Source organism: Pinus tabuliformis, chromosome J, assembly GCF_031772625.1.
Source record: "Pinus tabuliformis cultivar Carrire ecotype Pingquan chromosome J, CPIR1, whole genome shotgun sequence".
Lineage (NCBI taxonomy): Eukaryota > Viridiplantae > Streptophyta > Pinopsida > Pinales > Pinaceae > Pinus > Pinus tabuliformis.
The window spans coordinates 217,910,401-217,982,489 of NC_142295.1; the positions used below are offsets into that span (position 1 = coordinate 217,910,401).

Consider the following 72,089-nt stretch of genomic DNA (forward strand, 5'->3'; position numbering starts at 1 on the left):
GTGATGAGGAGCCTTGGGTGATTGAACAGTTCCATGATTGGAAGTGAGACTAACCCCAAGAGAGAGAGGGACTGACATAACCATCAGCTCGGGTTGAAGTGCCTCGACAGTCTTGGGTGTCTCAACTTCATCATCAGGTAGATCATCATAAACTGGTGGCTTTGAAAGATCAACTGCAAGAGATTCGTGATAGTGATCAAAATTGGAATAAAATGGATCACGACTGCCACAATCAGAAAAATTAATGAATTCTTCGGCATCCTCATGATTAGATGAATCAAACAGAGGGGTAGATGAAAAGCGAACGAACTCATCCTCTATGTTTCCGGAAAAGACAGATGAAGGATGAAGTGGATCTTCAATGAATAACTTATCCTCTCCGTTGTTGAATGATGGACTAGCATCCAGTGAGTCTTACGAGTGATCAACAATGGGTGCATCCGTGGATGTAGACACACATGAAAAATCATGGATGCGGGTTCACCAAAGAAGCTAGGAAAGAACGGAGGAGGCTCGGACGGAAGGGGGTCATCCTTCGCCAAGTGTTGGTGTTCAAGCTCCCACTCATACTTTTCATGAATGATAGTGCATGTTGTTTGTGCAACACCAACTCCGTCAGTGGGTTGTTCCTCATTCACAATAAGTGAAGAGTCTAGAATGGACGAACACAAGATAACATCATCTGGAGGAACACCTGAGTGTGAAGACGGAGGTCGAAGAAAAGAATGCATATGGGAACTCAAAGGACTCACAACCAACTCTGCATGAAAATAGAGTGGAGTGATGTTGCGAGGGTGTGAAGAATGAACAGATGTGCGAACATGACCCTCAGCATCACTGGGCGATGGTGGAACTGTTGAATGAAAGGGAGGCAGACAGTCTGTTGAGACAGTGCCTGCTCCCACATGGGATTGCGTAGTTCCATCAACGAAGAAGGTTGAGTGAGGCTTGACATCAAGCTTCCTCTTGGGACAGGCAGATTTCTTAAGACAGTACTCGAACCGGTCCCAGAGATAAGCGAACTTCATCTGGATCATCGAAGGTTGAAACTGCAAGTCACGGAAGCGCTGCCAAAAATCAATAACTGATTCATGCGGAGCCCTCAATTGCTGTAACAATTTCTGGTCAATATGGTCTTGATCAAAATGATAGAACATGTCTTCAATAAGATCACAGAAGTGCTCACATGAGAGCACGGTGTCAACCGGTAGGCTAAGCACCAATGAAATGGAGATTCGTGAAGTGTATATGCGAGCATCAACCCGGTGTGTTCGTCAGTAAACTCATCTTCCTCATAAATCATGGAAATAAAGTTATGTAAATTCTCAGGCCAGGCCACTTCACCTTCACCATCATACGTGTGAGTGGACAACAGATTGAAAAGCTTCCCTGAGATGGAGACATCTTCACGATTCGGAAAACACCTCGAGGGAAGAAGAATGCAATACTCCATGAAAGATATGTAAAGATTCAAAACTAGATGAGAGGACACTTTTTGTCATCAGACCCTCCTTCTAGGGCCAAAAATGTTGACGGTGTTGGACCCACCAACATGTTAGGGGACCTCCCCGGTAAGAAGTCCCAATTAGACCTCAGATCGTTTGGTGTAGGAGTCCCAACAATGGATCATAAGGTAATGCCTTGACCGCAATGTCACACAGAGGCAAGTAAGATAACTTTATCAGTAGCAAGGGTGTGATTGATGCAGAGAGTCAAGGAATGTGTACAATAGGTTCCAACACTTCGAAGGGGAAGGTGAAGGTGAGTTCTAGGTTGAAATGGATCAGTCCCAACTCGGCTAGGAACACACCACACATAGAACATGCACAGCTTCCGGCAGAGCAGTCCACTAGGATGCAGCAGTCACAACATTCAAACTAAGATAACACGAACAACACTCATGAATCAGTTCGAGACGAGTGTGACAGTTGATATAGCAAGGTTCATGAGAAAGGTCTGTCTGATGTCTGATAGAGCATTCGACATGGATGGTGACAACATTAACAACATATGCAACACATTAACAACAAGATTCATATAATTGCATACAAATTAGTTCATATACAAGTACGTAAGTTAAACAACATATATCACTAAGGCAACCGGAACAGGCCAACTACAATAACAACATATGCATGAAAATGTGTTGGCTCTTATTATTAAAGAAGTGTAAGTCACAATCATACAATACACCATGTAAACCTGCTAGCCCCAAAAGTGGAATGTCACAGCCACATCCGCCTGCTCCTCCAAAGAGATGTACTAGCTCCGTGCAATGGGGAAGCCAAGGCACATTACAATAATGTCCAAGCCTTCTTCAAGATAGTCTTAGTAGAAGCGTGGTTGACCAAAAACCTATACAATGAGTTATGAGGGACTATTTATAGTAAAGGGTGGGGTGACCCTTGACATTCCCCTTTGTGATAGTTCAACTACCCTCATGACTCTTCACCTACTCTATGAATGTTACATCCAATTGTTGACACTCGACTTACACTTGACATGACTCAACATTACAATGCACATGTACTCATGTGAGACAACATGCCTTGGGCAAGCCTTGTAAGACATCACTGACACTCGGTCCACTGTGGTGAGACCAACTCTTTGACATGCTTGTGATGGTGAAGCTGGTAAGCTGATGCCAAGCTTGGTCATTCGTGATGGTGTGCATGTACCTCATCGTGACATCTTGGTGAATCGAACTCTTGCCTCTGTTGCAACCGATGCATTGGTTCGGCCCCTTCATCCAACTCGTCCCCTGACATGTGCATGGTCTTCTTGGGTATGGTTGAACCAGAAACACACTGATGCATAGTGTCTGTGTTGATCTTCAAGTGTATGTTGGTGGTCATGTCCATCAACTTGCCGAAGTGCATGTTCATCCCCAGTTGGACTTGCTTCTTGTCTTCACCTTGGTGAGTGTGTTGAACAGGTTGGATTGAATGTGTGCGCTCAACGACATGCATGTTGTTGGATCCTTTACATGCATCAACAACACTACTCACCATGTTTGTTCTATGTTAGCAGCTGGGATGGATCATTAACTTGTACTGGTGCAATTTCATCCGTGAGTGCATGTTGTGCCCATTGTTGTTCCCGTTCCTGCTGCAACTCATTGGACTATCTGTGCAGCTTTATGTTATTTCTGAGTCGCTGCTTCAGCACATTCAACTCCTTCTTTGTTCCATCTTCTACCTTCGTGTGATCTTCATGTCGCACCGTCACTTCATAGCCTGAGTCTCCAAAGTTTCTTTAATTATCAGTGGATCTGCATGATCTTGCAACTTTGCTTTGCCTTTATGTTGTCAACAACCTTCCTCTTGCATTCACTTCATTTGCTGCATTTAGTATCTTGCCTTCAACTGATGTTCATGATGTTGCTTGCTGTGATTCTTCTGCTTGATGCCCTTGTCCACGAACAACTTGATGACTTTGTGAGTAGGAAAGCTCATAGACACTTGATCCACTACATCCCCAAGCGTGCTCTGAACGATGTCTTTATCTCTACTCTCCTGGAGGCCATTGTACCTGTACCGCTGAGAGGCAGATGAACACCTGTGATACTTGGAGACATGGAAACACTCATAGCAAGCAATTTGTCAGTCAAAAACCAAAATGGACATGAGAACTGACTTGTAACATACCTGGGTGAATGATCATGAAGGTTGCGCAATTTCAGCCAGGAGGTCGAGAGACCGACTACCAAGACTGCACAAGGCGAAGTTTGCGCTGCTGAGAGACTAACTAACTGTTGGAACTACACAATGCACAATCCATTCTGGTTGCTGACTACTAGGATTGCGCATTGCGCAATTCCAATTGGGAAGGGTTGCTAGCCCAGGGACATATTTGCGCAATTTCTTGAGCCAAGCAGCCATTGTCCTCAAAAAATGCGCAATACAGTCCTAGAGGCCAATGTTGGGTAGGAATGCACAAATCTGGAGAGGAAGGTGAGACTTCCTTCCCCAAATTGCGCAATGTAGGCTTGGCGAAGGCAAAGTCCGAGCCAAGGTTGGCCCTACTCGCCGACGGGAAACTGAAAGCAACTAAGACGGTAAATGGATGGAAACACTAAGTGATAGTAGAAGTGATTGACATTGCATGAAAAATATGAATGAAATATTCAGCAAACATATCAACATGCATGTGTGTGATGCAATTCATCGGTTGGGCGAACATTTGTGCAAAACAACTTCATGCATGTGACAACAATGAGATAGTAACAAAAATTGAAACAGAGCTAGGACAAGCTAGAATACATGTAAACGACAATAGGCGTTCAACGAAATCAAGCAAACATCACTCACACAAGCGAATACACAAAAAGAGACAAAAATGTAGCACAAGGCATGGGAAGCGAGCTTACCCCAAAACAACTGAGTTGAATGTGCCTACTGCTCCTAGATGTGATGTGGGATGTTTGAGCTACAAGGTTGATGTGAGGAATGAGCTCTACATCATATGGTTGATGAGTTTTGATAAAATCGAGCTTGTGACACGCATGCCACAAATCTAGGGGAAGCAACACTTGGAGGGAAGTTTATGAATTGTTCCTTGCATGTAACCTTCAACTGCTAAACATAGATCCCTGAAACAAGGGATGCCTTTGCATGCTTCCTTGGGAGAAACAACCCATGCATGCAAGTCTATTTTGCTCAGTCCTGAAGGGAACCGGTCAACTCAGCTGCACATGCAAGAGACTACTTGGCTGCTGGAGAAAAATGCACATTTCTGGCTGGGAGGTGGGTTGGTTGCTCAGGAGATTTATGCAATTTTTGGGTTGAGCAACTGACTTGTTTCCTAGATTTGCGCAAATCCTAGGTTGAACAGCCTTCTACTGGGAACATTTGCGCAAATCCTGCTAGGAGGGTTGGCTGGTAGGATTGCGTAATCTTGGAGCCTAGCAAGCTGTCAAAGAGGATTGCACAATTTCTGGAGGGAAGCTGGTTGCCCTCTAGAAATGCGCAATTTTCAAGAGGAAGCTACCCAGCCTGCAGCTGGACCAAGTTCGGGTGAGCAGCCTGTGAAGGGAAAAGATCAAACTATGATCAACATGCTGCCTTTGAGCAAGAAAGACATTGAAGCTTGAGGACTTGACGAAGCAAGGCAAGCTGGAGCAAAGGTTGGTAGGGAGGCTCCAAAACAGGCTAAGGCAAAATTTTGGAGGGTGGTTGTAGTCGCTACAATAAGTTCATTTGTTTTTCATCCTTAGTTTGTGCATTTATGGTTAAATATATTCAATTTGACTAAGTTACAACCAAGAATATAGTTCCTCGTAGAGAAAATGATAAAACATAATATATTGTCACGCCTCTTTTTTTCAATCCCTAAAGCTCCCATGACCATACCATAAATAACTTCTATGTAGTAATCTATCACTTGATTCCTACAATGTAATTGAGCTTGTACTAGTTGTTGGTTAATTTAATTATGTTTTAAATTTTGTTACATTAAATTGTTAATCTAGGTTCGTAAACTTATGAGTGCACGATAAAGTATATGCAAGGATCGAGTTTCTAATTCTATCAAATGTAAATTGACATGAAAATAAATTCTATTCTATGAAAGCAAGGAAATTGACATGAAAGGAAATATTAATTTATGAAAGCAATAGAAATCTAATCTAGGAAAGTAATAGAATTTTAATCTAGGAAAGCGATAGAAATATAATCTAGGAAAGTAATAGAATTTTAATCTAGGAAAGCGATAATTTATTTATTTATTTATTTTATTAACTAGAATGCGTAATTTTTTATTTAAATATGGCACGCCCATTCGCAAACAAAACAAGATTTTACATAGTGATTTACAACCTTCTAAGGATTGATGATACATCATCTGGTTTACATACCCACTATACGAGTGTTCTTTGTAGTGCACACAAAAATTCTCATTCACAGATCTTTTATCACTGTAGATTCTATAAAATTGAAGTAACAAAAATTTCCATTTACATTTTGTCATTTGAAAATCAAGCGAGAACAAAAAAGACTAAAAGTCCGGAGGTGCTGGATTGTTCAAGTCCAGCTCGATAGGGACTAATTTGGCGTTCTTGTATAGGTCTTGGTCATTGGATTCCTCCTCATTGTTCTTACTGATTTCCTCCACCATGAGTTTCAATTGCTCAATTTGTTGACGTAGTGCTTCCACTTCATCCTCCAGCTGAAGGATTCTTTCCCTCTTCTCCAACTGACTCTCCTGCATTATGAGATTCTCTCGCTACTGAATGTACATGCTGCGCTCCACAACACCAGTCCTTCTCTAAATTCCAAGTTCTCCTGCTCGCGAGTGCTGCAGGTTGGCCGAATTATTCCAGAACCTTTCTAACCCAACGTCTGCCTCTGGATTTACCAAGAGCTCGACCAAGGAATTTCTTCTGCTCTCTGACTCCTCGGATCCATCTTCTGACATCCCAGAAGGTCGCAATTATTTATGTTACCCCGCTCAAGTCCGGGATTTCCTTGACCCACCAATCACCCTTACTAGCTAGCCACACCACACTAAGGATATTACCCAACACTCATTCCCATCCCATAGGAGTAGAAGCCTTCTCACCTGTAGCAGACACCGAGCCAACCGAGATCAATCAGAATTTCCAATTCAGTGGAATTTTATTACCAGCCCCAACAATTGTGTCTTGCCCGTCAATTATACTCTGACCCACTGCCCCGCGATGCTCCTCCTTCGGAATCGCTACTCCAAGGTTCTGGCCCTGGATCTCCTCCCAAACGTGGAGCTTGATCGAATACACAGCTACTGGAGTGTCGAAGACAGTCGAGTTCTAACAATCCTCCCTCTGCAGGTGGGCATCCAAATTTTTCCTGTGGGTTTGACCCAAATACCCCTCCTAGATCAACGGACTGGAAATTCCTAGCTATGTGCTACCCCTCAGACCAACCATAGACCTTAGACCTGCGAACCCCTACAACTTCCCACTCGAAATTTCTGACTCGTCGAGCTCCCTAGGATTCTTCCCAGTAATCCGGTCCCCACTACCAACACTCGAGGGCTTCAACTTCAGCCTTAAGGCCTGCATGGAGGCCACCAAAGTAGGAAGGAGCGTCAATCCATGCAAAATTACCCAACCATTTTTCCTTATATAGTAGCAACAGTGCCTCAAGATGATGCAATTTCTGTTAAGGAATCCGTAGGGGCTATGATCCTGATAATCTTCCATTAATTCCCAACCTTCCACCTTAATTTCCCAACATTGATCCTTGTCCTTCAGTCTCCTTCTAAGTTTCCTCCCACAAGTGTTCTGGATCGATCCGTGTTCCTGAAATAAATGTTGCACCTCTCTTCCCCTTATCCTACACAAATAACTAGGGTGAATGAACTGAAATCGTGCCGAGAGATCCCTGTTATTAAAAGAGGTGGTACCTGAGTGATGATAAAAAAAATGTTGCAGGTGTAAGTAAAGGACACGCTTGCATGATGCTCTTGATCAAGCCAGGTAACGCAAGGAGATGTTCTGCGGGTCCCAAGTGTCGAGGGTGCGAGGCAGGCAAGGAAGAGGAACATGACGGAAGGGAGGGGAGACAGGACGAGAAAGGAGAGGGATGCGAACGAGGAAAAGAAATTGGGATGCCAGAGGGAAGGGATGAGGAGGATGAATATGGGAGAGGGGGAGCAATGGGAGAGGGAGGGAAGAGACAGGGGAGGGAGAGGGATAAGGGGCAGGAGGACAAACCAAGGAATCGACCCAATGAAATTATCCTCAAATTCCCTAATTCTAAGATTTGATATTTCCCAATCCAGGCTTAGCTCAGCCTCCACCATCTAGGAAATGTAATTCATTAAATAACTTATGGGATCCTATTCATGGTCATGACATCATTCACCAAGCTCCATTCTTGTATCATCTAGCAAGCGAGGTTGGCTTGTTTGTCAGCGTCTTGATTATTTCCTCTTAGAATATGGAAGAAGGTAATTGAATCGAAGGAAGGGATCATCCCTTGGGATATTTTGATAATTTGGATGGCAACACTAAGTGATAGTAGAAGTGATTGACATTGCATGAAAAACATGAATGAAATATTCAGCGAACAGATCAACATGCATGTGGGTGAGGCAATTCATCGGTTGGGCGAACATTTGTGCAAAACAACTTCATGCATGTGACAACAGTGAGATAGTAACGAAAATTGAAACAGAGCTAGGACAAGCTAGAATACATGTAAACGACAATAGGCATTCAAAGAAATCAAGCAAACATCACTCACACAAGCGAATACACAAAAAGCGACAAAAATGTAGCACAAGGCATGGGAAGCGAGCTTACCCCAAAACAACTGAGTTGAATGTGCCGACTACTCCTAGATGTGATGTGGGATGTTAGAGCTACAAGGTTGATGTGAGGAATGAGCTCTACATCATATGGTTGATGAGTTTTGATAACATCGAGGTTGTGACACGCATGCCACAAATCTAGGGGAAGCAACACTTGGAGGGAGGTTTCTGAATTGTTCCTTGCATGTAACCTCCAACTGCTAAACATAGATCCCTGAAACAAGGGATGCCTTTGCATGCTTCCTTGGGAGAAACAACCCATGCATGCAAGTCTGTTTTGCTCAGTCCTGAAGGGAACCGGTCAACTCAGCTGCACATGCAAGAGACTGCTTGACTGCTAGAGAAAAATGCACATTTTTGGCTGGGAGCTGGGTTGGTTGCTCAGGAGATTTGTGCAATTTCTAGGCTGAGCAGCTGACTTGTTTCCCAGATTTGTGAAAATCCTAGGTTGAACAGCTTGCTGTTGGGAACATTTGCGCAAATCCTGCTAGGAGGGTTGGCTGGTAGGATTGCGCAATCTTGGAGCCCAGCAAGCTGTCAGAGAGGATTGCACAATTTCTGGAGGGAAGGCTGGTTTCCCTCCAAAAATGCGCAATTTTCAAGAGGAAGCTGCTCAGCCTGCAGCTGGACCAAGTCCGGGTGAGCAGCTTGTGAAGGGAAAAGATCAAACTATGATCAACATGCTGCCTTTGAGCAAGAAAGACACTGAAGCTTGAGGACTTGACGAAGCAAGGCAATCTGGTGCGAAGGTTGGTAGGGAGGCTCCAAAACAGGCTAAGGCAAAATTTTGGAGGGTGGTTGTAGCCGCTACAATAAGTTCATTTTTTGTTCATCCTTAGTTTGTGCATTTATGGTTAAATATATTTAATTTGACTAAGTTACAACCAAGAATATAGTTCCTCGTAGAGAAAATGATAAAATATAATATATATTCACGCCTATTTTTTCAATCCCTAAAGCTCCCATGACCATACCATAAATAACTTCTATGTAGTAATCTATCACTTGATTCCTACAATATAATTGAGCTTGTACTAGTTGTTGGTTAATTTAATTATGTTTTAAATTTTGTTACATTAAATTGTTAATCTAGGTTCGTAAACTTATGAGTGCACGATAAAATATATGCAAGGATCGAGTTTCTAATTCTATCAAATGTAAATTGACATGAAAAGAAATTCTATTCTATGAAAGCAAGGAAATTGACATGAAAGGAAATATTAATTTATGAAAGCAATAGAAATCTAATCTAGGAAAATAATAGAATTTTAATCTAGGAAAGCGATAGAAATCTAATCTAGGAAAGTAATAGAATTTTAATCTAGGAAAGCGATAGAAATCTAGTCTAGGAAAGTAATAGAATTTTAATCTAGGAAAGCGATAATTTATTTATTTATTTTATTAACTAGAATGCGTAATTTTTTTATTTAAATATGGCACGCCCATTCGCAAACAAAACAAGATTTTACATAGTGATTTACAACCTTCTAAGGATTGATGATACATCATCTGGTTTACATACCCACTATACGAGTGTTCTGTTGACACCTAATCCTCTGCGATTGGGTGAATTTGGAATGTGAACAGTCATCAGAAGATGAACTGATCAGTCACATTCTTTGTATATAACAATACCTACCTAATGAAATAAATCGAATCAGTTTTCTGCCAAACTGGAGTTACTCCTGGCCTGACATGGTATCAGAGCCAGTTCTTAAAATAGTTGTAACTCCCTTCATTTTTGCTATTGTGGGTTGTACACTGGTTTGAGCACTATTCTGACTGACCTCTGTCTTGTGTATCATTGCCTTAACGCATCTGTCCATATTCCTTTCAGCTGCGCCACTGGGCTCTGTCCATAACTAACGCATCTATCTCTCATAAGCTGCAGCCTGTCTCTGACCGCATCTGAAACTGAATAGTCAAGGTTTGAATCTCTATTATGGCGCCCATTCACACCATTCCATTGAAACGCTGTGTTAACGCTTGTATTGAATGTTGTTCAATTGGAATGCACAAATCTATGAATTAACTGTGTATTGTGGTATTGAAAGTTGTTCAAGTTTATGTGAATTGACTGTGGTATTGAACGATGTCCTGGTAATGACCTGGTTAGTCTGCACTGCTTTTGTCACCTCAGCGATCAACTTATTTCATCCTTGGATGCTGTGAACAACATTCTTGTTGCAGACTTTGTCCATGCAGACTTTGTCAATACGCCTCTCAACTGTTCAACACTTTCTCTCCAAACCACGATGTCCTGAGATCTCTCATATACACGCATCTAATGCTGCAAAATTGATATCTTGAACTTTTGCCATCCGGTAAACATTTCGTTTGCATTTGCAACCATTATTCCAAGCATTATACATACGCTGAAAAAGGATCTGATCCGCCGTATTTTCCAGATCTAAAATTCGGGACTCCTCAAACTTGTTACTGTAGTATTGGTATCTTAAGCTCACGCTCTCCCATATGTTTTAACGTTGTCTATTTGAACGTTGTCCCATTGGTATACATTATGCTTTAAACGTTGTCCGATATAACGTTGTCCCATTGGTATACATTATGTTTTAAACGTTGTCCGATATAACGTTGTCCCATTGGTATACATTATGTTTTAAACGTTGTCCGATATGTTTTTAAACGTTGTCCGATATGTTGTTTAAACGTTGTGCTTAAACAATATGTATACATTACTGTGTGCATCTCTTAAGAGTGACTTCTATGAGAAGTCCTAGACGCATGTTTAGTACACACTTGTGGCTAATGTTTTTAAAGCCTTAAAGCAGTAGAAAGATTCGGTCTCCATATTTTTAACGCTGCCATATGTTTTAGCGCTGGAAGGAAGTCTGGTTATGGGCTCAGGTTTAGAGAATCAAAGGGATTTATGGTGATTTTTTAGTCTTTTCAGTGAGATTTAAAATTGTGATGTCGTTGTTGCTCCAACTTTGTAGAGCTCGCGGTTGATTCCGTTGCTGCTCCAACTTTGTAGAGCTCGCAGTTGATTACGTTGCTGCTCCAACTTTGTAGAGCTCGTGGTGAAAGATTGATTATTGACTGTGATATGAATTAAACAACCAAAATTGTTTCCCACAGAAAAAAATTTGAGTACAATTTCACTGTATATCAGTAGAAGTTTTTTTTATCAGTAGAAGTTTTTTTTTACAGAATGCATTCAATCATCTCTATGGTAGGAATAGTTCTCACTGGCAAGGAGAACTATCCTAAATGGTCCCGGATGATAAAACACACCCTCATCTTCAATGAGTTATGGAAAGGAGTGTGTGTCGGAGAAGGAGACAATGACCCAGTGCAGCCTACATCAGACAAAGAGCTCGTCATTTGGGAAAACAAGAACAACAAAGCCTATGCATTAATCGCAGCATCTGTAAATGAAGAAGTAAGTCGTCATATTTCGTCATATTCAACTGCCTTTGAAGCTTTACAAAAGCTGAAAGAACTCTATGACTCACATTCTGCACTTGAAGTTGTTCAGCTCATGATTAAACTCTTCACTCTTGAACTAAAAAATAATGATCCTCTTGCTCTTGCATCTGAAGTAAAGTCTATAATGCATGATATCAAATCCACTAAGGTTGAGCTGGATATCCCTCTTATTGCTTTTCTCAAGGCACTCTATCCTACTTACTCCAATTATCTTGAGTCTTTACAAGCAAATGGAAATCTTAAAGATATAACCTTTGACTCTCTTGTGAAAAAGTTTGTTGAAAGAGAGAAAGCCTTTGGAAAGAAGACAGCCCCTGAATCTTCTGAAGAGACTGTGTGCCTTGCTCATAAAGAAAAGCATCCTGCTCAAGATTCTACAAGAGGAAGAGGTGGACGAAGAGGAAGAGGAAGATATTTCAGAGGCAGGGGGGCAGACATTCTCAAGGAGAAAAGGCGGACTTACATTGCATTTGCTGCAAAAGAAATGGATCACATGATGCCTCTACATGCAAGCTACCATGGGACAAAATTGAGCAGAAAAGAAACCAACAGAAAGGTAAAACTGATGATACAGACAAAGGTAAAGCACCTAAATCCGCTCACTATATTGAGGCACAATGTAACATTGGAGTAAATGAAGATTTGTTTAATGCTTCACTTGCTTCTTCGAAAAATAATTGGTTGCTTGATTCAGGAGCAACCTGTCACATGACTCATAGAAAATATTTTTTTGAAGATTTCACTGACAATGTTGATGGAGCAGTATACTTTGCAGATCAGTCAAAAATCAAGCCATCAGGGCTTGGCACAATCAAGCTTAAACTGCCTGGTCTTCCAGACTTTCTTTTGGATCATGTTCTATATCTCCCACAGCTCAAGAGAAACTTGTTGTCCTTGGTCCACATCCGCCAGCAAGGTCACTCCATTCATATGTTTGATTGCAAGCTTGAGGTAAGAAAAGCATCTAACCACTCACTTGTCATGAGGGGAATAGAAGAAGAAAGGCTTCTCAAACTGCAAGGAACCTCTGCTCATGCACAACATTTCTCATATATTTCTCATCATGAAGAAGGTACACTCCCATCAAGTTTATTATGGCATGCTAGATTTGGACATTTAAACTATGACAGTCTCCGCTTATTGAAGAAAAATGGTGTTGTTGGTTTGCCTACAATTCCTAGGAAACATAAGCAATGTGATGCTTGCATTCTAGGAAAGCATAGCAAACAGTCTTTTCATGATTCACATTCAAGAGCACATAGGAAGCTTGAACTCATTCATTCAGATTTATGTGGTCCAATGCCTGTTCCTTCTGAACAAATCTGATGCTTTTTAAACATTCAAGAATTTTCATAAATGGATTGAAAATGATGCACAATCTCATATTGGGTCTATTCGCACTGATAATGGAAAAGAATATACATCAAATGAATTTGAAAACTATCTTTGCCAACATGGGATCAAACATCAAACAACTGTGCCTTATAATCCCCAACAGAATGGTGTAGCTGAAAGAATGAATAGAACAATCTTGAATATGGTATGATCCATGCTTTTCTTCAAAAATGTAAAGATAATGTTTTGGGTTGATGTTGTTCTATGTGCTGCATATATAAAGAATAGATGTCCATCTAATGCTATAAGAAACAAGACTCCTTATGAATTGTGGTATGGACATGTTCCTTCGGTAAAACATCTCAGGATCTTTGGTTCCACCTGTTATGCTTTGATACCAAAGGTACATAGAAACAAACTTGGTGCTAGAAGTCGTAAGTGTATCTTCCTGGGGTATTCAAACACCTCCAAAGCATACCGCCTCTATGATGAAGTAAATAAAAAGTTTGTTGTATCTAGAGATGTAATTTTTCTTGAATCATCCAAATCTGACAATGTTGTTGAGCGGCAACTTGATCGCTTGGATAGATTCACAAAAACGAAATCATTTCAAGAATTTGATAATCAGATTCCACATCTTGAAGGGGGGATTCCTATACTAGATCAACATGTGGAATATTCTTCTGAAGAACACTCTCCCCCGACTGAAACTCCAACAACGGATGATGCTTTAAGTGATGTAATTGATAGAATTGGGAGACTCAATCTTGATTCAGTCCCAACTCAATCAACAGAGCAGCCTGGACCATCCCAGAAAGGTCCCCCAAAGTGGCTGACAAAGACACTTGAAAGTGTTCATCCTGATGAAATTGGAAAAACAGGAACCAGAAGTTCAAACCGACAAAATGGAGGTAATGTAGATGACTCTAATTCACCTATTGATATGGATGTTTCTTATGATTGTGAATTGAACTTGTCTACAGATTTTGAACCAAGTTCCTTCAAAGAAGCTGCTTCTCATGATAAATGGAAAGAAACGATGCAAAAGGAGTATGATGCCCTCATAAAGAACGGCACTTGGAAGCTAGTTGATCCTCCATTTGGAACCAAACCAATTGGCTGCAAGTGGGTCTACAAGAACAAGTACAAAGCTGACGGCTCACTTGACAAGCACAAAGCTAGGCTTGTGGCAAAAGGTTTTGCACAGAAGGAAGGGGTCGATTATGAGGAAACTTTTTGCCCCACAGCAAAATGGGCCACCATCCGGACACTCTTTGCACTAGCAGCTCAGAACGGTTGGGAAGTCCATCAAATGGATGTAAAAACTGCCTTCTTGAATGGAGATCTAAAAGAGAATGTTTTTATGTCCCAGCCTGAAGGATTTGCTGTGAAAGGACATGAACAAAAAGTATGAAAACTTGTGAAGTCCTTGTATGGCCTCAAACAAGCACCGCGAGCCTGGTATGAAAAACTAACTAAGCATCTTCTGAAACTCAACTTCAATCATTTTGATCTTGATGATGCAACTTTATTTGTCAAGAAATTTGGCAAAACAGTTGTATATCTTGTGGTATATATAGATGATCTTTTAATGACAGGGAACAATGAAAGCTACATTGCATCCATAAAGAAGGAATTAGGGAAAAGTTTTGAAATGACTGATTTGGGCTATGTTCATTACTATCTTGGCATTGAAGTAACCCAACATCCAAAATCCATATTTCTTTCTCAAAACAAATACATTGGAGATTTTTTAAACAGATTTGGCATGACAGAGTGCAATCCTCTTTCTACTCCAATGGAACAAAACTTAAAGCTCACATCTATTGAAGGAAAGGAATTTGAGGATGCAACAAAGTATAGACAGCTTGTAGGAAGTCTCATCTACCTCACTACTACCAGACCAGACATTTCATTTGCTGTTGGAATCCTCTCCAGGTTTATGCAAAAGCCTTGTGAGGGACATTGGTCTGCTACAAAAAGAGTTCTAAGGTACTTGAAGGGAACTCAAGACCTTGGAATCAAGTATACACAGGTGGATGACTTCAGCTTGATTGGATACTCTGATTCAGACTTCGATGGAGACAAAGAAACTGGGGTATCTACTTTAGGATATGCTATGAGTCTTGGATCAGGAGCTGTCTCTTGCAGATCACGCAAACAATCAGTTCCAGCAGATTCCACAACAGAAGCAGAATACGTGGCAGCAGCTGAAGCAACAAAAGAAATTGTGTGGCTCAAGAAAATTCTTGAAGATTTGCAGGTAAAACAAGTACAATCAACTCCACTCATGATTGACAACACCTCTGCAATAAAGTTGGCCAAGAACCCAAAGTTCCATGATCGTACAAATCACATCAATACTAAATATCATATGATCCGACATCATGTTGAGGCCAAAACAATCCATCTCCGTCATTGTTCCACAAATGAGCAAATTGCAGACATCTTCACCAAAGCGCTTGGAAGAGAAAAGCTTGAAAGATTCAGAACGATGCTTGGACTCACCAACATCCCTTCAGATTAAGGGGGGGAATGTTGACACCTAATCCTCCGCGATTGGGTGAATTTGGAATGTAGATTAAGGGGGGGAATGTTGACACCTAATCCTCTGCGATTGGGTGAATTTGGAATGTGAAAAGTCATCAGAAGATGAACTGATCAGTCACATTCTTTGTATATAACAATACCTACCTAATTAAATAAATCGAATCAGTTTTCTGCCAAACTGGAGTTACTCCTGGCCTGACATGTTCTTTGTAGTGCACACAAAAATTCTCATTCACAGATCTTTTATCACTGTAGATTCTATAAAATTGAAATAACAAAAATTTCCATTTACATTTTGTCATTTGAAAATCAAGCGAGAACAAAAAAGACTAAAAGTTTGGAGGTGCTAGATTGTTCAGGTCCAGCTCGATTAGGACTAATTTGGCGTTCTTATATAGGTCTTGGTCATTGGATTCCTCCTCATTGTTCTTACTGATCTCCTCCACCGTGAGTTTCAATTGCTCAATTTTTTGACGTAGTGCTTCCACTTCATCCTCCAGCTGACGGATTCGGTCCCTCTTCTCCAACTGACTCTCCTGCATTGTGAGATTCTCTCGCTGCTGAATGTACATGCTGCGCTGCAAAGCCACCAGTCCTTCTCTAAATTCCAAGTGCTCCTGCTCGCAAGTGGTGCAGGTTGGCCGAATTCTTCCAGCACCTTTCTAACCCAACCTCTGCCTCTAGATTTACCAAGAGCTCGACCAAGGAATTTCTTCTGCTCTCTGACTCCTCGGATCCATCTTCTGACATCCCAGAAGGTCGCAATTATTTATGTTCCCCCGCTCAAGTCCGGGATTTCCTTGACCCACCAATCCACCTTACTAGCTAGCCACACCACACTAAGGATATTACCCAACACTCCTTCACAACCCAGAGGAGTAGAAGCCTTCTCACCTGTAGCAGACATCGAGCTGGCCGAGATCAATCGAAATTTCCAATTCAGTGGAATTTCATTACCATCCCCAACAATTGTGTCTTGCCCATCAATTATACTCTGACCCACTGCCCCGCGATGCTCCTCCTTCGGAATCGCTACTCCAAGGTTCTGGCCCTGGATCTCCTCCCAAACGTGGAGCTTGATCGAATACACAACTACTGGAGTGTCGAAGACAGTCGAGTTCCAACAATCCTCCCTCTGCAGATGGGCATCCAAATTTTTCCTGTGGGTCTGATCCAAATACCCCTCCTAGATCAATGGACTGGAAATTCCTAGCTATGTGCTACCCCTCAGACCAACCATAGACCTTAGACCTGCGAACCCCTGCAACTTCCCACTCGAAAGTTCTGACTCATCGGGCTCCCTAGGATTCTTCCCAGTAATCCAGTCCCCACTACCAACACTCGAGGGCCTCAACTTCAGCCTCAAGGCCTGCATGGAGGCCACCAAAGCAGGAAGGAGCATTAATCCATGCAAAATTACCCAAACATTTTTCCTTATATAGCAACAACAGTGCCTCAAGATGATGCAATTTCTGTTAAGGAATCTGTTGGGGCTATGATCCTGATAATCTTCCATTAATTCCCAACCTTCCACCTTAATTTCCCAACATTGATCCTTGTCCTTCATTCTCCTTCTGAGTTTCCTCCCACGAGTGTTCTGGATCGATCTGTGTTCCTGAAATAAATGTTGCTCCTCTCTTCCCCTTATCCTACACAAATAACCAGGGTGAATGAACTGAAATCGTACCGAGAGATCCCTGTTATTAAAAGAGGTGGTACCTGAGTGATGATAACAAACATGTTGCGGGTGTAAGTAAAGGACACGCTTGCCATGAGGCTCTTGATCAAGCCAAGGAACGCAAGGAGATGTTCTGCGGGTCCCAAGTGTCGGGGGTGCGAGGCAGGCAAGGAAGGGGAACATGACAGAAGGGAGGGGAGACAGGACGAGAAAGGAGAGGGACGCGACCGAGGAAAATAAATTGGGATGCCAAAGGGAAGGAATGTTGGAGGATGAATATGGGAGAGGGGGAGCAATGGGAGAGGGAGGGAAGAGACAGGGGAGGGAGAGGGATAAGGGGCAGGAGGGCAAACCAAGGAATCGACCCAATGAAATTATCCTCAAATTCCCTAATTCTAAGATTTGATATTTCCCAAGCCAGGCTTAGCTCAGCCTCCACCATCTAGGAAATGTAAGTCATTAAATAACTTATGGGATCTTATTCATGCTCACGACATCATTCACCAAGCTCCTTTCTTGTATCATCTCACAAGCGAGGTTGGCTTATTTGTCAGCTTCTTGATTATTTCCTCTTAGAATATGGAAGAAGGTAATTGAATCGAAGGAAGGGATCATCCCTTGGGATATTTTGATAATTTGGTTTAATATTGTGTTTTTTGCAGATGAGGCATAGTTCATATGCCTGATTATAATCATGGAGTCTCCCAACACCTACAGGGTTTTTATTCCTTTCTTATGAGCCCAGGTGAGGCCCATAAACAATCCATAAGCTTCATCTTGATTCTTTGTCTTCCATCCAAGCCCCCAAGCATATCTATCTTCAATTATTCCTTTGGGATTAATGAGAATCCATCCCCCTCTTGCCACCCCATAAAGCGATAAAAATTTTAATCTAGGAAAACAATGGAGATTTAATTTAGAAAAACAATAGAGATATTAATCTAGCAAAGTAATGGGAATTTAATCTAGGAAATCATGTAAATCTAAGCTATGAAAGCATGTAAATTTAATCTATGAAAGCATGGAAATTTAATCTATGAAAGCATGGAAACTTAATTTATGAAATCATTTGAAATATAGTCTATGAAAGCGATTGAAATCTAGTCTATGAAAATGATTGAAATCTATACATATAAACAAAGAAAGGAAAGAGTGAACATGCTTGGAAAAGGGGGCCCTCCAATGCTCAACAAGCACACTAGAAGTTGAAAATTAGAACAACAACATATATTAAGTGAAATAAGCTTGGAGAAAGCTCCAAAAGATTGAAGTCTAGCTACAAATATATTTCTTCAAGTATTCTAATTACAAATTCTAAATTTCTTCTCCCTTCCTCCCCTTGAAATGGAGAAAACACTCCTATTTATACATGAGTTGCTTTGAGAAGAGGATAAACAACTAATAAATTTAGATCCACTTTTCTCTCAAGTAGGTACAACCAATTTGCTAAAATTAGGAGATAATTATCTCTACAAATCCTCTCACAAATCTCTAATATCTTTGATAGGAGATCTTATCAATCTTTGATGATTCTTTTCCATTGAATGCCTTAAATATGTCTTCAAATCTTCAAGAGTTTGAAGAGGAAATTTGAATTTGAGGCTAAGTGGCCAAATATGACTTTGCTAGAGTCTTCAAATATGCCTATAAACATCATAAAACTCATCCAACTTTTAGATATAAGTGAAAACATGTTATTTTTCTAATATTTAATCATAAATTCACTCAAAATACTAAAATAAATGCTTTGGAAAATAATAATTCTAAACCCATATATAATCATGAAAATGGTCTTAATATAAGGTGTTGGAGTAGTGAAATATGGCTAAAACTGAAGGAAAAGAGGGTGAAAATGATGAAATTTTGGAGAGGCAACATTAGTTATAGAACATATCACCCAAAGCACATCGTTTGACCAATTTCCCACACATTCAAGAAATTTTCACAGAGGGACGATTGATTTCACCTTACTATTTGACAAAAGATATCACACCACTAATTCTTTGCCTCTACAACCACTTGTCACTAGTAAATGAATTAATACTAATCTAGAAAACCAATGAATTGAAATAAAAATATGTAATATGCCTAAGTAATAAGAACAACAGGTCACCCCAAATTCACATACAAAATTTCTAACACACTATGTGATATATGATGGCAAGTAATGCCAACTCTGGGAATTCTACTAGTGCTAGTGTAAGCACCATGCACTCCATCATTGATGAATCCCTTCAAAAGCAATATTCAAAGATTTGCAATTAATTTGAAACTTTTCAACAAAATATGTTCCAACTTGTGCACGAAATATCCGCTTAGTATAGCTTGGGCATATTGTGGTGGTGGAATTTTCTCAATGTGAATATCAATTGTAACATTCCCATGTTCAAAGAATCATGATATGTAACAATTGGTATGTAACAATTAATACATGAAGTAGTAATTGTTTATTTATTGGAGGTTGGGGGGTGCGATTCCCAATGGATTCGATGGAAAAATTGAAACAAAATTCTTTTGAGTTTGGTAGTAATGATAAAAAATATTGTAGAGATGTGTGCCCTGCTTCAAGGATTAATTTTAGATAAGCACATACTCAAGGATCTAAATGCAATGACAAACTCTTTGGAAAATTCAGCAAAAAATTTAACACCAGAATTAGTGAAGGTGGATGGAATCCTAAGGGAGGTCCTCGTTCCATAGAATTGAAAGTAGAAATTATGATCATAGATGATTAGTTTTGTTTTCTTGATAATTTCTTTGTAAATGCTATCCAAAATTTATTTGGGTTTAGGTGTGTTTTATAGACTCCACACCTTTAAAATCCTATGGATGTATGTAACGAATCTCGATCGAAAGAGACTAATAATTTCTAGCCATGTCTTAGAAAAGATAAATACACTCTACCACTAAGAAAATACGTGTATTTTTGTTTTACAAAAGCATAGAATTTGCTATTATAAACTACTCAATTATATATATATATATATATATATATATATATATATATATATATATATATATATATACATAATTGAATAGTGTTGTGATCGCTCACTCGATGATTATAGAAACAAGTTTGATGGAATTATGACTCATTTGGATGTTACAAAGGAAGAGTCCAACCTTGTTCCCAAATACTACATTAATTTTGAGTTTGATTTCCTATCAATGAATACACTTATTTATGCACATAGATTTGCATACAATGTTGAGCATAAGCATAAGTCTAATAATTACATTAATCCTCCTAGTGACTATTGTAATCAACAATGTAATTCTAAAAAAGACAATAAGTAGTTAAAGAGTAAACAATAGAATCACAACTAGAGTAACAATATGTAGTACCATCAATAATCTTTTTTGTCACAATAATCCCATAAAAGTCATTACCAATAACACACAAGCTACATAAGTAGAGTGGAAAAAAGTGCACACATAGAATATGACCTCACACTTCTATGATATGTTACATATGTGAAACTATCATTTGATTGAGGTTTTTGATCCATAATTGAGGAAAACAAGTAGCATCTTCCAAGCTAGATTATTCTAGCACCATTGTCCTCACAATGCATATGAACCTTTCTTACTGAAGCACTATCAAATTAGAGGAAGAAATGGAGAGTTTCATTGATATTTAAATGTGGCTAAATTAAGAGCCTTTCCATTGCATTATTGAAAATGGGAGAAATAATTTTGATCTCCTTAATGACTAGTTAGAAACTCAAAATTGCAGCCATATCCCACCTACAACCATATAAAAGAAGATGCCTCATTTCAATTAAATAATAATGCATGACACAATAATTTAGGCTCTAATACTATCTATCATGGAAGGACAAGTCAACTATTATGTTATGCCACTAGACATTTGTGATGTGGTGTTGTTTATCCTAGTTTATTAGTATTACCTTGGTATCTATCAAACATATCATTAGAATGTTTCCCTCAACGTGAAAATGAAACTATTCTAGATTCTTGGGATAAAATTATAGCTCAAATATTATTCAATTTTTTCAAAGAAATGTTGAAAATTTGTTAATTATACACAAATTCCTTATGTTAACCATATGCTAAACACATAAAAGTCTATAGTATTAGTACAAATTTCCTTTACTGTAAAGTCTATGCAAAATATATTTAAACATGAATCTAAAGCAATTCATAAATAATTTCAAGGATCCTAAAGGAATTCTACTACATTTCAAAGTTTAGCATCACATTGGATTTTATTAGAAAAACATAATTAACAAACATACCTATATATCATATATTTCATAAAGAATGAAAAACTTCAACACCAAATACAAGACCTACATAAGGGATACATATGATCGAGTACTTATTATGTGAAGCTCCACATAATGCTAAAGAAAAAACTATCACACCCTCGAGAATATCACATTAAAGAATAATGTACCCAATTGACCACATTGTTGACCTTTGAACACACTAAAGGCAACAAAATTCTTTATTAAAATTGACTTCAAATTTAGCTATCATATGATTTATATAAACCATTTGGATGTTAGAAGGCTAAGTTCATACAGGATAGATTGTATGAGTGGTTGGTGATGTCATTTCACTGAAGCGATGTAACAAAAGCTTCAATGTAGCTTTTTATTGATGATCTAGATTAGTAAATTTGTTATACTTTATCTTAATAGCATTCTTGTTTAATGTAAGAGATAGTATGAATACCTCCAACACATTGCTTTTGTTCTTAATTATCACTGACACAATTTTGCTTCTTAACCCCTTCCCATTCCTTATTTTCTAATTATGGGTTAAGAAGCAATATAAAAGCAACTTGTCACCCACAAGTAAGGAGGCTAAATCCAAATACAAGTAAATGATGCCACATTTATACAAAACCCTCACAAAAGAGGTGACAACACCCATAGAAGGGAAGTGGTTAGCCCTGGAGGTTCAATTTTACCCTGAAAATTGCTTAGAGACCTCAAAATAGGGTAACCAAGCATATTTTTGCATTTTTCCTCTAACATCTATCTCTAGGCAACATACATCAGCATGAGGCAATATCTTAGTGCAATTAAAATGGAAGCACATGTTAGTGCAATCAAAGAAGGTGTGAAAATGGGGTTTGAATGTTTAGAAATTGTGTATGTGAAAAAGTAAGATTTATATTAAAATATGAAAGCGTGTTTTAGTGCAATCAAAGGAAGGTGAAAATGAGGTTTAAAGGCACTGTGTAAAGATAATATTTGAATAGGAGTGAAAAATGGGTTTTTAATATTTAGAAGTTGAATATGTGAAAAGTAAGATTTATATTAAAATAAAGAGGATGAATTCTGAGATTGAGACTTTCTTTGAATTTATGAGAGATTCATTAATTGTGTAGCTTGAGTCATGCTAAATCAAGGAGACCAAGTTAGTAGCAAAAGGATTGATTAAAAACTAGGATTATTGTTGGGAGCAACAATCAAATCCAATGAGACTTTTGAGGGATCAAATTCATTAAACCAGCCTAGATCCATTTAACTCTGGGTTTACCAAGCGTCAAGAGGGATCAAATTTTTTTCCACTCTGAGAGAGGTTTTCACCTCAAGAAAACCGATCCCTCTTGACACTTAGATCCGAAGTTAAGATGGATCTGGACTAGTTTATATAAACAAATAAGATTGTTAGTTTTTTGTTTTACCGTAAATACATAAACACATTAAAAAAAAAAAGATAACAAATTTAAATGTTATTTATTTCAACTTTCACATAGCTTATAATTTACCACTAAACCATTCATCATTTACACTATTGTGCAAATTTACCACTAAACTTTTCATCATTTACACTAGTGTGCACTCACCGCATGATTACCTAGCATTATAAACCTAATTTTCCACATGTATATCCTTTATACATGTGTGTGAACATTACAATGTGTCCATGTAGTCTTTGTAGAACTCTTGCTAGTGGTAATCATGTCACTTCACTTGAAGCTTGGAATGTTTAAGGCTCAAAAAAATCATATACTTTACATCTAAAAGTAACATTTCTCTCTTCCCTCTCAATCATGTCACTTCACTTGAGGCTTGGATTGTTTAAGAATCAAAAAAATTATATACTTTATATATCTAAAAAGAACCTCTCTCTTCCATCTTGTTCTCCTCTCTCCCTCACTCTCTCTCCACCCCATCAAGATTCAAATCCCACTTTGGAACATGTTTGCTCTTTCTCCTCCCCATCAAGATTCAAATCCCACTTTGGAACATGTTTGCTCTTAGTAAGTAGGTTGTTGATAAAGTCATAAATAGCTTGCTATATTTGATCGTCAATTTTAGTGTAAATAAAAATTTATCAAATTAAAACAAATTGAAACTTGCAACATATTCACAGCTAGGTGAAATCCTTATAGTGGATGATTTCAATGCTAGGACTACAAGTGAGCAAGCTAGCATTCTTTGTTGTAAAGATGATTGTGACCCTATGACTTGCAAAATAAAATAATCATCAATGGGAAAGAATTTCACAAGACAAGGGCTACAATCTCTTTGGTGAACAATTACTTACTCTATGTGGGGCCTTTGATTTAGTCATTTGTAATGGCTTGACTAGATGGGCTAAGTCTAATAATTCCACTTGCAATACTTACAATGGAGCAAGTGCGGTAGATTAATTAATTTTCTTACATGGTTTGTGTGAGAAAATGGAATAAGTTTTGGTTGGAGATCAGCGGTGAGATTTGAAATCAAATCACAAACCAATTTATTTTTGTTTCTCTTGGATTGGAAAGAAACAATTAGAGTCAAAAATTCAACATGTCTAACAAAATCTCCTACAGAGCAGAATTCTTTTGACCCTAGAAAATTGTAATACCTTCAAAATGACACTAGAGAGGCTCGTTGAGAAAGAGTAAATTACAATTCACAACCTTCATAGTAATGAATTAATACATTTAATTCAATGCGCACTTGCAAAGTGCAAAAAAACAAAAATTAAAAACTCTGAAACAAATTGCTTTCTAATTAATGCTTGGTTTGACGAGAAATGCAAAAAGGCAAGGAGAATGTGGAAAGATTCAAACAATGATAACATAAAGCTCAAATCTTACAAGCAATTATTAGGCAAGAAAAAAGTTGATTTCATGGTTTCAAGGAGAGAAGAACTAATCTTTATTGGGAAAAATAATCCCAAATTATTTTGGAAGGAGCTCGAACCGAAAAATATACAAATTGGAAATAATATTACAACTTCTAAATGGTTTGACTATGCAAAACTACTCTATGAACAAGTTCCCAAGGTTGACCCTCCCCCTTGGTCAACACTAATACTGAACTCTTCATGGTACAAGAGATAGAGATGGGTATCAAGAAGTTAGGTGTTGGAAAAGCAAAAGACTTCGCTGAACTCCACGCAGAATATCTAAAGTGGGGCTCAAAGATTCTTGCACCTCACATTACAAAAATCTTCAACAACATCATACAACAAGAGCTTCTCACAGATTGGACAACTAGTTTGGCAATACCTATTTTCAAGAGCGGTGACGTCAATAATCCCTCCAATTATAGGACCATCATGATAAGCCCTTTGTTTGCAAAGCTATTTGGAAGCATGCTAGAAAACAAAATTAGCAAGTGGGCAAAAGAAAGAGATAAACATGCTAAAGAGCAAGCAGGTTTTAGACCTAAACATTCCACAGTTGATCGTTGCACAACTTTAAGGCACATCATTGAAAAAGTTTGGGAGAAAAAGTCTTTTGTTGCTTTGTTGATTTCAAAAAAGCGTTTGACTCAATTCCTAAGGATAAACTTTGGCAAAGAATGGGGGAACCTGGGGTGGTTCCTAAGCATTTGAGCGCAATTATGCATAGGTTGTATGAAGAGGTGAAAGTCAAAATTAGAACTTCAAGAATCATTTCTAAAAGTTTTAGAAGCGATATCGGGGTCAAGCAAGGTTTATATATCGACAAGCTTGAGGAGTGTTTAAATTCGCAAGAGGGTGATGGTATCTATTTGTGCAAGTTTGTTATAAGGCTTTTTTTATATGCAAATGACCTTACTCTGATCACTAAATCGGATCTTGGTTTGCGGATTACAAATACCCTGGAATTGACTTCAACAAAAATCTAAGTTGGAATGGTTGTAGAAAGAAAAGAACTTTGGGGAGTTGGAAAGCATTTTATGCTTTTCAAAATAGGTGTAGAGAGATAGAGTTATGGAACTGGGAGACCACACTTTTTTAGACTTTTAATGATTCCGGTGATTCTCTATGGTTCAGAACTGTGGATTAACAATACCTCCGACATGCAATGGAAACAAATTGAGAAAATTCAAAAGCATTTAATTACAAACAAATTTAAAATTAAAAGTGCAGTTCCTTATGATATCTTGTTAAGAGAAACAGGGACTGCTCCTATTGAAGCAATTGCTATGGGACGAGTCATAAGGTATTTAAAAAAAATTGAGCAAATGGAAAAGGGTAGATGGCCTAAAGTTGTCTTTAATGATAGATTGTGCAAGAGCGAAAAAACTTGGATGCAGAAAAATAACAAATGGTTTAGTAAATGGGTATTTGCTTGAACGCGTGTCCTATAAACAACAAAGAGAGAAAAGCTTTTGTTATGGAAAAGTTTCACAAACATACTTGGATAAAGAGCTAGGAAGAAAGAAAATTTATTATATTGAAGTGTTTAATCCCACTAATAATCATCAACCAAAAGCATACATAGAAGCCAATATCTCTTATAGAGCCAAAATTCTTATTGTTCAGTGAAGGGCTAATTCTCATCAACTCCGTTGTAAAACAAAGTGCTGGAAAAGACAAAAAAAGATCTTTCTTTCAAAAAGAAACAAAATACCCACAAAATTTCTGCTAAAATATAAATATCTCCCCCCATGAAAAAAAATATGCTTCTTCATTAAAGTAATGATAAAAAGCTATAGACGTCTTAAGATTTTCTCACTTTCTCAAACATGCACAGAAGAACAGAAGAGACATAGTAGAATTTTCTTACGCATGCACAGAAGAGACATGAGACAAAACATAAGCATTATATCAATAAAGTTTAGAGACAAACATAAGATCAATATCACTAGTAATGGATGTAGGCAACCCAAAATTGATCTAAATGTGTGCAAATTAATATTAATTTGTTTTTCTGGTTCATGCCCCCAAAAATAATGTTCTATGCTACGTTATCATTCGGGGAAGGTACAGGTAACACTATCACTAAAATTGCTCAATTGTACATCTCTTGTGTGCAAAAGAATGAGCTATAATATGAAAGGATCTAAGCATTCTCTAACTCTTAATAGTTCTAACTCTTAATAGTTCTTGTGGCAAATACTTCCTAGGGCTAGAGATAAAATAACGATAGGGATCAATGGATAAAATAACGATAGGGATCAATGGAAGAGAAACAGAAAAACACTTCATTCACGAGTAAATGACAACTTTCTTTAAAAAAAAGGCACATTAACAAGGGCCTCTACATGCCAAGAATAAATTGAAAAATCTCTGAAATAACATTCTGAATGACAGAAAAAACAAACAGATCGTCATTTGACTTTCATTTGAATATTTTGTTCCTTGCCAATCATCGTCAAAAATGCTGTTCTCATAACCCTATTGAGCTCAAAGTCCTCTTTTGTAAAATTTGTTCATCGTGAACTGTACAGACTAAAATTGAGTGGAAAACTGAACTTGTTTAGAGCTCCTCGTGTGAGTCATCTTCTTCTTCTTCATCACCTCCAGAAGGTCCTCCAGTTTTCTCGTATACTTTCTTAATGACGGGGTTACATACAGCTTCGACCTCTTTCAACTTCTCCTCGAAGTCCTCCTTCTCAGCCGACTGGTTTTCATCAAGCCAATCCAGTGCTTCTTTAAGTGTCTCTTCAATCTTTTCCTTGTCATCAGAATCGATTTTATCTGCCAATTTGTCCTTCTCATTGATGGTGCTTTTCATGTTGTAGACGTATGTTTCAAGATTGTTCCTTGCATCAATTCTTTCCTTGACTTTCTTATCCTCCTCTGCAAACTCCTCTGCCTCCTTTACCATCCTGTCTATTTCTTCCTGGCTCAACCGGCCTTTGTCATTTGTGATGGTGATCTTCTCTGATTTCTTGGTGCCCTTGTCCTCTGCTCTTACATTAAGGATACCGTTGGCATCAACCTCAAAGGTAACCTCAATCTGTGGCACACCACTGCAAGAGTAATACCATGTCAATAATTTGGGGCATTGATGATGTAACAGCCGAGGACTAGAGAATGATCGGATAGTTAACAAACTAGCGTTACAGAAGGTATTTGGAAGCTTACCGAGGAGCCGGAGGGATTCCAGACAGATCAAATTTGCCTAATTCTCGGCAGTCCTTTGTTAGACTCCGCTCCCCTTCATAAACCTGCACTTACTCATGACATTCAGCTAAAATAATCAGAATTCATTTCAATTATGAGAAAAAACTCTATTCCATTGAACCAAAAACGATTGGTCCAAAACTAGAAATTTGTAAGACAACTTTGAAGAAATATTTCATAACTGAGACAGGAGGAAGAAAGCATTTAATGTTCACAGATTATAATGCTTTACCTTGATTGAAACAGTGGTTTGTTGATCTTGATAAGTTGTGAACACTTGTGACTTCTTTGTTGGTATGACAGTGTTCCTTGGAATTAGTTTGGTCATTACTCCACCAACAGTTTCGATACCTAGACTGAGAGGAGCAACATCCAATAGAAGAATATCTGAAAAAACAGAAATTCGATCTCTCAGAATCTCGCATACATAGAATAGCAAAAAGCCAGAATGACAGTATTTGTAAGTAAATCTCACACCAAAATATAATACTCAGGTTACCCGGTTTATAGGACTAACTTATAAAAATCCAGAAACCAGTTCTAGATCCTGAGTTAAAAATTGAAACTACAAACCAAAATACTTTCAAGGCCTAGAAAAGGACAAGAAGACTTCGAAATATCCAGCAATGACTCGGTATGGCATACCTTTTGTTTCGTCACCTCCCTCACCACTCAGAATACCACCCTGAACCGCAGCCCCGTAAGCCACGGCTTCATCTGGATTAACACCTTTGTTGGGCTCCTTGCCATCAAAGAAGTCCTTCAATAATTGCTGGACCTTTGGTATGCGAGTACTTCCTCCAACAAGCACAATTTCATTGATCTCATTCTTCTGCAAGTTGGCATCATCTAGAGCCTTCTTTACTGGCCCCATGGTTTTCTTGAAGAGGTCCATATTGAGTTCCTCGAATCTTGCTCTGGTTAATGGTTCTGAAAAATCAACGCCATCAAAAAGTGATTCAATTTCAACACGAACTTGGTGCTGGCTGCTCAGAGCTCTTTTCGCCCTCTCACACTCTCTCCTAAGTTTGCCAAGAGCTCTGTTGTCCTTGCTAATATCTTTGTTGTGTTTTTTCTTGACCAATTTTATGAAGTAATCCATAATTCGTTGATCGAAGTCCTCTCCTGTTTGAGTAAAACAAATCAGTAACCTCATACTATCCAGAGCAGATGAGCATCAAACTTTCAGACATTGACACAATACAGAGAAAATTCTGCTAGCCTAAATTAGAGAAAATTCTGCTAGCCTAAATTTGAGGCAAAACTGCTGGAGCCAAAAATTAGCGACAAACTAACCTCCTAAATGAGTGTCCCCGCTGGTTGACAGCACTTCAAAGACACCATTATCAATGGTGAGAATACTAACATCAAAAGTTCCACCTCCAAGGTCATAAACAAGAATATTTTTTTCTCCTCCCTTTTTATCCAATCCATATGCAATTGCTGCAGCTGTTGGTTCATTTATTATACGAGCAACATTTAGCCCAGCGATTACACCAGCATCCTTGGTTGCCTGTCTTTGGGCATCATTGAAATATGCTGCAAACCAAAAAAGTGGAAGATCTGTCAGACTCTTGTTGATATATGTGACTCAAGTTCACTGATACTTCAAACATTTCTATTGTACATCGAAAACAAAATTTTCAATTCAGGATCTTCCAGTGCCGCAATTTACCTGGAACAGTAACTACTGCATCCTTGATTTTCTTCCCAAGGTAGGCCTCCGCTGTCTCCTTCATTTTCAACAAAATCATTGCACTGATTTCCTCGGGACTGAAAACTTTGATTTCACCATCCCTAATCTTCACCTGGATATAAGGTTTCCCATCTTTGTTTACAATTTTATAGGGCAGAAGTTTGACGTCTCTTTGGACCTCCTTATCATCATACCTGAGAGCAAATACATCACATTAATAAATTAAAAATGTAATGCTGCACTATCCGGCCGTCATTTATAACGTACGAAAAAATAGAAAGATTGAAAGAATGTCACCTAATTGCTAAAACAAAAAGAAAAGCAAGAGAGAATGTACACTCAGAGTCCTCAAGTGGGAAAGAGTAACAAAAGAAAGGAAAAATGATGACCTACTGATATTCCTATCTGCAGTATCTGCAATTTCCTAAGAGGAGATATGTCATGAAAAATAACAGAATGAATGGGATTGACGCACTTACTTCCTACCAATCAATCGTTTCACATCAAAAACTGTCCTGTCAGGGTTCATAGCCGCCTGATTTTTGGCGGCCTCTCCAATGAGTCTTTCAGTATCAGTAAAGGCAACCCAAGAAGGTGTAATCCTATTTCCTTGGTCATTTGCTATGATTTCAACATGACCATTTTTATAAACACCCACACATGAGTATGTAGTTCCAAGATCAATACCAATCACAGTTCCTAACTTTACCGCTTCTTCTGCAGCAATAACAGAGCTGGCGAGAAAACCTGAGACAAAACGCAAATCATCATTGTGAGTTGATTGAGTTGACTATCGATGCTAAGCACAAATCAAGATTTGAACTTAGCATGTATATTATATGTTTATAGCTAAAGCCAAAACCATCACTGCAAGATTTTGGAACTATAGTATATAGAATGTAGATTTTATGGTTAAAGCTGCAACCCTGTTTCACTGTTCTGTATGACATGACTCAACCAGGTTATAATTTATTTTTGTACTTGTAGATCAATTCAAACATTGGAAAGCTAAAAAGCAGCTAAATCTTTTTTATTTTTTTCAAATGATCAAAAGGACAAATTGAGCTATCGATCCCTCAAAATTAAGGGATTTAGAAATAGCTTAAATCAAAATGCATCTCCAGAAAGCTTGATTTCCCAACCAAAATCCTGGTCCCTGAATCTAGAACTACTCTAGATTCATCTAGATTCATCGAAATTCATCCTAAACGTGTATCTATAAAATGCACACCATGTGAAAAGTTCATCAGTTCAAATGGCTCATGGGTGTTCACCCATGAAAAAAATGTTTTAAAGGAAATTAGTTTAGTTTCTGGAAATAGAGAAGGCAAAGGGCTTTTACAGATGAATATTAACATTTGAACATACAGAAAATCAAGCAGTAAAAACCAACATCTGAGACCACGGATTTTAAAATAACGACAAAGTACCATGGAGTATGACTTTAAATTTACGAAGAGTTATTCAATCAATTATCAATTAGGAGGAATCAACGGTGAATGTCAAGACATAATGCAGACCATCATATACGATTTCTTCGTCAAAATAATGGAATTAATCGACGAAGGAAGGAAGACAGAAAAAGAGAACATGAAAAACTAACGCAAAATATCTGAAACAGTGTATTCTGGAGGAGCGGGCTGTATGGAATGATCAAAGATATGGGAAAGAAACATGGGAAGGCTGAGAATGAAGGAGAGTCGGGAGGAAGTGCAAAAGTTCCTTCACTCTTGCAGTAGACGAGTGTAGAAGCTAGAAACTTCTTAAGAGCTTTGAAAAAATTGAAACCTTCTCCGCACGGATCCAGGCATGGATTCCTAGAGAGAGAGAGAGAGAGAAAGCTTAACTCAAGGCAGCTAACAAACTGTGAGGTTGACATAAGTTAGACATGGCAAAAGCCAGTTCATAGAACAATGAAATTTGGCTTCAGCAGTTAAAAGGCTTCATAGAATTCGATGAAGCAACAATTAAAAAAGGACCTATATGAGATCCGGAGAAAAGCAAGAAGTAGCAGTCATAGATCGAAGATAGATATACAAGCAACCGCAACAACCAACAGTCAAGCAATCAGTTTAACTAATCACTGCTAGATAGTCAATCAACTGTTTTGAGTTAGATCGTTAAGTCCGGAGTTCTTATATAACGCTTTTGAGCGTATTACAGGCAGGTTACGCATATTTCTCAGATTAATTTGAAGGAAAGGTTCCACAGCAAAATGCTACAGCTGCAGTTTAATATTTACACAGCAAAACGTTCCAGGAAATCGCGCAAGATAATAATAACAAAGCCAACTTGGTTTTCCAGAGAGCAGCAAGGCCGATTCATGCATCTTTAGAAACCCTTAGCATCCAAATACGATATCTTATCCAGATTATTAAAATAGCGTACTTCAAAATAAGAACGAACTAGCATTATAAACCCTAGAGTGATTATTATACAACGGAGGATGCCTCTCCGCAATAATGAACACTTACTCTTATCTTTTAAAGATTTTTTCAATTTCATGTTGTAAATCCTTTTTTTAAAGATCTTTACAATTTCATGCTGTAAATCCTGGAATCCTGATGCATTAAAGCCTAAAATAACGACATTATTATTTAAAGTCTGAAATTGTTATTTTGCAGGGAGAATAATTTACCCGCTGTAATAAACGCCGCAAGGAACATAAAGCCGTTATAATCTTTTCGAGTATTGTTGAACACCGTGCATTTCTGCTTCCGTCCCATGACTGGAACCTTTCGGAAGCCCTCACGCATCAAATTACAAGAAGCAACCTCAATACCTCGTGGACGAAAGCAAACAGACGCTTCTTGGTGTATTATCACAATGCAAAAAACTCGAAACCGAGAAGAAAAACTTCTCTGGACCCGATCTTCGTCCAGGTACGCCAATAAGTCAATATATTCTCTTGTTTTAGCCGCGAAAATGGCCGCAAACGAAGCGATGTCGTTGCAAAGCGAAAGGATATGTATCGTACGAGAGAAAATAGTCCGACTATCGATCCGCTCAGAAAACCCTCAACATTGCAATTGCATCATACGACCTCAGCAACATCGCGCTCACCTCCAAACCGTGAATGAACTCTCACAGAGCAATACATTTATGGTGCCCTTCCACAATCTTATTGCTCTACTGGGAAACCTCTTCCAGAATCATCTACTTCCCGTAAATTCATAATGCGTCACATAACCGATCGCCTTCCGACACGTGGTGGGAACAGCCTCTCATGTTTCGCCACGTTTCCTGCTTGTGGAGTCCATTCCTAGAAAATTTTGACGTGTTCGAGCCAATTGCTCCTTGACATCTGGAAGAGGTAATTAATTATTTAGACTCTATAGTCGTCTTCCCTGTGCCACGTAGGAAAAGCGGTGGCAGATTTTAAATAGGTTTTATAATTTATTTTCTTTGCTGTAAGATATGATGCAGTTGAAGGGCGTAATTGAGTTAGATTTGGCCACGTTTCCTTCTCATTCAGTCTTATTAGAATTTTGACGTGTTCGAACCAATTGTACCTTGACACGTGTGATGAGATGTTAGCTAATAAAAGTAAATAGTAATCCTCCGTGGCGATATGTGCCGCTAAGGAAAAAGGGGAAAGGAAAAATAGACCTTTTTAATTAAAATAAATAGTTATCACATAGGAAAACCGGAAAAATACACTGAATGGGTTTTTTTAATTAAAACTAAATTGGACGTGTGCACTTAGAGAATGAATGAATGATTTTAATGAATGAATGATTTTAATGATATTCAGGGGCTGAACAACCTAATTCACTGAAATTAACATCAACAGGGGTATCAGACAAGGCTGCCCTCTCTCCCCACTACTCTTTCTCATAGTCATGGAAGGTTTGAGCAGACTTATTGTGGATGCAAAAAGGAATGGGGAGCTGAGTGGTCTCAAAATTACTGATCAAATTTCCATTACCCACCTTTTGTTTGTTGACGACATACTCATCTTCCTCAATGGTAGTGTCAGAGATAGCACTGCATTTCATAATATCCTCCTCCTCTTCTGTAAAGCTACGGGTATGGAAATCAACAGGGACAAATCCACCAGATCATTGACGAGATGTACGCAGCAAGAAACTCAGTTGGCGGTTCAGTTCTTTCCCTTTCTGGAAATTAATCTACTGGAAGGTATTAAGTATCTAGGATTCAGATTAAGGCCGGATGGATACAAATCTGAACACTGGCTGTGGCTCATTAACAAAATTGAAAATAGGATCAACTGCTGGCACCACCGCTTACTATCAAAAGCTGGCAGATTACAGCTGATCAAATCTGTTCTAGAGGCCACACCAGTTTATTGGATGTCCCTCACATGGATTCCGAAGGGCATTTTACAAAGAATACAACAAATCTGCAACAGATTCCTGTGGAATGGAAACAAAAAGGGAAAGATTTTTGCATGGACAAGATGGTCCCTTGTCTCCATGCCCAAAAATTGGGGTGGGTGGGGACTAAAATCCCTCTCAGAATTCGCACAAGCCTTAACAGCAAAGCAGGGCTGGTCACTACTCAAGATGGATAGTCTATGGGCCGAAGTTATACATAAAAAATACATTTGGCCTTCCAATATCACAGACTGGCTTCGCAGACCTTCATGGAACCATCAGGGCGTTTCTGTGATCTGGAGAGCTACGCTTAAAGCTATGCCTCTCATCAAGGATAACCTATTATGGAAAATAGGTAATGGTATACAAGTTCGCATCGGGCTGGACCCTTGGCCTGGGTCAGGGAATGCTCATCTTTTGCCAGAAGACATGATTCGACACCTCAACAATAAGGGCATCAAACATCTAGCACAGGTTGGTGACCCACAACGATCAACCATCTTCACTCAGGCTTGGATAACGGATCAACAGTGGCAGTTGACAGATGAATGGGCGGATCATTGGCATCGATTCATTCAGGCTCTTACTGAAACCCATATTAAGCTACATGAGCAGGAAGATGAACTCATTTGGGCACCAGCTAAAACAGGCATATATACACCAAAGCTGGGCTACTTAAAGCTCATAGAGGACAAGAAGCCTGATATACTTAAAAATTGGTGGTCGGACATCTGGCAGCTACAAGCTCAGCCAAGGACCAGACTCCTTATGTGGAACATTTTGGCGAATAAAATTCCAACAGGGGAAAACCTTAAAAGAAGAGCTTTTGCAGGACCCACCTGGTGTGTACTCTGCAACAAGGCGGAGGAAACTACATCTCATCTTTTCCTCACCTGCGAAATCACCATCGGGATCTGGCAGCAGGTCAAACACTCCCTTAACATCACTACCGACTGGCACGCTGAAGATATCCTCACAGCCTGGGCACATTGGTGGACTGCTGTGTCTGCGGAAAAAGCAAGAAATCTACCGTTAGTAGTTTCCGCGTACATCTGGTTCAAACGCAACGACATCATCTTTGCAGCTGGCAGGCGCAACTGGCAGATTCTACCGCCTTCCATCTGTGCAGCCTACACAGAAATCCCATTCGAAGACAAAACCAATACACCCAGGCACATTATACCCGAAAATATAAACAGGGATCTGCCCTGGGCCTATTTCGATGGTGCCGCTTCGGCTCAGGGATGTGGAGGGGGTATACTTTTTCACTTAACAGATACACATTTTTTCCACCTGAGACTGGGTCTTGGTCTGGGTACCAACAATCATGCAGAGCTTATCACTCTGAGACACCTACTTTACTTTGCTCTATCTAAAAATTGCCGACAAATTCAAATTTTTGGGGACTCTAAGATTGTGATTGATTGGGCAAACAATAAATCCGTCTGTCATACTTATTCATTGAAACATATCTTGGAAGAAATTGTTTTTTTCAAAACACATTTTGACCGGATCACTGTTTCTCATATCTACAGGGAAAGAAATACAACTGCTGACCGGCTCTCGAAAGAAGCGGCGGATCGGCCTCTAGGCGATTGGATGATTGAAGAATACAGTCCGGATGGGGTGCACAGGTTCTACCACCGCCCCTACATCGATGGCCTACATCAAGGGGACATCCTCCCCTTATGAAATTTTTGATACACTTGTCTTTTATTGTATAAAACGGCATGGCTCTGATAGACGCTATTTTGTTTAGTACTTGAACAGAGGTACACCTCTATATTATGCATAATTTTTGAACTTCTATGTAATACTGTTTATTTTTTGTAATGGATACAGCCCCATCGTATCCATAGAGACACCAACAGGACAGATATATGTAACTTACAGACCAGTGGAATACCACTCTATGGCATATGCCTTGGCATCTACAGCATGTAATATCTATTATACCTCTTAATAGAAATTACGAACTCTATTTTCCCCGGAAAAAAACCTAATTGACTGAAAGAATATCAATTTTAACTCATCTTTATATTGTAGATAGAAGTCTTTCGGATTAATCACATAGTTAGGATTTGGTCGACCTTTCGAACCAACTAATGTGGTCCGTCCTCAGGATCAGCCACATTAGTTGGTTCGAAACGTTGACCAAATCCTAACTATGTGATTAATCCGAAAGACTTCTATCTACATTATGGATCACAAAAGTCTTCGATCTAACATCATCTTTATATTCTTTTTGATGTCAGATCTGCTATGAGTCTTGACTAGAAGGCTAGCAATCAGATTGATTTTATCTTCCTCAAATAAATGGTGCATGTTGTCAACCTTTAGATTGTTTTCATATTGACTACGGATATCCTCATAGGATGTACACTCTATGACAAAGTGTCATTCCGTCTCCATCACACCCTTATTGCAAAAAGTGGAAAAATAATTTGAATGGGTTTTTTTAATTATTTTTCTTTGTTTTATACGGCGAAAATATTTCAAAACTCATACGGATGATTATTACTAAGTTGCCATTAGGATTTTTTTTTTGGTTCTCGAGAGTAGCAAGGGTTTGATATCAAAGGTGTCTAGGGTTCGATGTTGATGGTGTTTAGAGGGGAGGGAGCGGTCCACACCGCTCCCTCCTATCGGAATGTGGTAACAGACAAGGGGAAGGGTATCAAGGCAGGTTTCGGTGGTCAGGTAGATGTATATCAGAGAATGTCCAAGGTATGGCTGGAGTAGGTGGGAACAAATAGAGAAGAGAGAAGACAGAGGTCTGATAAGAAAGTAAGCAAATCAACAACAACATCAAAGTCAAAAGGCTTCATAGGGTCGTGTAAGCTAAAAATAGTGTTGATCCCGACGACATTGATCATTGATCCCAAGACTTAGGCCTTTAGAGATCGTATGAGGTCATATGTTGTCATATGCAAGTTTATGGGCCTTTGGCCCACAGAAAAAGCCTTGTGTGACTGGATCAAACATCATTGGAAATTGAGAGGGGAGATAGAGTTACATCTAGGGTCCAAAGGTTTTTTTACGGTGGTATTCGCCAATATGGAAGATAAAGACCCAATCTTTGATAGTGGTCCCTACTTTTTTGCATCAGCTAGTTTATACATGCGGCCATGGATGGAGAATTTCACCCCGGAGAAGGAAACCTTTACCAATGTCCTAATTTAGGTCTGGCTATACTCCTTTCTCCTAGATTATTGGCTTCCTTCAACTTTAAATTTGATAGGAGACACACTGGGAAAATTTATTAAAATATCAGAAGCAACGCTACAAGGAAGTTATACATTGTATGCAAAAAATGTGGAAATGGATGTTTCTAGGGCACTACTTGAAGTAGTGAAACTAGAGTTCTAAGATGAATTTTGGCTACAACTCGTGGACTATGAGCAAATTCCATGTAGATGCAAAATATGCCATGAACATGGACACCTAATAAGGGAATGCCCATTAAATAAAGTGGAGGAACAAGGCAAAGAAGCAGACTGAAAGGATGCAGATGGGTTTGTTAAACCCAACCCAAGGGGTAGAGCTAGTAGAAGACAACAATAAAGAAATCAAAGAGGGAGAAAAGCTTAGAGAAACAACTTTGAAATCTTATCCGAAGAAAACCCGAAGGGTCAGGGGGTTGAGGAAGAGGAAAATGGGGAAAAAGGCAAAAGGAAAGAAGAAGAAATGTTGCATCCAACTAAAGAGAATGGACAACAGGGGGACATCCCAGATCTATCAAAGGATTTTGAGGGAGATGTGGAAATGACCCCAAGCGAGGTAGGAATAGAGGACCCAAAATTGCAGGAAATAATAGAACGAGAGGGTATTGACTTCCAGGATATGGTGGAGCGAGAAAATAGGGACTGGAAGCTATCCCTGTGGATCAAATGGATAGAATCCAGTATCTTTACCTGTTGAGAGAAGAGACGAAAATAAGGGGCCAAAAAATATCACATCCATAAATAGTTGAGTTGGGAGTGAAAGCAACGAGAACTCAGACGGTTTTGGCACCACGACATAGGAAAAAAAAAGGGGAGGAATTCGAACAATGTCTCCCTCAAGACGTTGGGATCCATGCTAATAAATTCATGTAAGATGAGAGCGTTAAACTTGCCCACCCTTAACCGAAGTTAAATCATGAAAATTTTAACATGGAATATAAGAGGCATTAGTAAACTTAGGAGACAATGTTTGCTTAAGAAGAAGATTAAAATGGAACAATTAGATCTTATTTTCTTGCAAGAGTCAAAGTGCTCTGCTGAGAAAATCAAGGAATTAAGTAGGAAATTAGGGAGAAGGTATGATATAGTGGAGGTTGAAGTGCAGGGCTTCACAGAGGGATTGACGATTAGCTGGAATCCAAATCTTTGACCTTACTTGATTCGAAAGCAACAAGGTCATACTTATCAGTAGAAATGCAAGTTATAGGGACTCCAGGCATAATGGTGTTTACAAATGTTTACGGGCCTTAAAGGACATAAGAGAAGATCAAACTCCTTCAAGATCTGAGGAAGATAAAAATTAGGAAAGGGCATCTCCCTTGGGTTCTAGGGGGAGACTTCAATATGATAACCTCTCTATTGGAAAAAAATAGGGAAGTCAAAGACGAGAAGACCGAGATGTTGAAGCATTCAAGGAATTCATAGAGGCAGCCAACCTCATTGATATGGAAACCGCTAATGGTTGCTTCACATGGAGTAACAAGTAGGGAGGGCAACATCAAGTTGCATCCAGACTTGACAAGTTTTTAATTTTGGAGGATTTACTCATGAGAGGGGTAGATGTACTAGTAAATATCCTTCCCTATGGAGGATTAGACCACTGGCTAGTAATATTAATGATTGAGATGTTAGGTATGCCCAAAAATAGGCCATTTAGATTTGAAGCCTTTTGGTTGGACCACCCTGCCTTTATGGAGAATATCAAAAGATGGTGGGGGGAACAAATCCCAATCAGGGGCTCCAAAATGTACATCTTAAGGGCAAGGTTAAAACATATCAAGTTGAAATTAAAACAGTGGAATAAGATAGAATTTGGGAACATCTTCCAAGCGAAAAAAGAATTGGAACAGAAAATGGAAACATTACAACAAAAGATGATCACAGAAGGTTACTTAGAAGAAAGCAGAGGAGAGGAGATGGAGTTACTTGTAGAAATTTTGAATAATAAACACTTATTCACAGAGATTATCCCGATTATACACTATTGCGGAATACATGCACAATACATAATCTCCTCTACGTTGATCATCAATTTAGCAGCATTAAAAACAATGAAACATCAATCGCATGCACACATTAACACAGTATGTAACCCGGGGAAAGCTTACAGCTGAAAACCCCACACTATCTGTATATTAATGATTGAGAACATGTAACAATACATAGTACAATACTCCTCTCAAGTATCCAGCACTATCTCCACCTGTTACACACAAAACTAGCTCAGATCCGAACAAGTCACAGGTTCAAATCTTCTCCACTGCTTTGCCTGCCTCTATTGCACAATACCAAGTGAAAATCACCCACACTGAAAATCACGTGAGCACAAGCTATTTCACTGGGCATATACTGTGCAATCCTCATGGGCATACTCAATCCATTGATTGTGCAAGATCTCATGTACAACTATAGTCACAACTGATAGCAATCTCAACCTCTAACACCTGTCTCCACTGAACTGTACATGCACTGAGTTAACTGATGTATTCTTCAATTGCATTATGAGTTAATAATTAGTGAATTAATTTAATCAACCAATTCACATCACTCATCACTAGTCTATTTGCAGTTAGACTAATTACAACTAGTTTAACCAAGTCAAACTAAACACAACTCCATCAACTCTACATCCAACTCCACAGAACTCACATGCATGAGTTCTAACTGATGTCCTGCATGCAATAGCTCAACTGACCCACAAGAAAAGCGTATTTCCTTCTGAAAGCTGCATATGCCACATCTGTAGCTCAAACTGAAGTGCTCCAAGAGGATAAGATAATGTTTATAGTCTAAATATTATTATGAGACAATAATATTTGACTTTTCTATTTTTAGCTTGGCAGTCTAAAAATAGACTCTGATCACTCCGCTGTGAATCAGAAATAGAAGTCCATCTATTTTTCCCAACGTGACCAATCATCCATAAACAACATCCTACAACTCATAGACCATGATCCATAAGTCTAAAAATAGACATAGTCTAAAAAATAGACTTTGCGCCAAAAATACCCTGCGGGCCCACTTAGCGAAGGCGACTTCTTTCCACTAAGCTCCATCATCTTGTTGCATTCTCAACATTACTAAAGCAACGGGAGAACAAATGTAGACAAGAGGAAATTCTATGGAGACAAAAATATCGAGTGTTATGGCTCAGGGAGGGTGAGAGAAATACTAAGTTCTTTCATCAATCAACGATAGAACATAGGAATTCCAATCGAATCCTTAGAATTAAGGATGAGAGGGGGAAAACCTATGAAGCGCATCAGATATTGAGAATGTCCTGGTTCAACACTTCCAAAAAATAACAGAAGAACCCCAAGTGGATAGACGAGAGAATATCCAAAGGATTGTGAGGCATATCCCTAAGTTGATCACGGAAGAACACAACAAGAATTTGAACAAGTCGGTCTCCATGGACGAAGTGGCCCTAGCTGTGAATGAAATGGCTAATGGAAAATCCCCCAGACCGGATGGATTTACTATTGATTTCTTCAAAGCCTGCTGGGAAGTAGTTAAACATGATATCTATGAGGTGGTGGCAGATTCTCAGGAGTCAGCAACGATTCTCAAAGCCTTGAATTTGACTTTTATAGCCCTTATTCCTAAGGAAGAAATGGCCAACACCCCAGAGAAGTTCAGGCCGATAGCCCTATGTAATGTTCTATACAAGATCATATCCAAAGTAGCAGCCAACAAGATGAAAATAATTCTTCCATGTCTGATCTCGGAGGAACAATCAGGTTTTGTTGAGGGGAGACAGATTCTGGATAATGTTATTCTTGCGCATGAAATAGCACATTCGTTGAAGACCTAGAAAAAGGCATGTATGACCACACAACTACATTTGTCTAAGGCTTATGATAAGATTAGTTGGGAATATATGGAATCGGCGTTAGAAGTGCTTGGTTCGATGAAGACTGGATCAAATGGATTACAGCACTAGTCTCATCACCCAGCGTTTCAATCTTGATTATTGGAGCCCCAACAAAACCTTTATTTTCATCTAGAGGAATTCAACAAGGGGACCCATTGTCTCCCTTCCTGTTTATCTTAATGATGGAAGGCCTAGGGAGGGCGATTGGAGCGGTAAACAAAGAAGGAGACATAAAGGGCCTTAAGGTGAATGAGGATGGTCAGTTGACAACACGTCAACAATTTGTGGATGATACCATGATTCATGGCATTCCTACAATAAAGGAGGCTTGGTCATTCAAAGCCATCCTGGACACCTTCATGGTTGCTTCAGGTATGGAGTTAAACCAGTCTAAGTCCATGATTTTTTTCTTTAACACCCACATTGCTATCTAGAGAAACTTAACAACTATTTTAGGGTTCCAAAGGAAATCCCTCCCATCAAAGTACCTAAGGGTCCCCCTAACAGTGCAAGCTTGGAAGAAATCCAATTGGGAGAAAGTAATCTCTAACCTTGAAGACAGGGTTAAATGATGGACGATGAGAGCCTTGAACTTGGCAGGTCGGTTGGTCCTAGTAAAGGCGGTGCTTCAGGCTATCCCAGGCTACATGTTATCCATCCTGCCTGTGCCTAAGGGAGTGCTCCAAAAAATCAGGGAAGTCTAAAGAAACTTCTTGTGGTGAGGGGCAGAGGAAAAACGAAAATGGGCATTGGTGGCTTGGAACATGGTTTGTAAACCAAAAGATGCAGGAGGCCTAGGGCTCCAAGATCCAGAGATAACAAACAGAGCAAATGGAGCCAAATTGTGGTGGAGATGGTTAAAAAGAGGGGAGACTCCATGGGCAAAACTATGGAAAGCAAAATATGCCCCTAATTGCCAAACAAAAGACCTGGTTAGGCTCTCGGGTTCAATCTAGGGGTCGGCTATATGGAATTTGGCTTGGAACAATAGAGACATCATACAACAACATTGCTTCTGGGAAATAAGAAATGGAAAGGAAGCCCTATTCTGGGAGGATGCTTGGAAACAACAACTGAAATTAAACAAATAGGAATGGCTACCCCTCCAATTAACCATAGACAATCAGGGATACAAGGAAGTCCACCAATTCTGGGCACAAGGATTGGAGAATAATAAATGGAGATGATGGAACTTAAACATATTTCAACAGACAACCTTGAGTGATTCAACAATCTAGAATATCACAGAGGAACTGAGAAAAAGACAAATCCTCGTGAACAACGACCAAGACTAGCTTAGATGGGGACAAAAAGAGGGGGGATAGTTCAACCTTAAGGAAGCCAAGGTATACCTCAGAGCAAGACATAATGAATCCAGTGACCCATCATGGAGAAAAGTCTGGTTGGCTCCACACTGGTTGAAAAATAAAATTTTTATGTGGTTGATTTTGCATAGGAAGGTTCTAACCTGGGAAAATTTAGTAAAGCGAGGAATTACAAGTGCATCTTGGTGTTGTCTCTGCGAGAATGCAAAAGAAAGCCTTAATCACCTTCTGAAAACTTACATCTATACTGAATCCCTATGGGAGTGGTTGACCCTCATCTTTAGACAAATTGGTTGAAACAAGGAAAGCATACAAGAAACCATAAAAAAATGGCAGCTGCAATATACTAAAAATGGAGTGGTGAATATGACTTGGAATTTAATTATGGGATTCAAACTCTAGTTAGTCTAGGAGCGCAATCACCGCATATTCTGTGATAAGAAGCTCCCTGTTGCAAACCTAATGGAAGAAATTTGTCGTCAGCTTAAGGAGACAGTTATTAGCAGAGGCATTCAAACCTCAAAGGAGCAACCCTCCCTTTAGGAAGCGAGAATTCTAAATTTTTTTGACATGGATTACCTGAGTAGTCTGAACCACAAACCCAGATAGAGCCATATACAACTAGGCTCTACAATGTGGCTGGCTCCCCCAAAAGTTTTCCTTAAACTGAATTTTGACGGGGCGTCCAAATGAAACCTAAGTAAGGGAGGATTTGGAGGGATCATTCGGGACTAGACAAGTAAAATTGAAAGACTATATTTCATCAATATGGGACAGGCTTTGAACAATGCAACAAAATTTTAGGCCCTAGAGCATGGGCTAGAAATGTTGCGCCAATAAGGAATGGTGAATGTGATATTTGAAGGGGATTCTGCGCTAGCTATCCACGTGGCATGTCAGTTGCAATGTGGCCCACAACTGAGAAAAGTCACGAATAATTGGCACCTTGCACAATTAATCCAATGGAAACAGAGACACTTGGAGGGGCTGAAAACTGTGAAGTTCACCTTGGTTCATCACGATGGACAGGGTGGAAAATGCAGGGGTACAGAGTGCTAGATCGGTTACTGAGGTGGCATGGGAGGACCTATCGGAGGGTCAGCTAAAGGAAGATTGTCGAACACTGGCAGAGCGAGATTACTCCATGTTAGGAAGGCAGGGAGACAGACAAGGGGTGGGCTCAGATCAGGTTAGAGACCCACCTAGAGATATGAATGAATAATGTTTATTATGGTAAGATAGGTAGTGACTCTTAGGGAGATGAGAAGGGGTATGTGTTTACAACATATGGAAGAAATGGTGATTGATGATGGGAGGGAAAGGAATTTGGCTTCAAACGATCATCTGTTGGAATGCCACATTAATTGGGAGGGTGGCGTGAGGAGTGGAGAAGTACAAAGCCTAGAGGGGAGACATACTAGAATAGGACCATGGTAATAATGATTATGCACGAATCGATTGAAGGGGTGAATGAGAAGGAAGATGCCCCTAGAATCACACGATTATACTGTAACATCGTTGGAATGTGGAAGTTACTAAAAATAGATGAAGAAGGTGCTCAAAGGACGGGGCAACATGACCTGTTCTGGTTGTTTCCTTTATATGAAGAGGCTGGATGACACGTAGGTTGTATATAGATAAGGTCGAAAGTTAGAAGGGGGTGTTATGGCAAGTGGGAGTATGTTATTTTGACAAATAAGGCTTCCAAGATTGCAATGGCTAAGGGACGTAATGCTGGTAGCATGCCTCGCTCAAAGGCTCAGGGTTTGACGACTGTTAAGAGGAAGAGGATGGAAGATGCGGCGAGGGAGGTTGCAACAAATTACCAAGCGTCTGTCTTAGAAAAAGGGAAAGAAATCGTGGAAATATGGGAGAATGAGGTTAGGCGTCTGCGAAGGGCTATCTCGGATGGCCAAATTGAAGAAGAAATAGATTGGATTATAGACACTGGAAAATCCCGAACGCAGACGATGATGTATCATAAAACATTGGAGACAATGTGGCATGTCAAAACCATATTGGGGAAGTTGCGGGAAGAGGCATTTGAGGATAAAAATAGGACGCAAATGGAGAAATAGATCTAGATGAGGGTGATTGAACAAATATTAAGAGTTATAGAAGAGAACCTCAAAAGGGTGGTGAATATAGAGCAATTGCAAGACTACATGATTGGAGACATGAATAAGATGTTATCCATCTACCTGAAATACATCCACAACTTAGATATCTCGTTGGGGAAATAGCAAGGAGATATAGCCCTTTTGAGGAAATGTCGTGTAAGGGAAACTACAGGAGCAGGCAGTCCTCAACAGGCAACTCAAGGAGCGAGGGTGGCAACAAAAGAAACTCCAATGGAAGGAGCAACACTTGTGGCTAAAACAGGTGTGGTGGAAGCAACACCAATGCCCGATGTCAAATGATTATGAATCTGTCCATTTTTTTGCTTTGTTTAATCGTATGGCTGCTTAGGCCAAATAAAAGTTATAGTGTGTTAGTTGGGTTTGTAGCTTCAAAATATGTAGACAGAATGATAGACATACCGAGATTAAGCTATAAATTGATAGTTAGCAGTGGTAGAAAAATTAATTTTGTAGATCTATATAAGGGATACCAGAGACAAAAAAACCTTATGGCATGTCTGGTTAAATGTGTGGTCAAGACTATCTTTTACTGTAGCTGGTCTGGTTTCCAATATGGCAGACCAGTTGCTTTTTTTGTACTCTATGGTTATCTAGTAATATAAGGTTTCTCTACTGACTTACAAAAAAAAAGATTATTACTAAGTTGCAAAATGTATGTTGTTATAAGGTTAATGTACAATACTCATGAGTCGTAAATTAGTTGGTTTGAGTGGGGTTTAGTTTTCACTAGCTATTAGGGTTAAACTTGATGGGGAGCGATTGAGGATGGAAGCCACTTTTGGGAGAATTAAACCAACCTAGATCCATTTTAACCCTGAATTGATCAAGTGCCGAGAGGGATCAAATCTCTCAAGGTGCAATCCTCTTTTTTGAGTGCAAAACTTGAAGAAAGGTTTGCACCTCGAGAGATTTGATCCCTCTTGATGCTTGATAGATCTAGGGTTAAGATGGATCTAGGTTGGTTTCAATCATGTGCGGCTAACGAAAATCTATTAAACACATGATTCTTATCATTTTAAATATATAAATACATTTAATATTAATCTAATCATTTTAAATATGTTAAATACATATAATATTAATATAATCATCTTAATACATGCATCAAATACAAATTTTGAATGCAAAGTAACAACATTGAATGATGAAAAAGGAGAAAATTAATATTCTAGTCAATTATAAATAGTTTACAATGTGATCAATCTCAATCTCTCTTCTTCTCTTTTCTTATTTTGATACCTGCTACTTTTTCCATCTTTTCATATTGTTCATATGAAAAGGGAGGTTGAAACTGTAGGCCAATGAAATCTTTAACTCGAGTTATTGTCATAAACGTTATACCCTATCTCTTTTGCTTCTTGATATTAATATTAGCTTTCTTAAAAGTCAATCCCGGTGACTTATGAATTCTTAAGCCCCAAGCATGTTTCAAAAGAAGTTCTTTTCTATTACCTCTTTCAATGGGTGTAATAGGAATTGTTCTAGGGGATGATTCATCCCATGGTACTCCCATGTAATTATCAAATCTTACTAAAACATATGGGGCCGGTTTTGGGTGTGAAACTTCACGGTTATAAATATACATTTTTTCTAGAATTCGAAGAGCACCATTTACGAGTACTGCATCAGTCCAAATGTTTGATGTAAGCAACACTAGAGCTCTGATTGCAATAAGTATATCAAGTTCCATTTCTTCCCCATATGTTTCCATGTATTTGCTTTCTCCTTTTGCAACATTGTTGGCTGCAATGGAATAGTTTAGGTTTCTTTAGCAAAGCTTATTATGATTTTGTACATCGTCATTTGTTGCAAACACATGTATTTCCTTATCAAATGACTCTATTGTGGAAGTGTCTAAGCGTGTATTTGTATGAGTCATAAGTAATTTCCAGTCTTCTATAGTTAGTGTTGCATCCCTTACATTCATCAACAAATAGTGAAAATGTCTTTGTTGATTGCTATGTCCATCTTGTCGAAACACAATATCAAGGGTCACAACCATTGTGAATGAGTTTCATAATTATTTTGTGGGACCATCACATGCATATACAGGTTTATCCATAATAGGCGGCGATTATCCAAAATCGTCAACCAATATAATTGACCTCCCACTAAAAGGAACATTTTCATTTTCTGGGAAAGCTTGTCAAAGTCTTGAACCAATGTTTATTAATAGATTTCTTCCAATGAAACTCATTTCATCTATCCAAATATATTTCACATGATTCATCGCTTCCTAAAATCTAAGTAAACTTGGTCCTTTCAGAAGTGTTATGTCATTGATTGGAAGTTGAAGTGTAAAATGAATTGTTGTTACAAATATGTTGAAAGTTGCAACCCCCATAGGAGTTAAAATAAGTAATGGACTCTTCTTAGAAAAGGACTCAATTTCAAGTGTATTTTTAATGGATCTAATCAAATAAGGCTTTCTTGTACTTGCAGTTCCTTGGATTATCATGTGCAGTGGATCAACCCTTGATCTATAATGGTAAAGATAATATCAAATGCTTTTATCTCCTTAGCACCAAGATTTTCAAAGGATTAAGACTTTCCACGTTGATTAATGTTAAGGGAATTCAAATTTTGCTATTCAAATATGAAATGCATAATTAGTGGTGACATCTTCAATAAAATTTGTTTTCCAATAATGCATACGATCGCAATATCTATGTCCCAAGATCTCAAACTCATTGCAATTTATATATTTATTCTTATACTATCCACAAAGGATCTCCCACTCATTCTCCCTAGAATTTGCAAGTGGATTTCAAACTTCTTCTTCGTTAGATTCAACTGGATCAATTAGAGACAATGGATTGCAATCAACATGCCATGTTGGTATCGAAAATTTTCATAATTATGGACTATATTAGCAGTTGTCCGACCTATATCTTTGCGAAAATCAAGGAAGGTCTTGTATAATACCAAATCATGCAAATAAAATTAAACAAAAATGTCATCGTATTGATCAAGAGTTGAGCTAAATCGAGGGAACACACGTACACTAGTTGTCTTCTTTCGTTGTAACCATTTCTGCGCACATCAGAATTTATCATATGGCCATGATTTTGTGACATCTATCAATGCAAGATGCTCAATATCAAGAGGTCTCTTGGTATATGCATCAATAAGGGAATTATCATTGTCGACATTGTATGTGTCAACCTGTACTTGTTTGAAAAACTTCATATTAAAACTTAGAACCAAAAATCTAACACTACATTCAAAAAGAGGGATCTCTAGAAGCAAATGGCATGTCCCTTGTACACCTATATCCCTATCAACAATGGTTTCACAAAGCAAACTCTTGTATACACATGTTGTTTCATTTGTATTTTGAATAGAAGAGACACACATCAACATTTGATGGAATGTTTCTAATCATTTTTCAAATTTTTAGCATATTTTGCTATGTAATTAATGACAATGCATTTTGTAAGAATGGGTTTTCAATCTATATTATCCCTCCACATCATCAATGTTTCATGATTGTGTGTATTCGATCTATCATAATTTCATCTTGGTTCATATTTCTTTTCTCCATTCTCATCAACATAAATTTTTGACTCATCACATAGATTTCATGGTGCCTTATATCGATATACAAGTCTTCTTGCTTTGTATCAGAGGCAAGATATTTCATTCCATGTGATGTGACACTCAACGTAATTAAGAAACTCTTCATAATCTATCATAGGATCAAATTGAAATATTTGTTATGTACCTTTTAAGCAAGGACGATCATCAACATTGAGTCTAACTTGAATATATATTTTATGTCAATCAAATGGATTTATTGCATGTACACATCCATCAAAATATTCTTTCGTAAATTTAATTTGTTTTGGATCATTCCAGTTTAATGTGTCCATGTTAGGAGCATCTTTTAACCATAAAAATACATGCACATGTGGAGATTCATGATGTTTCCACTCATAGTGACATCAATAATCTGTAGCACGATGAAAATGCTCAAAAATTTCATCTCGAAACATTGTATTCCCTAAGTGCATATAATATGCTACAATATGAGGATTATCAATTTCGTTTTGATGTCTCTATTTTTTTTTTTTTTTTTTTTTTTTTTACTTCTGTTGGATCTATAGGACATGTGTTTTAAATTAATTTATGTCATTTTGGCCATTGCATATCTATTTTACTTAATGTAAAGAATATCGTAGGACACCCAATATGTTGAACCAAGTTAGATAACTCGACACGACACTTATTCCAATATGCATGTGGATCTATAGGACATGTGTTTTAAATTAATTTATGTCATTTTTGCCATTGCATATCTATTTTACTTAATGTAAAGAATATCGTAGGACACCCAATATGTTGAACCAAGTTAGATAACTCGACACGACACTTATTCCAATATGCATGTGTGCCTCTTAATATTGTTCCAAATCACATTAATCTTTCTCCAAGTCATGATTCTGGAAGATTTGTAGACGTTCTCATAACTCATTTATTATTGTTGGTAGATCTATCATATTCTTCTTTACAAAAATTGTAAAGGAAGCTTAAGCACGATGTCTCATGATGATATTGATTTAAAAGTATATAAATAGTGGGTATTATCCAAACCTGTTGTCATAATATTGAAGAAGATGTTTTTCATACTCATGAAAAAAGACATTTCTCTTTCATGCTTGCAACTAATCTACTTCATCCTTTGGGAACAATGTTGGAAATTTCATATTGAATAATCCCACAACGTTATATTCATTAATTGGAGATGAGCTAATGCCAGGCCAACTAAGCACTTCCTCTACATTAGGGTTATGTTACTTTGCATTAGGGTTATTTGCCCAATATCGAATAATATCAATCTCTTGTTGTGCATTTGGAAGATTTGTTGCAAAATAATATGTTTTTAATCCATCTAATGCATCATCAATCCTTGGAACCCCTTCCAACATTGTAAGTTCAAAGTCAATATTTATATATTCCAAAGCAACAACATCAATCATATGTGATACATCTATTGCAACTTCAAGCAATTCTTTAAGTGTATTATTATCAACTTGAACTTCAGGATAACATGGATCATTATCAATTTTATAATATGCTACATGCAATACAATATCTTTTATGGCAGTAAAATTTATAATTTGATCCTTTTCCTGACCTTTCTTTCACACAAAAATCATCAAATCTAAGTCTTTAATATGTTGACGTAATGTCATGGAAATACTGGTAACCTCTTGTGGAAAAATAATGTCGTGTCCTCTATATTTGTATTGTCCACCTATTGAATGCATAAATTACAAAATTGGGCGTGCACATGTGCTATCAACATCTCTTCAACTTGGGTCAGTGCTACAAGAACTTTAGGTTGTCTTCCTGGATTCATATTGTCATTAGCTGAAAATTTTGATTAGTTCCTTCTGTTCTACATCTCATTCACATTAGACCTATATTGGTATTAAATGTTAATTTTTCAGATCATCCTATGCTATATCAATTACTTTAGCCCAATTCACGTCTTCATTTTACAATGCATTCAATTATTAGCAATGTATCCAATCATAAACTGTAACTAAATATAGAACAATATATGCAATGACAAAGAAGACAACAACACAACCATAAGAGACAATAGATTGGTCCAAGACCAGGGAAAAACCCCACAAGGGGGAAAACCCTTTCAAATCTTCTTCTTTATTAGATCGTCATAATTTGTTTTTAGTAGAGAGTACAATGAGCCTAATACATAATCTTGCAGCAGATATTTACAAAACAAAAGCAGACTGCAGAACTACAGAATAATAGAGAGAAACCCTTTATCCATCAGACCACTGAAGCCAACTGAAGGCAATTGTCAAACCCTAGATCAAAACCCTAGACGCTTCCAACAAGGCAGACTATGTGTGACTGAAACTTCCTGGATGCTCCCTTAGCCACTATGTGCGAGCATTTTTGTCTGACTCGGATTGTTATGAAACCAGCTCAAGAAAAGATAGAAAAGATAGATCAATGCCTTAGAATTCAGCCTCTTCGAGGGGGCAACCTCCTTTACATTACATAAATGAACAATTCTTGGATGATACAAATGACAAAACCTCCTTTCTATATATAGGAGTCTAAGGAGTCACAATATAATCCAGCCGACCTAACAATAATAATATAAAGCCACAAAAATAACAATAGAGGGATTCTATGGGGCACAGTAATAACAATATGGGGGCAATAGGGGCACAACAATATTAATAAGGGGTATAACTACAATAGTAATGGGGTAATCACTAGTATTATAGGGACCCAACATGCCCCTCTCCTTCAAAAAAGTGTTGTCCTCAACGCTTGAGTAGTTCTGGATACTTCTGCATAAAATTCTCATCCTCCCATGTGGAATCTTCAGCGGATAAGTTCTTCCACTTGATAAGATACTCTGAAATTGATCGATTTCGTAGCTGTCGAGTTCTTGTTTCTGTGACTGCTTCCGGTTCCAATATAATTTTTCCTTCCTCGTCAAGTTCTGGCAATATTGTTTGAACTGGGAGCTTGTCGCCTATAACCTTCTTTAAACATGAAACATGGAAAACTGGGTGCAATCGAGAAGCTGCAGGAAGCTCCAATTTGTATGCCATAGTACCAATCTTTTGCAACACCTTGTACGGACCATAATACTTTGGTGATAATTTATTATCCTTCTTAGCTTGCTTGAGGGACATTTGCTTATATGGTTGTAGCCGTAGGAATACCCAATCACCTACATCAAAACTTCTTTCACTGCGATGTTGATCTGCCTGTTGTTTCATTCTATTTTGTGCCAACACGAGGTTATCCTTTAAGAGTTGGAGGACTTGTTGTTGATGTTCGATGTGATGTTCCACTGCCTGAACCTTAGAATTTTCTCTTAAATATGATGTGATGGATGGTGGTTGATACCCATAAAGTGCCATAAATGGGGTCATTTTTGTTGCTGTATGGAAGGAAGTGTTATACCACCATTCAGCCAGAGGCAACCATTTGACCCATTGTGTCTGTTTATCAGATACAAAGCAACGAAGATATCCTTCCAAACATTTGTTTACTATCTCAGTTTGCCCATCAGATTGAGGATGATAAGATGAGCTATGAGCTAACTGAGTACCAAGACAAGAAAATAATTTTGTCCAAAAATTTCCAGTGAAAATGGGATCTCTGTCACTTACAATAATCTTTGGGTTTCCATGTAGCTTTTGAATTGTTTCCATAAATGCAGTAGAAACTGTACTGGCTTTAAATGGATGTGATAATGCACAAAAGTGTGCATACTTGGTAAGTCTGTCAACTACCACCATGATGACACTCTTTCCCTCAGACTTGGGTAAACCTGTGATAAAATCCATTGAAACCTCCTCCCAACGTTGGCTTGGAATGGATAAAGGTTGTAATAGACCCGGTGTCTTAATTGTTTCAACTTTATTTTGTTGGCAAACCAAACATTCCGCCACAAACTTTTGAATATCTGATTTAAGGCCATCCCAAAAAAATTCCTTCTTAACCCTGTGGTAAGTTTTTAAAAATCCTGAGTGCCCTCCTAAGGGAGAAGTGTGCAATTCCATAAGAATCTTTTGTTTTAGCTGGGAATTCTTACAGAGGTATAAGCGATCTTTGTACCATAACGAATCATTTTTCCAGCTAAATGTATCAGACATACTGGAATCTTGTTGTAACTTTCGAATAAGTGCCCACACTTCTTCGTCATTCTTCCATTCCTCCCTTGCTTCGTTTATCCAATCTGGTTGGATAATAGAAATGGCACACAACAATGCTTCCACATCCTCATCCTTTCTTGAGAGTGCATCTGCCACCACATTTTGCTTCCCTTTTTTGTAGATGATTTCAAAGTCATAACCCAACATCTTTGTGACCCACTTTTGTTGCTCTTCAGAGGATAATCTTTGTTCTAAAAAGTATTTAAGGCTATCATGATCCGTTTTTACCTTGAAGTGTCTTCCCATTAGGTAGGGTCGCCATTTCTTAAGTGCATGGAGTATTGCCAACATTTCCTTCTCATAAATAGCTTTGTTAAAAACTTTCCCTTGATTGGACGACTTTCAAAAGCAATGGGTCTTTCATCTTGCATTAAAACAGCACCAATTCCATTTCCTGAAGCATCACATTCCACAATAAAGGTTTTTGTGAAGTCCGGTGTAGCTAAGACCGGTGCTTGGCACATTGCCTCTTTAAGATGTTCAAAGGCCTTTGTTGCTTCTGGAGTCCATGAAAATGCATCTTTCTTCAATAATGTTGTTAGAGGTGCTGCTATTCTCCCATAATTCTTAACAAACTTGCGATAATACCCTGTCAACCCAAGAAATCCTCGCAGATGCTTTATGGATGTGGGGATTTTCCATTCCTTAATGGCTTTAATTTTGCTAGGGTCTACCTTAACTCCTTCATGAGATACAATATGACCCAAATATTCCACCTCTTGGACTCCAAAGAAACATTTGGATCTTTTTGCATATAATTGTTTCTCCTCCAATAGTTGTAGCACCCTGTCAACATGTTCAACATGATCCTTCCAAGACTTGCTGTAGATTAGTATATCATCAAAAAATACTAACACAAATTTTCTAAGGAATGGTTTGAAAATTGAATTCATCAAACCTTGAAATGTTGAAGGTGCATTGGTAAGGCCAAAAGGCATGACCAAAAATTCATAATGACCCTCATGAGTTCTAAATGCTGTTTTCGGAATGTCTTCAATCTTCATTCTGATTTGATGATATCCCGAACGAAGATCCAACTTGGTGAAGTAAATTGATCCATGCAATTCATCCAGTAATTCATCAATGACAGGAATGGGAAACTTATCTTTAATAGTGAGCTTGTTGAGCTCCCTATAATCCGGACACATGCGCCATGATCCATCCTTCTTGTGCACCAATACTACTGGAGCAGAGAAAGAACTTTGACTCGGTTGAATTATACCAGCCTCTAGCATTTCTGCAACCATACGTTCAATTTCACTCTTTTGGGCATAGGGATATCTGTACGGCCTGATGTTTGGAGGAACACTTCCTGGAATCAGATGAATAGCATGATCATGATCACGCATAGGTGGGAGACCTTTGGGAGTCTCAAATACCTTGGAATGATTGTCCAAGACTTTTTGGAGATCTGGAGAAATAGATGATTCCAATGTGGAAACATCTAGCGAACATAATTGTGCAATTACACCTCTTTGTTCCTTTTTTAGAAGCTTTGTCATACCATTAGAGCTGATTATCTTTCCTGGTTTCCCTGCAATACCCCTTAATTCAACTTCCTTTCCTTCCACAGAAAATTTCATGAAAAGTTCTTGAAAATTAAAAGCTATTGTACCCAAGGATTGTAGCCATTGGACTCCTAGTACAACATCAGCACCTCCCATTGGAATGGAAAGCATTGGGCTAGTCAATACATATTCTCCCATGGATAGCTTGATATTATGGCACTTTCCAGAGCAATTTATTGTTCCTCCATTTGCAATCATCACTTGACACTCTGGTGCTGGATATAGGAAGCAATTCAATTCTTTTGCTACCTTACAATGAATAAAATTGTGGGTGCTTCCTGAATCAATCAACACTATTACCTTTTTCTTCTTGATTTGTCCTTCTATCTTGATGGTTTGAGGAGTGGTAATTCCCGCCAATGCATTACAAGATATGGTCGGATTTATTTGTTCTTTATCTAGGCTTTGTTCCTGGAGTATATCCTCTTCTTTTGACCTTTCTTGCTCCTTTTCTTCTTCCTCTTCACAATCTATGTAGAATAATTTCTTCTCAGCACACTTATGACCTTTAGTGTATTTGCTATCACAACTGTAACAAAGCCCTTTTGCTCTTTTTTCTTCCAATTGTTGTGGTGTCAACCTTATAGGTTGTGGAAGACTAGGGCAACAACACTTCCGTCTTTATAGTTGTGAGTGGTATGCTTCCTGGTTGCCATAATTTTGCTTTCCATTTTTCTTGCTAACCTGAATGCCTTCTCTAATGAATCAGGTTCCCAAAGGCGAACATCATGTTGGATATTATCCTTTAAAGACCCTATGAACACATCAATCCTATGCTCCTCTGGAATATCTTTTACCCTTATGTTCAATTTTTGGAACTCCTCAATGTGCTCCATTATTGAACCCTTTTGTTTGAGACTTATCAATTGGCTAAAAAAAGTGTTGCTTTTTGTATCCTCATAATGTGCTATCAATTCTTCCGTAAAAATTGCCCAAGTGATAAATTGTTTACGAGAGCAAAGCCATTGATACCATACAAACTGATTTGGTTCCAAATATAAAGTTGCCATACGTACCTTTTGTGTGTTTTGCACATTATTGAGATCGAAGAATTGCTCCATCTGTAATATCCATGTGGCGGGATCCTTGCCATCAAACTTCCTCATATCGATTTTTGGAATATGGTGAGTCTTCGATCCAACATTAGAGTCTATGGAATCATGATTAACATTTCTTTTGTTCTCATCATGAGTTTCCTTTAGTACCGTTTCTTGTAGCAACTTATTCATATTTATCTTCAATTCTTCCATCTTATCATCCATGCCATCAATTTTAGCGTCCATGCCATTCACCTTAGCTTCCATGCCATCCATCTTAGCTTCTACGCCTCTCTTTAAACAATCCATCTTAGCTTCTACACCCTTCTTTAAGCCATCCATCTTAGCTTCTACATCTTTCCTTAAACCATCCATCTTAGATTCTGTTGCTTTTTGTGCAAGTGACACTTGTTGCACTTGTTCTTGTAATTTTGATATATCATATAGCATTTCTTCTTCTTCTTCATGAGTCATGCTAGAGCTTTCAGGTTCCTTACTAGGTGTTTGCATTTTCTTTCCTCGGGGCATCAGTTACCGATAATAATTCTCTAATATGCCCTTTGAATTCCTTCAAAATAAATTTTCAAACCAAGCTTAAGCAAAAATTAAAGAAATCTACACACCTTTTTTCACTTTGTAGGAGCTCGATATTGCCTCTGATGTATCTCTGTACTTTCTGATCATCTAGTTCTAAATTTGTGACCTGTAGTAGCCCTCTGTGTCCTCTTTCCAATGCCACAAGTCTGACCCAAATTGGATTCTCCAAGGAAGAGTTATGCGAAATCTCCCACAGTGACTTGATTATAGACTAGTTCAGTAGAGCGAACTTGTACGACGTGCCACGAGTCACTGTTTCGACCTTTGGATCTAAAAAACATCCACAAGAAACTACAGTCTGTCCTCTTTCTGTACCTTCTTACGAAATTTCAATCTGATCCCCAGAGAGAAAGTTATGATGATTTTCCCCAGGTCACCTGTTTTGAATGTAATTCAGGAGTCTGCAAAAAGACCAACTTCCTCAGATCATATCTCCGCAAATATCGCGCAAAAAGCTCTGAAATTCGGAACCAAGGTTCAACGTGATTTCTTCTCAAATGGGTTTTTTTTGCGACTTCTGAAACGTCACAGAAAAAAAGTTATAGCGAAAATGCCACGATGACCTGTTTGGAGCAGCGAAACCCTAGAATCCAAAGCTCTGATACCAAATGTTATGAAACCAGCTCAAGAAAAGATAGAAAAGATAGATCAACGCCTTAGAATTCAGCCTCTTCGAGGGGGCAACCTCCTTTACATTACATAAATGAACAATTCTTGGATGATACAAATGACAAAACCTCCTTTCTATATATAGGAGTTTAAGGAGTCACAATATAATCCAGCCGACCTAACAATAATAATATAAAGCCACAAAAATAACAATAGAGGGATTCTATGGGGCACAGTAATAACAATATGGGGGCAATAGGGGCACAACAATATTAATAAGGGGTATAACTACAATAGTAATGGGGTAATCACTAGTATTATAGGGACCCAACACGGATGCTCCCAAGAAGACTATATGCATGTGTATAGGGACAAACACACACATAGCTACTCCAAACCCCCAGATGCTCCCTTCCAAGGATTGTGCGAGCAACTGGGATTGCTCAGACGCACCCTTGACCACTTTGTGCATGCGTCCAAGGACCAATACTATCCGATCTACTTCAGAAACCCTAGATGCTCTCTTTAGACTTTTGTGCAAGCATTTGAGACTTCCTGGATGCTCCCTAAGCAACTGTGTCCATGCGTCTGGGGCTTGATCTACTCTAGGAACCTTAGAATCTCACTTCAGGCTACCGCATGAGTGTTTAAGCCTTCCTAGACGCTCCTTGAGCCATTGTGTGCGTGCATCAGGGGAAAAAAATGCTCTGTTACGTGCATGCAAACGAGAAACAAAAACCCTAGATCCGTGCAAGCTTCACCCCTGTAGTTTTGGGCCCTTGAACGAACTTCCTTCGTCAGACCTGTGTGAACCAAGACAATAGAAGAGAGTAGAAGATGACTTGATCAATGTGTGAAAATGAGCTTGAGGTCTCTTCTATTTACATGCTTCCATGAGAGTCCACTTGGTGTTGAGGCCGACTCGTCCAATTTTACATGTGCTTAGGGTCGACCTATTCCATTATACATGAGTGGATAAAATAAATTAAAAAAAACTTCTTCTTGACCAAATAGGGTGATCTTTAGGTCGATTTTCATCCTCTCGGAAAGAGGAATTTAATGCAATCATCATATTGGTCATTTGAGCTGTCCAAGGTGGAATTTGACCTTAGTTGCAAAAATTAACACTAAATACTTGAATTCCATGATATGACTCTTCACACACATGACACATTTGAATTTGATTCAATTGATCAATCCTATCATGATGTTTTTGATGCGCATTATACATATCAATGAGAACTATAGGTTGATCTTGTGCATAAATATATTTTTAAACATATTTTTTCATATGCTTTTGATCCAGGTGGCTCTAGGGACACACACAGGACAAAGAGGGCTTATGGAAGATGGAAAATCAAAGTGATCAGAATGATTTCAAACTAGGACCAGAGCGTAGATCTCGTCATCCTGATCACGGTTGTGCGAATGGTTCATCAATCTGAGCTCGTATAAGGGAGAACGAGCCAGTCAAAGTTCTGGTCGAAGTTGGGTTGTGGGCTAGGTTTAAGTGTCGTACAATTTGACCGACCCCGAGGCATGAAACCTAGCTCACAAAATCGGTCGAAATTGTGGCCTCATTAACTTGCCCAATATCCCTTATTTTCTAAAGGTTGGAAAAACTCCCTTGTTTTTATTAAATCTATATATATATATATATGTTGTGGTGGCGGGCCACCACCCCTGCCACCCCAAAGCTAGTTCATGAAATTTTTTTATTGTTATAAGGCTGACGGGCCATGACCCCCGCCGGCGTAACACCAAATCGCAACCAATTTTTTATTTTATTTATTTATTTTAATTGGGTCGGTAGCCATGACCCTGTCGGGCCCTCCTCCAACTTCCCATACATGCACCATAAATATTATAAGCGCAGTGGGCGGGCCACCTCCGGTGGACTCGGCCCACGCCCCACCAAACGGTACCACCTGCCATGTTGTAAACCATGGGCGGTGGGGTTCGAACCCACCCAACCGAAATGGCCGACCCACCACTCGGGCACCCACACAAAACCTTAATACATGCATCCACCCTTGAATACAACGTACCATACAACACGCCAACAAATGTTAATGCGCCAAGTCTGGATTGCGGGAGGTATGGGGGCGGGCTGCCCAATGCTGACCTGACCCCCCAAAGAAATCTGTAGATTTGTGGTTTGAAACAATAATGTAATAAAAATAGGGAGGGGCAGGGTTTGATCCCCCAACCCCTCCTCAACCGTGTTCCTTATTTACCACTATGCCAAACCTCTTGCTTTGGTTAATCCGCCCGGGAAATAATATAAACCCTTCATTTTTCAGTGCACCCACAAGCATGGAGGAACAAGGGGCGGGCACGAAAAACAAGGCAAAATTTTTTAATTAATTTTTATGCAGGTGGAACCATGACTGAGCTAAATTTCCAAGAGGGTGAAATTTTTGCAGTGTCCAAATTGGATAAACTTTATGTCGATCTTACACCTCTCAGTGACACAAACCCGATGGTGCAGTCAGTTTCTTGATCTGAGCAACCGATTTGCAGAGGACCCGAATGAGGGAATCTTTGAGGAATCTAGGGCAATCTAAAAGATTCCTTAAGCCCCATATTCCCACTTTCTTAGAATTCAGAAATTTGACAGTCAATTTTGCACTATTCGACGCCAAAAATCTGATGGTGCATTCAGAGTTTCCATTTGCTCATTCTATTTTTTAGGCACTTTTCAATGTGAAGTGCAGGTGTCAGCATTCATGTGCGAGCAACCATTTCATGAGATGCAACACCATGAGATTGATGGTGTGACCAACTTCAGCAGTTTGACATCCGCTTCTTTAGATGGCCCTTGGATGTGAGGTATATGCAGTGTGTTCATGTACTTCTTTTGATATGCATTGTGCTGCACAGATCCCTGTTTGATGTTTGATGTGGGATCCTGTTTCTTACTTGTCTCATGATTCCTGCTTGATGTGATGCGGAATCAGCTGTGTGATGTACTTGTTGTCATGATTCGTCATGTCATTTTTTGAGATCCCTTTGTTGTATGTTGATGGGATACTCATGTTGTCATCATGTATGTTTGCATGGAGATCCCTTTTATGCCATGTTGGTAGGATGCCAATGATCATCATGCATGAATTTATGTCATAATGATAGGAGTATTTTGACTGAGAGTTCCTGTAGCGGAACATCTCTTAGAGCCACTCCTGTGTGAGGGCATTTTCCTTGTATGACATCGACCTCACCTCTTATTTACATCACCACTATTGACAACACTTAATGCAGCGGCCTACACCATCTTGACACCAAGGCCTGGAGACGTAGTCCCTCCTAGACAAACTCCGTTATCAACGGCTTATGTTTTCATGTGTTGATGATTAACATGTTCCTATTCTTTACTGCATGCAGATGTATTCACTTATGTTCTTTTAAAAATGCAATTTAACACATCACGAAAGTAAAAGGTCTTGGAAGGGTCCTTTGTCTCACCCAGACCTGTATCAAGTGGTATCAGAGCAGTCTTTGCATTGATGTGAATTGCAGGCATGAACAATGGAACGTGTAGCAATAGAGGATGAAAAAGCGATGTACGAGACCATGCTCAAAATTTCCAAAAGGGTGGAAATAATGTATGAAACTCTACAAAAAGAGACAGAGGAAAAGGAGTGATTGCAGCTTTAGTTGTGAGCCACGGAAGATGCCCTAGAAGAATTGAAGCACAACAAACAGAATCTTCAAACAAAGAACACTGAATTGAAGATGCTTCTACATGAAGAGAAAGAGGAGAAACATAGTTTGATACGACAGCTGCAAGCAAAGGACAAGGCCTTGGAAAAGCTGTAGCGTGACCCATGTGAGGTAAAATGTAATTCTCTGAATTCATGTATGTTTCCTGATGATGATTTCACTGTTTTTGAAAATCATACCACAAGGATTGCCTCCAAACTGTTGAATAGAATGGGGTATGAAGGAAAAGGCTTGGGCGTTAATGGCCAAGGCATTGTCAACCCCATCAAAGTAGAAGAATTACCCCGTCAGGCAGGACTTGGGTATGTCAGAAAAGAAGTTGGGGAATGCACTAAGATAGCTAGCGAACCAACAATAGATGATGAGAATCCCTCATCAGTTCTTTCCAAATCGACAGAGGAGGTAAAAGATGTCGATTTACTTTCAGTTTTGTCATCACATAGTATGATTTTTGTTGGAGATTTGGAGATCCCAATTACAGGGACAAACATGAGGCTCCTTACAAGAATGAGGCACGAGGAGGAAAAGGAACTTGGTGTTAATAACCAAGACATGATTCAACCATTGGAGGTTATGCATAGAGCTCAATTTTCAAGCTTGAGATACACTGAGGGAGAATGCTCGAAGGTGTCAGATTCTTCCGAGACATCGTCGAAATTGTCGAGGAAAGAGAATGATGGGAACACATCCCCATCATCCCATGGTAGTGCCCATTGTAGGGAAAGTGCTGAGGCAAGCTCTCATCGCCATACTTACACCAGAGATGGAAAGGAAAGGTATAACTAGTTTCGATATGTGAATATTCATTTCGACTATAATCATGTTGTTAAAGATGAACGTAAATCATGGAATCGAAAAACATGTACCCTTTGTGGATTACACAACCATACATTTTATAAGTGTCGGAAAAGAATGGCAGCACACAAAAGGACGAGGCATGAAAGACCCTCTCAACAGCAAGTTAAACAGATATGGAGAAAGAAGATGTATTGTAGTCATTGCGATCGAAATGGCCATCAAAGAGCCACATGTTGGAGGCTCCATCCAGAGCAGCGCCTTAAAGACAAAACATCGGTGCATGAACCAGGTGAAGTAGTTGTTCGACAAGCAAAACCGGCACAAGGAGGCGACCCATTCACATTGATAAGTGAAAAATGGTTTCTAGATATGTTAGCTTGTCACGGTCGTGCTTTTGTAAATCATTTGTTGCATTTTAAAATGTAAAAGTGATGATGTTTTACATCACTTGTTCAACAACAATGATGTCTGGTCTTATTTTGTGTTGGATTATAAACGATGAAAGTTATGTCGTGTTTTCATCACTTGTCAAAACAATAGTGTTTGGCCTTATATTTGTAAATCATATGTTGCAGTGATGATGAGTTTTCCATCACTTGTTAAAGCAACAATGATATGTTGGCCTTGTTTTCATAGCTGGGGTATTGCGTCCATCTTGATGTAAACTTGACCACCGAGTACATGATATAAACTTGTGGCAAGTGTGGGACGCTTGGGTCATTATTTGGTCATGAAAGTCAAGCATGTAATTTGCAAAACAATGTACTACAAGTTACAGAGGTCACAGGTGTCGGCTCATTGCTTAAGGCTCCGAATAACAAAGGTGAAAGAGATGGAAGTGAGACCTTTCAGGACGCTTGTGATGCAGACAAGGTACAGAAAAATTGTAGATTATTTTTCATTCTTTTGGAGGACCAAAAGCTCCTCAGTGGGGAGGATTGATCCAAGTGGCTCCAGGGACACACACAGGACAAAGAGGGCTTATGGATGCTCAAAAATCAAAGTGATTAGAATGATTTCAAACTAGGACTGGAGTGTAGATCTCGTCGTCTTGATCGCGGTAGTGCGAACGGTTCATCAATCCAAGCTCGTATGAGGGAGAATGAGCTAGTCAAAGTTCTGGTCAAAGTTGGGATGCGGGCCAGGTTTAAGTGTCCTACAATTTGAACGACCCCGAGGCATGAAACCTAGCTCCCGAAATTAGTCGAAATTATGGCCTTTTTAATTTGCCCAATATCCCTTATTTTCTAAAGGTTGGAAAAACTCCCCTGTTTATATATATATATATATATATATATATATATATATATATATATATATATATATATATATATATATATATATATATATATATATATGTTGTGGTGGCGGGCCACCACCCCCGCCACCCCTAAAGCTAGTTCGTGACAAAATTTTATTGTTATAAGGCCGACGGGCTATGATCCCCACTGGCCTAACCTGAAACTGCAACCAATTTTTTTTGTATGTTTAATTGGGCCGGTAGCGATGACCCCGTTGGACCCTCCTCCAACTTCCCATATATGCACCATAAATATTATAATGGCGGTGGGCGGGCCACCTCCGGTGGACTCGGTCCACGCCCCACAAAATGGTACCACCTGCCATGTTGTAAGATGTGGGCAGCGGGGTTCGAACTCGCTCGACCGAATGGCCAACCCACCACTCAAATGCCCACACAAAACCTTAATACACGCATCCACCCATGAATACAACGTGCCAACAAAAGTTAATGCGCCAATCTGGATTGCAGGAGGTATGGGGGCGGGCTGCCCAATGCGGACCCGACCCCCCAAAGAAATTTGTGGATTTTTGGTTTGAAACAATAATGTAATAAAAATAGGGAGGGGCGAGATTTGATCCCCCAACCCCTCCTCAACCATTTTCCTTATTTACCACTATGCCAAACCTCTTGCTTTGGTTAATCCACCTGGGAAATAATATAAACCCTTCATTTTTCAGTGCACCCACAAGCATGGAGGAACCAGGAGCGGGCACAGAAAACGAGGCAGAATTTTTTAATTAATTTTTGTGCAGGTGGAACCATGACTGAGCAAAATTTCCAGGAGGGTGAAATTTTCGCAATGTCCAATTGGAAAAACTTTATGTTGATCTTACACCTCTTAGCAACATGAACCCGATGTCACAGTCAGTTCCTTGATCTGAGTAGCCGATTTGCAGAGGACCCGAAGGAGGGAACCTTTGAGGAATCTAGGGGGAATCTAAAAGATTCATTAAGCCCCAAATTTCTACTTTCTCAGAATTCAGAAATTTGACAGTCAATTTTGCACTATTCGACGCCACAAATCTGATGGTGTGTTCAAATTTCCATTTGCTCATTCTATTTTTCGGCCACTTTTCAATGTGAGGTGCAGGTGTCAGCATTCATGTGTGAGCAACCATTTCATGAGATGCGACGCCGCGAGATTGATTGTGTGGCCATCTTCAGCAGTTTGACATCCGCTTCTTCAGATGGCCCCTGGATGTGAGGTATATGTCGTGTGTTCATGTACTTGTTTCGATATGCATTGTGCTACACAGATCCCTGTTTGATGTTTGATGTGGGATCCTGTTTCTTACTTGTCTCATGATTCCTGCTTGATGTGATGCAGAATCAACTGTGTGATGTACTTGCTGTCATGATTCGTCATGTCGCGTTTTGAGATCACTTTGTTGTATGTTGATGGGATACTCATGTTTTCGTCATATATGTTTGCATGGAGATCCCTTTTATGCCATGTTGGCGAGATGCTCATGATCATCATGCATGAATTTATGTCATACTGATAGGAGTCTTTTGACTAAGAGTTCCTGTAGCGGAACATCTCTTGGAGCCACTCCTGCGTGAGGGCATTTTCCTTGTATGACTACGACATCACCTCTTATGTACATCACCACTATTGATAACACTTAATGCAGTGACCTACACCATCTTGACATTGGGGCCCCGAGATGTAGTCCCTCCTATACGAACTCCATTATCAACGGCTTATGTTTTCATGTGTTGATGATTGACATGTTCATCTTCTTTACCGCATGCAGATGTATTCACTTATGTTCTTTTAAAAATCAATTTAACACATCACGAAAGTAAAAGGTCTTGGAAGGGTCCTTTGTCACACCTAGACCTGGATCAACTTTTATTTTGCATCTTGTACCATAATAGAGTTTGTTGAATATTGTTTTCTTTGTCAATATTCTTTTTGTTCTTCAGTTTTTCATTTCCTCTGTTCTTTATGCTCTTCGAATGTCATTTCCTTTGCCTTTTCTTGTCCATCTCTTCTTCGTTGTGCATTTTCTTCTATTTTTTGTTGTTCTTTTCTTTGTCAATATGCTCGTTGATATGTTGTTTGATTTTCTCTGTTCATGATTTGTTCTTCAGGCTCTTCAGTTATAATGTATTGTGCCTTTCTTTGTCAATATGCTCTTTGATATACTGCTCGATTTTCTATATTCACCCTTTGTTCTCTTGGCTCTTCAGTTGTAATTTGTTGTGTCTTTCTTTGTCCATATGATCTTTGATATTCTTTTTGATATGTTGCTCGATTTTCTCTATTCATCAAGCTCTTAAACTATCATTTGTTGTGTCTCTCCTTGTCGATATGCTCTCTGATATTCTCTTAGATATGTGGCTCGATTTGGTTTTTGTTATTCACTTTTCTCCTTTCTTTGATCTTCTCTTTGTTCACCACACATTTCTTTTGAATTCTCTATTTCTTCTTCTTCTTATTCGTGTCTAACATGTTCACATGTGTGTCTTCTTAAATCCTCAACATGCACATCATCCATGTGGTCATTATGAGAGGAAATGGTTATGTCAATTATTGCAACAGAAATCAATGCATTTCGTCAATAATTACTTTGAGTAGACACTAAAATAAATGCATCAAGTTCATTTAATAAAATATGATCAAAATTAACATTCATAAAAAAAATCAATGCATCTAGTGTACTTAATCAGAATTAATATCTACATTGAAATAAATGCATCTAATGCAATGAATAAAAGAGGATTAGAAATGTTTGAATTGGAGTAATGTAAGGATTATCTTAACTGTTGGATCAACCTTCACATAACAATACTTTTATTTGTTATTAATATCACTACATCAATTAAACCGTGGATACCATTAAGTGCATCCAAGAAATAAAAAGAAAAGACAAATAAATCTAGTATTAAAAAGAGAATAGAAAAGAAAGAAGATTACATTTTCACAAACAATTCAACAATTGACTATTAATATCGAATGCATGCAGTGCTCAAATTTAAAGGGATGGTCTTAATTTCAATTAGAAGGGCATATATTCATGTTGCCCTTACATCATGAAAAACTTGAAAAAAATGCATTTCAATTGACAACAAAATAATATCTTTACATTCATTTTCAGAAAGAAAAAACCAACAATATTTGTGTTAACAAAAGGTTGTTACATATAGCAAAATTTTCAAAATATACCCCATTTCTAGTGAGAGATCTGAAAGATCAAACTTTACTAACATATCTCACATCCATAATATTTTGTCTCTCTTATGAGTCTAAAATGTAGAATTTCTCATTTTAGATCACCAGATAATTTAATATACTAAAGCAAAATACTTGATCTACTTCTACAAACAAACTTGCGAAAGCTTAATCAATTTTGAGCAAGATCAAATAGAACACATAACAGAGAATGAGAAATCAATCACACATGAACACAGAAGAATACTCTGGGGAAAGCCTCAGCTAAAAACCCTGATCTTTGTATTATCATACAAGTGGAAATATCTCCGAATTACACAAAGCTTTAGCTCACAAGCTATCCAGCTCCCAGTACAATCCCTCAATTATGTTCATAGACTGAATAGACACAACATATGCTTTCCCTCAGTCCTCCAAGACTCCTATTTCCTTGCGCAGTTTCTCCTATGTCCTCTGGCTACCACTTGTGTGAATTCACCTCTCACACAACTTACCAAACTCAAAAGTAACTGCTCAATATTCAAGGAATGAATTCCTTCTGCATGCAAGAGATATCCTCAATGGAATATTCCTGCAACTAATAGTACATTGTCCCATCATCTGATCTCAACTAGGTCTCTGACTGAACTGACATGCATGAGTTATTTATGAGAGAATATTCAGTTATCTGAAGTACACTAGTTACATGCATACATGCATTAACTAACTGAACTCACAATCAGTTCCACAAACTGTTCGAACTAATCTAACTGGACTTAACTCAATTAACTGAGCTAACTAATTACAATTATTAAAATGTCTTTGTTGATTGCTATGTCCATCTTGTTGAAACACAATATCAAGGGTCACAACCGTTGTGAATGAGTTTCATAATTATTTTGTGGGACCATCACATGCATATACAGGTTTATCCATAATAGGCGACGATTATCCAAAATCGTCAACCAATATAATTGACCTCCCACTAAAAGGAACATTTTCATTTTCTGGGAAAGCTTGCCAAAGTCTTGAACCAATGTTTATTAATAGATTTCTTCCAATGAAACTCATTTCATCTATCCAAATATATTTCACATGATTCATCGCTTCCTAAAATCTAAGTAAACTTGGTCCTTTCAGAAGTGTTATGTCATTGATTGGAAGTTGAAGTGTAAAATGAATTGTTGTTACAAATATGTTGAAAGTTGCAACCCCCATAGGAGTTAAAATAAGTAATGGACTCTTCTTAGAAAAGGACTCAATTTCAAGTGTATTTTTAATGGATCTAATCAAATAAGGCTTTCTTGTACTTGCAGTTCCTTGGATTATCATGTGCAATGGATCAACCCTTGATCTATAATGGTAAAGATAATATCAAATGCCTTTATCTCCTTAGCACCAAGATTTTCAAAGGATTAAGACTTTCCACGTTGATTAATGTTAAGGGAATTCAAATTTTGCTATTCAAATATGAAATGCATAATTAGTGGTGACATCTTCAATAAAATTTGTTTTCCAATAATGCATACGATCGCAATATCTATGTCCCAAGATCTCAAACTCATTGCAATTTATATATTTATTCTTATACTATCCACAAAGGATCTCCCACTCATTCTCCCTAGAATTTGCAAGTGGATTTCTAACTTCTTCTTCGTTAGATTCAACTGGATCAATTAGAGACAATGGATTGCAATCAACATGCCATGTTGGTATCGAAAATTTTCATAATTATGGACTATCTTAGCAGTTGTCCGACCTATATCTTTGCGAAAATCAAGGAAGGTCTTGTATAATACCAAATAATGCAAATAAAATTAAACAAAAATGTCATCTTATTGATCAAGAGTTGAGCTAAATCGAGGGAACACACGTACACTAGTTGCATTCTTTCGTTGTAACCATTTCTGCGCACATCAGAATTTATCATATGGCCATGATTTTGTGACATCTATCAATGCAAGATGCTCAATATCAAGAGGTCTCTTGGTATATGCATCAATAAGGGAATTATCATTGTCGACATTGTAAGTGTCAACCTGTACTTGTTTGAAAAACTTCATATTAAAACTTAGAACCAAAAATCTAACACTACATTCAAAAAGAGGGATCTCTAGAAGCAAATGACATGTCCCTTGTACACCTATATCCCTATCAACAATGGTTTCACAAAGCAAACTCTTGTATACACATGTTGTTGTTTCATTTGTATTTTGAATAGAAGAGACACACATCAACATATGATGGAATGTTTCTAATCATTTTTCAAATTTTTAGCATATTTTGCTATGTAATTAATGACAATGCATTTTGTAAGAATGGGTTTTCAATCTATATTATCCCTCCACATCATCAATGTTTCATGATTGTGTGTATTCGATCTATCATAATTTCATCTTGGTTCATATTTCTCTTCTCCATTCTCATCAACCTAAATTTTTGACTCATCACATAGATTTCATGGTGCCTTATATCGATATACAAGTCTTCTTGCTTTGTATCAGAGGCAAGATATTTCATTGCATGTGATGTGACACTCAACGTAATTAAGAAACTCTTCATAATCTATCATAGGATCAAATTGAAATATTTGTTATGTACCTTTTAAGCAAGTACAATCATCAACATTGAGTCTAACTTGAATATTTATTTTATGTCAATCAAATGGATTTATTGCATGTACACATCCATCAAAATATTCTTTTGTAAATTTAATTTGCTTTGGATCATTCCAGTTTAATGTGTCCATGTTAGGAGCATCTTTTAACCATAAAAATACATGCACATGTGGAGATTCATGATGTTTCCACTCATAGTGACATCAATAATCTGTAGCACGATGAAAATGCTCAAAAATTTCATCTCGAAACATTGTATTCCCTAAGTGCATATAATATGCTACAATATGAGGATTATCAATTTCGTTTTGATGTCTCTATTTTTTATTTTTTTTTTACTTCTGTTGGATCTATAGGACATGTGTTTTAAATTAATTTTTGTCATTTTGGCCATTGCATATCTATTTTACTTAATGTAAAGAATATCGTAGGACACCCAATATGTTGAACCAAGTTAGATAACTCGACACGACACTTATTCCAATATGCATGTGTGCCTCTTAATATTGTTCCAAATCACATTAATCTTTCTCCAAGTCATGATTCTGGAAGATTTTGTAGACGTTCTCATAACTCATTTATTATTGTTGGTAGATCTATCATATTCTTCTTTACAAAAATTGTAAAGGAAGCTTGAGCACGATGTCTCATGATGATATTGATTTAAAAGTATATAAATAGTGGGTATTATCCAAACCTGTTGTCATGGTATTGAAGAAGATGTTTTTCATACTCATGAAAAAAGACATTTCTCTTTCATGCTTGCAACTAATCTACTTCATCCTTTGGGAACAATGTTGGAAATTTCATATTGAATAATCCCACAACGTTATATTCATTAATTGGAGATGAGCCAATGCCAGGCCAACTAAGCACTTCCTCTACATTAGGGTTATGTTACTTTGCATTAGGGTTATTTGCCCAATATCGAATAATATCAATCTCTTGTTGTGCATTTGGAAGATTTGTTGCAAAATAATATGTTTTTAATCCATCTAATGCATCATCAATCCTTGGAACCCCTTCCAACATTGTAAGTTCAAAGTCAATATTTATATATTCCAAAGCAACAACATCAATCATATGTGATACATCTATTGCAACTTCAAGCAATTCTTTAAGTGTATTATTATCAACTTGAACTTCAGGATAACATGGATCATTATCAATTTTATAATATGCTACATGCAATACAATATCTTTTATGGCAGTAAAATTTATAATTTGATCCTTTTCCTGACCTTTCTTTCACACAAAAATCATCAAATCTAATTCTTTAATATGTTGACGTAATGTCATGGAAATATTGGTAACCTCTTGTGGAAAAATAATGTTGTGTCCTCTATATTTGTATTGTCCACCTATTGAATGCATAAATTACAAAATTGGACATGCACATGTGCTATCAACATCTCTTCAACTTGGGTCAGTGCTACAAGAACTTTAGGTTGTCTTCCTGGATTCATATTGTCATTAGCTAAAAATTTTGATTAGTTCCTTCTGTTCTACATCTCATTCACATTAGACCTATATTGGTATTAAATGTTAATTTTTCAGATCATCCTATGCTATATCAATTACTTTAGCCCAATTCACGTCTTCATTTTACAATGCATTCAATTATTAGCAATGTATCCAATCATAAACTGTAACTAAATATAGAACAATATATGCAATGACAAAGAAGACAACAACACAACCATAAGAGAAAATAGATTGGTCCAAGACCAGGGAAAAACCCCACAAGGGGGAAAACCCTTTCAAATCTTCTTCTTTATTAGATCGTCATAATTTGTTTTTAGTAGAGAGTACAGTGAGCCTAATACATAATCTTGCAGCAGATATTTACAAAACAAAAGCCGACTGCAGAACTACAGAATAATAGAGAGAAACCCTTTATCCATCAGACCACTGAATCCAACTGAAGGTAATTGTCAAACCCTAGATCAAAACCCTAGACGCTTCCAACAAGGCAGACTATGTGTGACTGAAACTTCCTGGATGCTCTCTTAGCCACTATGTGCGAGCATTTTTGTCTGACTCGGATGCTCCCAAGAAGACTATATGCATGTGTATAGGGACAAACACACACATAGCTACTCCAAACCCCCGGATGCTCCCTTCCAAGGATTGTGCGAGCAACTGGGATTGCTCAGACGCACCCTTGACCACTTTGTGCATGCGTCCAAGGACCAATACTATCCGATCTACTTCAGAAACCCTAGATGCTCTCTTTAGACTTTTGTGCAAGCATTTGAGACTTCCTGGATGCTCCCTAAGCAACTGCGTCCATGCGTCTGGGGCTTGATCTACTCCAGGAACCTTAGAATCTCACTTCAGGCTACCGCATGAGCGTTTAAGCCTTCCTGGACGCTCCTTGAGCCATTGTGTGCGTGCATCAGGGGAAAAAATGCTCTGTTACGTGCATGCAAACGAGAAACAAAAACCCTAGATCCGTGCAAGCTTCACCCCTGTAGTTTTGGACCCTTGAACGAACTTCCTTCGTCAGACCTGTGTGAACCAAGACAATAGAAGAGAGTAGAAGATGACTTGATCAATGTGTGAAAATGAGCTTGAGGTCTCTTCTATTTACATGCTTCCATGAGAGTCCACTTGGTGTTGAGGCCGACTCATCCAATTTTACATGTGCTTAGGGTCGACCTATTCCATTATACATGAGTGGATAAAATAAATTAAAAAAAACTTCTTCTTGACCAAATAGGGTGATCTTTAGGTCGATTTTCATCCTCTCGGAAAGAGGAATTTAATGCAATCATCATATTGGTCATTTGAGCTGTCCAAGGTGGAATTTGACCTTAGTTGCAAAAATTAACACTAAATACTTGAATTCCATGATATGACTCTTCACACACATGACACATTTGAATTTGATTCAATTGATCAATCCTATCATGATGTTTTTGATGCGCATTATACATATCAATGAGAACTATAGGTTGATCTTGTGCATAAATATATTTTTAAACATATTTTTTCATATGCTTTTGATCCAGGTGGCTCTAGGGACACACACAGGACAAAGAGGGCTTATGGAAGCTTGAAAATCAAAGTGATCAGAATGATTTCAAACTAGGACCAGAGCGTAGATCTCGTCATCCTGATCACGGTGGTGCGAATGGTTCATCAATCCGAGCTCGTATGAGGGAGAACGAGCCAGTCAAAGTTCTGGTCAAAGTTGGGCTGTGGGCCAGGTTTAAGTGTCCTACAATTTGACCGACCCCGAGGCATGAAACCTAGCTCCCAAAATCGGTCGAAATTGTGGCCTCGTTAATTTGCCCAATATCCCTTATTTTCTAAAGGTTGGAAAAACTCCCCTGTTTTTATTAAATATATATATATATATATATATATATATATATATATATATATATATATATATATATATATATATATATATATATATATATATATATGTTGTGGTGGCGGGCCACCACCCCTGCCACCCCCAAAGCTAGTTCATGAAATTTTTTTATTGTTATAAGGCTGACGGGCCATGACCCCCGCCGGCGTAACACCAAATCGCAACCAATTTTTTATTTTATTTATTTATTTTAATTGGGTCGGTAGCCATGACCCTGTCGGGCCCTCCTCCAACCTCCCATATATGCACCATATATATTATAAGGGCAGTGGGCGGGCCACCTCCGGTGGACCCGGCCCACGCCCCACCAAACGGTACCACCTGCCATGTTGTAAACCATGGGCAGTGGGGTTCGAACCCACCCAACCGAAATGGCCGACCCACCACTCGGGCACCCACACAAAACCTTAATACATGCATCCACCCTTGAATACAACGTACCATATAACACGCCAACAAACGTTAATGCGCCAAGTCTGGATTGCGGGAGGTATGGGGGCGGGCTGCCCAATGCTGACCCGACCCCCCAAAGAAATCTGCAGATTTGTGGTTTGAAACAATAATGTAATAAAAATAGGGAGGGGCAGGGTTTGATCCCCCAACCCCTCCTCAACCGTGTTCCTTATTTACCACTATGCCAAACCTCTTGCTTTGGTTAATCTGCCCGGGAAATAATATAAACCCTTCATTTTTCAGTGCACCCACAAGCATGGAGGAACAAGGAGCGGGCACGAAAAACAAGGCAAAATTTTTTAATTAATTTTTATGCAGGTGGAACCATGACTGAGCTAAATTTCCAAGAGGGTGAAATTTTTGCAGTGTCCAAATTGGATGAACTTTATGTCGATCTTACACCTCTAAGTGACACAAACCCAATGGCGCAGTCAGTTTCTTGATCTGAGCAACCGATTTGCAGAGGACCCGAATGAGGGAATCTTTGAGGAATCTAGGGCAATCTAAAAGATTCCTTAAGCCCCATATTCCCACTTTCTCAGAATTCAGAAATTTGACAGTCAATTTTGCACTATTCGACGCCAAAAATCTGATGGTGCATTCAGAGTTTCCATTTGCTCATTCTATTTTTTAGGAAATTTTCAATGTGAAATGCAGGTGTCAGCATTCATGTGCGAGCAGCCATTTCATGAGATGCGACGCCGTGAGATTGATGGTGCGACCAACTTCAGCAATTTGACATCCGCTTCTTTAGATAGCCCTTGGATGTGAGGTATATGCAGTGTGTTCATGTACTTCTTTTGATATGCATTGTGCTTCATAGATCCCTGTTTGATGTTTGATGTGGGATCCTGTTTCTTACTTGTCTCATGATTCCTGCTTGATGTGATGCGGAATCAGCTGTGTGATGTACTTG

General features: G+C 38.5%; 3 protein-coding genes across 3 annotated transcripts; 1 reads left to right on the forward strand and 2 right to left on the reverse strand.

Moving 5' to 3' along the window:
* Positions 1-26,797: 26,797 nt before the first annotated feature.
* Positions 26,798-32,448, reverse strand: LOC149226483 (luminal-binding protein-like). The gene is made up of 8 exons (XM_089377509.1): positions 31,954-32,448; positions 29,795-30,062; positions 29,295-29,509; positions 28,916-29,158; positions 28,265-28,744; positions 27,852-28,006; positions 27,581-27,663; positions 26,798-27,465 (listed from the first exon to the last, which is right to left on the reverse strand). Exons 1-8 carry the CDS (start codon positions 32,069-32,071, stop codon positions 26,970-26,972), a joined length of 2,058 nt encoding a protein of 685 aa, XP_089233635.1. The 5' UTR covers positions 32,072-32,448; the 3' UTR covers positions 26,798-26,969.
* Positions 32,449-33,157: 709 nt separating this feature from the next.
* LOC149226484 (uncharacterized) lies at positions 33,158-35,615 on the forward strand. The gene is made up of 3 exons (XM_089380209.1): positions 33,158-34,907; positions 35,287-35,410; positions 35,495-35,615. Exons 1-3 carry the CDS (start codon positions 33,158-33,160, stop codon positions 35,613-35,615), a joined length of 1,995 nt encoding a protein of 664 aa, XP_089236335.1.
* Positions 35,616-45,558: 9,943 nt separating this feature from the next.
* Positions 45,559-45,927, reverse strand: LOC149226485 (uncharacterized). The gene has a single exon (XM_089380210.1). It carries the CDS (start codon positions 45,925-45,927, stop codon positions 45,559-45,561), a length of 369 nt encoding a protein of 122 aa, XP_089236336.1.
* Positions 45,928-72,089: the final 26,162 nt, after the last annotated feature.

Bases quoted from the DNA above. Each gene is read 5' to 3' on its own strand.
- LOC149226485 (XM_089380210.1), bottom strand. From the start codon at position 45,927: ATGGAAACATATGGGGAAGAAATGGAACTTGATATACTTATTGCAATC.
- LOC149226484 (XM_089380209.1), top strand. From the start codon at position 33,158: ATGGAAGGTTTGAGCAGACTTATTGTGGATGCAAAAAGGAATGGGGAG. The intron at 34,908-35,286 runs GTATACTTTTTC...TGGGGTGCACAG, and splicing joins GGCTCAGGGATGTGGAGGGG to GTTCTACCACCGCCCCTACA. The intron at 35,411-35,494 runs GTACTTGAACAG...TAATGGATACAG, and splicing joins GATAGACGCTATTTTGTTTA to CCCCATCGTATCCATAGAGA.
- LOC149226483 (XM_089377509.1), bottom strand. From the start codon at position 32,071: ATGCGTGAGGGCTTCCGAAAGGTTCCAGTCATGGGACGGAAGCAGAAA. The intron at 27,664-27,851 runs GTAAAGCATTAT...GAGTAAGTGCAG, and splicing joins AAACCACTGTTTCAATCAAG to GTTTATGAAGGGGAGCGGAG. The intron at 27,466-27,580 runs GTAAGCTTCCAA...TTACTCTTGCAG, and splicing joins GGAATCCCTCCGGCTCCTCG to TGGTGTGCCACAGATTGAGG.